Raw genomic sequence first — 71,392 nt, 5'->3', positions numbered from 1 at the left:
CTGAACCATCTTGTGGGATTTTTGGCTTTTAATTATAGTAAGAGAGGATTAATTATGGCAGTGGAAACAAGGGGCCATGCATTATTGATGCTATGAGTGAAGGGCTGGAGGGGGTAGAGGGTGCTAATTAAATCACTGCCCTACTGCCATGTCCTCCTCTGTCTCTGCCTTCACCATGTCTTCCACCTGCTACATCTACAGCACCCCACCCTACTTTGCTCCTGACATCCAGGCACACGTGTATTGTTGCTCTCACGTATCTATCAGTCACATCACCCTCTATTATCCTTGAGGAAACCTACATGTCAAAGTTTAAACACTGAGTTTCTCTCATTGTTGCCTCATGTCCGTTCAGCTTGTCCTTCACCCTCATAGTCCTGTCTTAGAATTTTCCTCTCTGTTTTCACTGTATCTTGATTAGACTGCCGCATCCTATTAAGAGTGATTTATTCAACTGTTTAATACCCCTCAGTGGCAACACGTTTTTAAATTTGCTTTCATCCTAAACGATCACCTCAGTTTCAGTTTCAACCCCCACTAGGAAAGTTATTTCTAGTCAACAAGGGTTGAGCCTGCTTAAGAGCCAAATGTAGCAAAAGGCTGCCATCTACTGGAATTTGTTTATAATTATATCCTTTATTATTGCTGAGTTGAGCTTTGAGTACTATCTGTATTTACCCATCACTTATCACAAATTGAAGTGGAATTTGCAATAAGTGAAGTGTAAATACTGTCAGGCTTTTTTCTTTGGAATTTCTTTTAGTGCTTATTTCATACTAGAGATTATGCCAAACAAAATGCTTAAGAGTTTAATATATTAAAAATATAACTGATAGGTTTGTAGCTTGAACCTATTCGCTGGAACGTTGAAGACAATATAATTACACAGCAAGCAAGACACGAAGTAGGCAAAGTTCTTCATGTTTCTCGTGCACGGGAGAGAACCGGACAAACGCCGTTCCTTCGCTTGACCCCAGTTGCTCTCATCTGCTCCCCCATAACACTGCTCTTTTATTGAAGTTACATGAATATACATAGCTTCATTAACATATGACGTCTACATACAAACAAAGAGTACCTTCCCTGTGTGTGTGTGTGTGTGTGGTCCGAGTGTGACCCCATAAATGACTTCCCTAAACCTGCTGGTCTGGAAGTCCAGCAGTTCATCTAAACAAAAGGCACTTAGCCTAAAACAGATATAGCTACGTTTATCCTACCATAAAACAATAAGAGAAGGTACGACCTCTCACATGCTCCCAGAGTGCTCTGGAATGCACACAAAGTTTGCAGACTATTAAGGATCAAACCTCTACAAATCTAAAACTAATTATAAAACTCTAAGCATATATAAGTAGATATTTCTAAGCATAAATGACAATAAACAATACAAAACCTAACAATAGCACTGTAATATAATTTGTTGATATAAAAAGCAACCTAATTTCTGGCAGGTGTGCTTTCCGCAAGTGAAAGTGATATGCAGGGTGTTGCACAAATTAATCTACAAAGTTACTTTATGTGAAAGTCCACCAAAGAGACTACAGGACACACACACAGACACACACACACACACACACACACACACACACACACACACACACACACACACACACACACACACACACACACACACACACATATATATATATTGCATCTATACTATCTAGATTTTATTGTCTAGATTTCCTGAGAATGTATAGTTGAAAGTATGAAACTTTACTGTCCTTCTGTTTGTGAACTGTGACCTCAGTGGTGTTCTAGCATGGTCTGTTGCTGGTCTTTACACACTAGTCTGGGAACCATATTTTACTTTTCAAGCAGCCTATCACACTGAAGTTAAATTTTAAGAACAATTTGCATTGACTTCTTTATTGTTTCAGAAGGTTTTGTGTCCCCTGATGTGTTGTTGTATATTGTTTTGTTCCTGAATTATTATTTTTTTCTTTGCATCTGGTGTTCCTTCACTGATTCTCTTGCAGGTTTATTTGTGCGATCTTGTCCTAACAAACTCCAGGGGGGTAATTCCTTTTATGCCTGTCTGATTTCTGCCATATTTCCATGCACAGCACTCAGTGTACCACTTCAGATGATGGCTTCCACAGATGGCACCCAGTGGTTGAAGGAACCTGATTCAATCAGACAACCTGATTTGGCGTCAAACATCCACCCTGCTGAAATGGTGAGAAAAATCTGAAAACAATCCAAGTTCTGCACAAAAATAACTCATAACCCCCCCTTCCACTAGCACTAATATCTAATCAGCCAATGAGATCGCAGCAATTCAGTGCTTTAGACATTGTCAGGATGAAGTGCTTAAGTTCACACCAAGTATCAGAATGTGGGCAAAAAGTAATTTAAGTGACTTTGAGTGTTTTTTTGGTCAGAATATTGTGGAAACTGCTAATCTCCTGGGATTGTCCTGCACAACCATCTCTAGGCTTTACCGTCAAGAAAAAAGATAATATCCAGTAGCTGGCAGTTCTTTGGTGAAAATGCCTTTGATGTCTGAGGACAGATGAGAATGACCAGACTTAATCAAGCTGATGGTAAAGCATCGATCAGAGAGCATCCCTGAATGCACCACACATCAAACCTAGAAGTAGACGACCATACCAGATACCACTTCTGTCAGCTAAGAACACAAAAACTGAGGGTCCAATTCATATAGGTTCACCAAAATTGGACAATAGAAGATGTGAAAAATTTTCCCTTCATTTCTGCTGTGACATTAGGGTGGTCGGGTCAGAATTTGTCAGAATCATGTAAACATGAGGCAAAATCTATGAGCAATGTTTTCAAAGAATTAAGGTCATTCTGAAGGCACAAGGGGATAGAGCCAAGTACCAGAAAGGTGTACCTAATAAAGTGACCAAGGAGTGTATGCATATATACATAAAAACAAATGAAAAGAAGTAAAGCCTTCAAGACGAAAGTCGTTTAAGAACTTGTAATTACACTAGTAGAACAGTAGATGGTACACAAGCATCTTTAGTCAACACAATGCAACATAATGTCACCACAGTTGGTGCTGATACTGCTGGGAAGGGCAGCTTTCCCAGGTGTATCCGACTGTGGTTTTTTATATGAACAGAGCGTGTTTATTGTGCGATGGTATGTTATATAACTGGATGAGTGAGGAGTCAAGTGAGGTGCTGACTGATACACAGTATCTCTCTGTGCCCCTCAACTGAGATACCACCTGCTATTATGTTATAAAGCCTCTCTGTCATCCAGACTAATGGAATACTTCACCTTTCACAGTGATTTTTCTCCCTGAAATCCCCTGTGAATGTGCGGGTTTATTACTACTACAGGACCCAGCAGGTAGAGAGAATTATGCTAGCCTCAAAGAGACGGGTTAATCTGTTATATTGTTGCTTTTTTACCAACACAGTTCCTTGTTCCCTTTTGTTTTTGACACGACTTCATTGAGATAACCAGAATGCATTTCGTGCTTGAAATGGTTGGGGTATCTTCTGCAGGGGGTCTAATGCACCTGTGAATTAGTTTCATAACAGGAAGGCTTTTGTCAGATGGCACAAGATGCTCTGTTTAGGAGCAGATAGAATTGCAGACCTTTTATCTGGGTTGGAGTGTCTTCACTGTGAGTACTTGTGTGCGTGAGTTTACAGTACACATGCCACACATTTTGTACAGGTTGTCCCTGCTGTCTGCTGGAGTTATTATAAAGCTCGCTGTTCTAAAGCAGCTAGTAAGATCTATCTTCAGAAGGTTTTTCCTGTGGTTTTGCCAAAACAGTGATTTAATGACAAGGCGGAAGCTAAATGAATAAACACTGTGAAGTGCAATAAAAATAGAGCTAGAGACATGCGAGTCTGCATATCGATGAGTTTAGACAGTGTCTGTAAATACACGCAGCAGCATCATGAGTAGAGCAAGTGACATAACTGATTTAATTAGAGCTACAAATAAATACTGACTTCCCCGGAGATATTCACTACAGGTAGGCCGGCACTAGTGTAACAGTGCACAAATTAAAAAATTAGATAGCTTAGTATCAGAGCATTAAAACATTTTTTCCCCTTTGAAGTAGTTTTATTTGTTAATCCCTTCATGCACAAATGAGTTCTGTAGAATATCTGTTTGCTTTCCAATTAGAGCAATTTGTTCTACTTGTCAGTGTGTCGGCAATGTGGAGTAATGTCGTTAATATGACAGGCGGTCGGGGGATTTTACAATGCCTGGCTGCTCTGATTTGAAAGCTTACCTGACAATTTGTCTCTGTAGTAATCCATACAACCAAAGCGGGAGGATGCTCCTGATTAGCATGTAATGTTTGAATACATTTTCCCTGTATAATGCACTGAAATAGTCAGCCTTGCGTATTCTACTGAACCAAACGGTTTCATCTTTTAACATAATTTCAGCTGCTTTCGTGGAACTGTACACAATGAGCTGGCAGAACAGAGCAGCAGCCAGTAACAGCAACATTAAATACTGTTAGATTTTCCTAGAAATAGAAGGAGTCGACTGAATTTAGAAAAAAAAAAATCTGATTTACTAGTGCCCTAAATCTGATTTACTGGTGCTCTAATGTAATTTAGCTGGTATGTGCTTTGCATCATGTGCAGCATAATGATGGTGAATCTTCAGTAAAATATGAAATCATTTAGTTAGAGTGTTTAAAATGTGCTTTTATTATGAAGTATGAATTTTAAAGGGTTATTTTAAGTATCAATAACAGCACACTCTTTTCTGACCAGTTTTAATGATCGTTTATTATAATTTATTTTAAATCTCTTTTTTTATCGTATTTTACTTGATTTATAAACACTTTCTTTTTATTTGCTGCTCCTTTCTTCTCTAAATCCTGTCTTATTTTGCCCGAGAATTGTGATTGCTTTTCGAAGAACTACAGCGTTATCTGTAATTGAAGTTTCAGATCCCAGATGATCATCCTGTTTATGTTTACTGTGCCAGCATCACACTTGCTCATTCAGTCTGTGTGTTTTCTTTTTCTCTGTTTTTATTTATTCACTTTTACAAAAAACCCTCCAAGAACCAGAAATTTATTTTATTCCACTGTGGAGAACACAAGTGTGAGATCTCTACATCAAGCACCATTTACGCAATCTATATGACGTCTACTGTATTGTCAGTGGATATCCTGGGTTTTCTGAATTGTGGAATTTGGACTAACAGAGCACTTTCTTTTCAAAATGACAGAAATTGCAACTTTCATATTTTATGGCCAGAAGGGATGTTTAGTAATGAATTTTCATTCAGATATTATGATGCTAAAAATCAAATTGTCTGCTGATGAGGGGGAAAGAATAAAGTTCTCTGGAAGGTGAGACCTCTCTTAAACAGAGAGGCTGCCTGAATCTGCCCAAACGAATTCCTGTGACATGTTTCTAGCAACCACAATGCTAAAATTATTTAAAAAAAATCTAAATATCAAAACAATTCTTTCTTAGATGAAAACAATGTTGAAGACAAACATACATATCAGCTTTGGTGCTTTTTGGTGCATTTTTTTTTTTAGCTTTATCTACTGACTGTGACATAGCGCAGTTGCAGATTTCCATCTTAGCCAGCTTCACTGTCAAGCAGGTCTCTTCAGCTACTAGTGCTAGCAGAGCTTTAAGTTCTTTCTGGGTTTATCACTTATCTTAAAATGGGTTTAAAATTTTTTGACAAAAAGATGAGCTAAGTCCTGTTTGCACTTGTCAACACTCATGATAAACAGATCCTTATTCTGAGTCAGCTTGGCAGATTTAATTCCTGTGAAGTGGGCAGCATGCTGGAATTTGCATCTGATTACAGCATTGATATAGTTTCTTCTCTCAAACCTGCCTCCCAACAGAACCCTGCAAAGAAACCTGTTACAGAGTTTCAGTAGGATTTAAAAATAGGCCACAAAATGGTCTGCACTGATATGTATTTATATTCAAATACCTAAGGAATATATTTAGTTTAGTCCAGATCCCGAATGCACCATCAGTATGAGAAGAGGGAAATGAGTGGTTTATTGAGTGATGCATGAACTCCATCTTTTGATACTTTGATATGTTTGTAGTATAAGCAAAAAGGGAGAATGACCTTAAACTTGTCACTTGTATTTTCTGTCTCTGTTTGATTAGGTTCAAATTATAAATGAGGCGTTAAATTACAGTGTTAGGTTTAGGTGCCGGTACCACTTCATTATGCTTGGGGGAAGCTTATAGTTTGACTATAAGTTGCTTCTAGTTTGAGGAAACAAAGTTGGAAACAAATTCCTTACATATGCTGTCCCAAAGGAATAGTGTGAAAAGCAGATGTGATGTTTTTCCTCTTTTTTTTCTTTCTTTACTAGCTTTAGCTTGATGGTATTTTTAGCTGTACGCAGCAGCGGCAGTTCCCCTTTCTTTTTAAATTGGGCAAAATTGCTCAGAACTATAAACAGTGTGGGAAATTAGTCTTACAAAACAACAGAAAACAAACAAACCTCTGAACGTGATCATCAGCCTCAAGTGTAGCTTACAACACAGGCTCACGACTCTTTGGATTATTGAAGTAAAAGTCATAATCCTACTTAGGTAATGGTGAAGAATTTTTAGTGGAGAAATGGATTAAGCTGCAAATTAAAACCTGAGTTCAGTAGATTACATGGATATTTGTTTGAAGTAAGATGCACCATTGGTCATGTCCATGCTGTCATCCAGTGCAAGTAGGCATTGGGTGGGACTCTTACACTAGAAGTAGGAGGACATATTTTAAGAGGGCCTTGTGCTATCTCATGCCCCATCATTGACAGACATTTGGTACTCAGTTACAGTAGCTGGACTTCTTTAAAGGTTGTGCCTCTTTTACCTATCTTTTAACTCTTTTTAGCAGTGTAGCATGAGAAAAAGGAGGATGTAAATGAAGTGAAACAAAACATTTAAAACGACTTCACTTGTAGGTTTTCAGGCACTGCACAAAAGAGAGGCCTCTTTGTCTTGCTGTTACTAATGGTACTGATCTGACAGAGGCTAATTAGAGCTTTCCTGTAATGGCAATATTATAGTTCTGAGGAATGCCTGCAAAGCATTCCTTCATATTTGTACAGAGACCAAGTTGAGTCCCAAATCTGTGTCTTATTTGCTATGACGAGAACAAAGGCACTGAAGTGCACCTGTATTTATTACATTTGGTCAAATGTGCCTTTCAAGCTCTAGTAAACCTCCCTGATATATAAAGTATGCTTCATGTCACTCTGCAATGGGGCTATCTTTTAAGCATAAAGAAAAATCTCTGTTTGATCATTGCCTCATTGTCGATTTGAACTACTCAATCTCTGGATTCATTAAAAGTTGGAATCTGTACCTTGTAGTAAACTAGACATTTACACAGAACCTTTTACACAGTCTTTATAAAATAAATAAATAAATACAATTGTGCAATCCCCCTGAACACACTACAAGTTATGCAACCACTCTGGAACAAAATCAAATAGCAGTGCATTACTGAAATTTCTTTAGAAGCACTCAGCAACATCTGAGACAATCTGTATGTACTCTATTTTTTCATAAACCTCAAATCGCGACCTTTTGGGACTTCATGTAGCAGATGAAGATAATAATCCACTAATGAGTTGCATCTTGCAGGCATGTGGAGGTGGTGCTTTGCTTTGAACAGAAGTGGCTTTGTAGCAGGGTCCAACACTCAGGCAAACCCTTGAAAATGCAATATGCATTCTGGCAAGTTCATTTTGTTCTTACCAGCAGGATAAACACTCAGTTTACTCTTTTTCTTTCAGACTCTGTAGATGCAGTCCCCAAGTGCCATATATACCTTGACCTTCTTTGTTATGGCCACAAAGTCCCTCCAGCCCCTTGTGCACTTCCTATTCCTCCTCCACTATCACCAACACTATAGCTGACTCCTTCATTCCAGCCTATGCCAAAGCCCAACTCTGTCCTGAGGCCAAATCCACTCCTCTCCACTGTCCAAATCCCTCTGCCATGTGAGTGAAATAACAGCAAGGCCCTGAAAATAACACTGACGCTGTCCTCTTTTCCCTGTATGTCACCACAATGTCTTCCCCCTCTCTCATTCTCACTTGTATCTTCTCCATGTTTGTCATCTAAAGATCACTATGTCCCATTCACTCTAAATCATACAAGCCAAGGTTGTGATAAGTTTTATCTTATTTGGCATACATTTACTTGTTTTTTTCACTGAGATCCAATCAAGCTTTTGACAGAAGGACATCCTGAGTATTTCTCTCTGACAATCGTGGTACTTTCCCTGACTGCTATCAGTCATATGGTCATAGCATTACATACAACACCGCCTGTAAATCCAGTAATGTCGGTGGCATCGGCTTAGCAGCAGGATCCCTCTGTACATTCCTCCTGCATACGGCACGTATCACTCTCCTCTTGTTTATCTCTCCTTGCACTCCCTGCCACCCTCATCTCCCATCATAAATCTCTCACATATAGAGGCCAAAAGAGGCTCAGCTGATGTAATGAGATTACTATTTTTTTCTGATTACAAATCAACTTCAGCTTAAATAGGTAGAAAAAAGCGTTGCCCACCCTCCACCCCTTGTCACGTCTTCTTTTCCCTCCTCCCCATTTACTGTGACTCCTCCCTCTCCCTGAATATCTCCACCTTCTTTTGGTCACTGGCCCCTCCCCTCCACTCTCTATCCACCCACTTCGCTCCCTCACAGCCAGATCTAAGGACATGCCTCATTCACTCCTGCTGCACAGGTTTAAAGGGACTGCAAACAGGGAAAGAGTGAAACCCAGAGAGGTGTAGGGGGATTTTAGCAGCTGCAGGAGAGCAAAAGAGGTGAAAAAAAGTCTTTTCACTTTTTCTAAGAGAGGTAGAAATAGAGAGAGATTGTGAAGGAGTGAAGCAAGAGAAAGAAGAAAAGTCTTCAGGACTGGGACTACCCAGGAGTGGGCGGTTCCTCTTGGAGGTTATAGAGATTTCCAGCTGCTTCCTCTCCTCTCTGCTGGGAGTCAGACCTCCAGGATCCAGAGCCATGGAGCCCTCTGTGTCACCCGAGGTCGAGGGGGAGCCCAAGGAGAGGAAGAAGATCCAGTTTGCTGTGCCAGCCAATGCACCCACCAACCTGGATCCACGGCAAGTGGAGATGGTGAGCAGGCGCTGGTCAGGTTACTGTATGGCCCATAAGGACAAGTTCTGTTTGTGTTTCTGAATATTCACTATTGGAGTTTAACAGATGAATTTCTCTTTGGTAGTTTCCCATCCAAATACCATTCCCTCATACAAATACAGAGGCCACATTATTTGTTGGATTCTGTACATGCAATGGCAAAATTTCTCTCTTCACAGCATCTTCTCTCTGCAAGTTTTCTCTCTGCTTTGTGTCACTTTGACAGCTTTGCAATAGAAAGATAAATTTGATTGCTGTGTTAGACACTGTTGAGAAATTTTGATGACATTTCCCTCTCTTCGTTTTGGTTTCCTCTTGAGATTAGTGCCTTGTTGCTGCCTCATGTCATCCTGACCTGTTTAAAACTGTGACATTGATACAAAAGTCATTATCTTCTGTTTCACGCCAGCTTTGCTCCTTCTGTGACATTTTGTTTGTAAAAAACATATTTTAGTCCTTGGCTGTTTGGCACCTTCTCTGACCTTTGAGATAAGCTTTTGCTAGTAATATCCTTTAGTCCTCTTTTACCACAGCGCTATCTTATCACCGACTCAGCAATGCCTGCATTTTTCTGTGGAAGTTTTTATGCTCATTTTTCATGGGACAACTGAGATCTCTCCTTTTGGCGCTAATGTCGGTGGCTCTTATTTTAGATCTGGGATAAGTGGGCCAAAGTAGAAACTGTTTAGTATCTTAGAATGATCGAGGACAGCGACTCATTTCTCATGAGGGCTTGATGAGAGAAAGGTTGGGAGGACAAGTGTGAGATGTTCTATATGAAGGAAGGGAAAGAGACAAAGATACAAAGCCTGATCTTTACCTGTCTGGGGTCAGCTCCCATAGTGTCTGCCCCTGTTTCACTGCTTGCAAAATAGAGGCTTTTAATAAAGAACAGTGATCTCTGATAACACTTTGTCATTACCCTGGCTGATTGCACTTAACTTTCACGAGTTTATTTGGAGATTGTGCTGAATTTCCTCCATGTTTTTTGTCTTATCTCATGTTCTCATGTATCTCTGCTACAGGATACATTTTTAAAATGGAAAATTTTCACAGCACTTCATAAGACTTTTACTTAAAAATAAATATAAACACGTGCTGTCCTCCTTCCCCTCTAATTCTCTTTCTCCCTTATGCCCTGCCACCATGCTATGATCCTTATCACCTCTTCCAAGAAACCACAGGATACCAATCTGGCATATGTGGGCTACACCCTCATTTAAAAAAAAAAAAATCCTTATTTTATTGCTCAATATTCAAAGTACAATCACGTATTTTTAGGGTTATTTGCTGGCTTTATTCTCCCAGCCAGACCCTGGGCTTCACCTTCAAATAGGGAATGTGGGTTGAAACTTCTACGTCATATTAATACTACCACATCTTTTCAGTCAAGCTTCCATGTCAGGCTTCTAATTTATTTCCCCCTTCTAATTTGGTCTTTGTCTGTACTAGTTGGAGATTTGTTCTCACTAGTTCAGGATTTTGGTGTACTAGTTAAACAAAAACTCTTTAGTTACCTTTTCAGCAAGCACAAGCTGTATATAGAGGATGGACGTAGCTTCTGGGTATGAAAAGCCAGTAGTTAAGTGGCTTAAAGTTTATGGTCTAAATCTCTAGCTTGAAGTCTTATTTAATACAGCATGATGATCATTTTGTAAATTATGGCTGTATTTGGCGATAAATAGATAATAAACAGCATATGTTTTACGTCATGGCTACTTCATGAAAAGGTTGCTACCATTAGAGCCTGCAGTGTGTCAGTTTCTCAGTCAAGTATACTGTTCACTCAACAAAGCTGTTATTCAAAAGCTAAGAGGAAAGTTTGCTAAATACTCAGTTTGCAGTTTCAAAACAGACCTCAAAAACCAATGAGCAATGCCATAGTGGTTATGTCCTTCTTTCATAAACAGCTTACGTTAGCTCCAAGAGTCCATCTGTTACTAGTGATGCCCAGGTGGGCTGAATTTGTAACTCTTAAACTAAGTAATAGTTAACTAGTGATCTGCAAATTTTCTAACATGTTAATCTAATTATTATTATTAGAACTACTTAAGTACCAAGATTTTCAGCATTATGCCATTTGTGCATCAGCAACATAAAACCTTTTTGATGCTTTAGTGCCACTGATATGGATTCTGTTTCAAACAAGTTGGTTAGAAGTGCTGCTAGCTGACTTGTACATTTTTTGTAAATGACAAATTAGTGCAATGAAATCTTGAACCAGTTCTGGCAAGGCCAAAGAGCGGACTAGTGGGTAGAAAGTGTTGTATGATGTGGAATAAATTCTCAAATGGCTTTCCCCATACAACCGTTTCAGAGGCATAGAATTAGAAAGCCTGGGGTCGGTGGTTTTATTTACTGTGCATGCAAATGGATGGATGCTGATAGTTAGAACAAGGAAGCAAATGAGCTGGTGGGGAGTATGAGAAACAGAGAGGGCATTCAGGAGAGAATGCGTGTTTATGTGTGTTTAAAAGCAGATAGCATCTACCAGTGGTGGATGGGATTCTCCAGGGACATGTGGGTGGGCAGGGGTAACAGTTAACGACACTCGTTTAATTCCCTTCCCCTCCCATAACAATTACTGTCGCCCACTAGTCCGACTTTGCTAATGAGTTGCAATACTATTCTTTGGAACTTGTTACACAACCGGTAACATCTTACTGTTTGTTGCAATGGCATTTAAACCCCAAAACCACTATTGACTGAACTGCCTTGTTACTATGGTGACAAGCTGTCCAACTATGTCATTGAAAGCACCCCCACAGTTGGCATCTAAAAGGTCAACTTTAATGGATAGTTCTGTATATGTGATAGGTTGTTTACATAGGTAGAATTTCATTTTTTGGAGGTAAATGTGTGTGAATGCTCTTTGGTGACGGTTCCAAGCCTCCCACGCATGGAAATGTTGCACATTTTGGGAGAATATAGCAGGTTTTGGAAATCCTTTAAAGGTGTAAGATGATTTTTTTTTTAACATTTCTCACCTGCTTGTTTACTCCAGAGGAATGTTTTTGCATCTGCAAGAGCCATTATAAATAGAAGTCAAATAACACTAACATAAAACCGTCCCTAGTTGACCCAGTTTGCATGCAGATTGTCTTGGTTTTATTTTGTCACATTTTCAGACACTAATTAGTTGTTTCTTCTTCAGTATGTTGAAGGTTCATGAAATTTTGTTTGTGGCACTGCACTGAAAAATTATTTTATTGATATAAACGTTTAACCTGTATTTTTCAGATCACTCAGATAAATTAAGTCATTTCTATGTGTCATCCAGACTTTCTAATTCCACCCCTTCCATCTTTAACCTCCTGACATTGATACTCAGTGCTGGTGCTACCATCACCAGTTCTGCTTTGGTATCTTTTTGGAACTACCCTATTGCATCCATTGGAGTGTGACTGTGGGAATGCTAGGATAAAACCTTTTAAGCATAGGAAAAGGTGCTTTTATTAATGCGTGTGTGTGAAAGGGTGAGAAAGAGTGCTATATAAGAACCAGTCCATTTTACTGTTGGACTGATTTGAGAATCAAACATTATGTTCTGCAGAAGTTGGGAAGAAAATCCTGGGGGGCAGAATCTTTGAATCTACATGTGTTGGATTTTAATGTGATTGAATACCATAAAAATATATTTGTGTATTGAGGACACATTAAAAGCATAAGCACAGTCTTAGGTTTGAATCTAGACTGTGTAGTGTTTGCATGTTCTCCTCTTGTTTGTGTGTGTTATCTCTAGGTACTCCACCTTCCTCCCACATTTCAATCTAAATACATCTGCAGGCTGCTTCTGCAAATGATTACTTAATTTCTCATGGTAGCTCCTCACTTTAGCCCCAGCAGTTTTGTGGTGTTGCGCTGGTACCAGCTTTTGGGGCCAGTCTTTTTTTTAATGTTAATCAACGGATCTCAATCTGTTCTAGATTACGTACCAGCACCACATCGGAAAACAGGCACGATCTCCTTTATATGCTCTAAAAATACACAACTTTTAAAAGTCATTATTTTAGAATATTCTTCACATTAAGCGGTCAGGATTGACCCTGAAACATAACAGAGAGAGCACATGGCTGTGTTTACCATCACTAATGCCACTCCACAAAGGCACCAATCCTCCGTGCTTTGTAAATGATGTAAGGTAATGTGCATAATGGACAGAGATTAACGTCATGGCACAGCATCACTGATTCCCTTCAAGTCTGCCTCTCTGCCGCCTCAACAAGCAGATACATATCTCTGTGCTCTCCTCTTTCTTCACTCAGCCTGGTCCTGTTAGCTCATGCTGACCAGTTGAAGTGACAGGAAATGCATAACATGAAAGGGAATAACAAAGGCCTGGAAAGGGCATTTGGCGAAAGGCTTCTAACAGTAATCCAGTCCATATTAATCTATATTAAACGTCAAGGGTGTTATTGAGGGCATGATTTTCACTCACAGTTCCCTGATGATGATCTTCATACAATTCCTCATCCTCCCTAGCAAAGCCAACACCTATCGGCCCTCCAGTCCTCCCCTCATTCTTCCCAGTCCACTCTCTGGGTTAAACATCAAACAGTGACCTTTGGTGCAGTGAGTGTTTGCTGTCTAGGGGACTGTCAACATGCGCTCCCAGAAAGAACATCTTGCTGGATGCCACAAAGCATGCTGGGACTGGACAAGAGGGTGCAGTGATCTTTCCCTGCATGTGGAAAGCCAGGAATGCCACTGTGTTGGTTTTACTCACTCTTCCCAGTGACGCAGGCTGGTTCCTCTCCAGGCTGCCTGCCCGAAGCAATTTAATGATATTTGTGGTGGCAAAAAACTAATTGGTTAAGAAATTATTTTGAAAAGAAAAAAGAAAGATGAATTGCTTTGCTGAAACCACACATAATTGCAGTGTGGACACAATCAATGGGCTTCTGTCTACTGGGGGTTACGTATGTATGTGTTCCTCCCTGTTTTTGACAGTTGGGGCATTTTGAGTAGTTAATGACTCTGGAGGCCAACATATTATTCATGGCCTCTATCTGTTTATAGCAGTTTTGTCCAAATTTTTATTTAATTATTTATGCTTTTTCTGCTTTTTTTTTTCTCCAAACAAAAACATAAAAAAGCAAAACAGTACAGCTTCTGTGTAAGAAAGCCATTACTGTGTTATTCTGAAAATCATGCTCTCTTAATGATGATATAACCCAAACAATTTATCACCTCCTCTTGGCTCCTGTGCTGTAGACCTGTGTAATGTGCAAACACTTAAAAAGTGTAAATATTGACTATGGGTAGAGTGATTTGCCACCTGATTACACAGTACATAGTGAGTTCAAAATATGCCATAATGCCCTCGGCAGCTCATGCATGTAAAACTCATAATGGAAGTTGCATGCTTGTAGTATTGCGGCACACTCCCTTAGACTTTCAACATTTTGGTCGATAAATCCCCCACTGTCTGCCAGTGCCATGTTCCAATCCAGTCACTAATTTTTTGCTTCAGGGATCATCTTTAATCAAACAGTGTCGGGCTGTGGCCAGGGAGTGAAAAGATACAGACTAGTGCATTCCCCTAATGTGCATTCGTGCATTTCCAAAAACATATATCCAAATTCTTGTCTAGCTGTAGCAGAGAAATCACAATGCACTGTGCAAGGATGTCTTTTAACCCTGCCCAGTACAGCAAAACAGTGGCCACATTTGTGATGAAAATTGAGGGATAGGATTAGAAGGGCAACAGTCGGGCAGCAGCAGGGACAGAAATCGAGGGTGGGGGATAAGAGATAGACAGGATCTGTGGGATGATCAGCGGTTGTCAGGATCTGAACCCTGCACTGCACCTTTTAGCTGGCTTTCCACCCCTCCTGATTTTGCTTTCAGGGTCAGTTGCTTTGTAGCTGGAGTCCCAGGACAGTCACACTGATATAAGCATATTCAGGGGACCACTGAAGCATGAATCAAAACAAATAGGATTGGTACCAATCCCTGTTTCATCAACACAGAGAAGACATAGCATTTTGTTATTGCTGCTCTATGAGTTGTAATCTCCGATTTTCAGGGCAGTAACTGAGACATTTTTTTTCCCAGCATTTATCTCCCTGCAACCTAATAAGCTTTGTACATGTTCAAGCTCTCAGTTATCTTCGGTGCATTTAGAAGGAAACCCCTAAAGCTAAAAGAAAGGATATGCAGAAAGATGACAGGAGATAGTCTGCTGGAAATGGAAACTAATATTTTGTAATGTCTCTTTTGTAACATGCTGTTCTGTGTAGATAGAGTTCAATTCCGGTAAATGGGTTACTTTAAGGAAGTAAATATTTAGAGCAAGCTTCTGCACATTTTTGTGGTATAATACAATAGGTTTTCTTTGAGAAACATAGATTATAGAAAATTATTTGAAGTAGCACTGTAGAGCTCCTCCAGATGCCACCTGGTTGTAGTTTTCAAGCTGTCATAGTACGATAAAAGCAAAAAGAAACAACAAAATAAATGGGGCACATGGGTAAGGAAATGCTGTTATATTTCACAGTAATATCATTTTTACTGAGATTATAGTAGGAATAGGAATAATAAAATAGGATTGTTGGTAACCTTTTCAGTAACTTCTATGTCATTTATCACGGGTGGTTACACGTGACTTTGCAGATGAGTAACTATAGCTGCTCTGCCCTCCATTTGTGCCAGCCTATTGGGCTGTCAGCTACATACTATGACACATCTGAATATGAGTGCATGAACAAAAGTGGAATTTTCCTGTGATTGTAGGCTGTTGGCAATGTTACTTTCTCTATGAAAGCTTTGATTGGCACCTTCCCAGTTGTGGGTTGTGGCCTGGCAGGGGGCTTCCTGACACTCATCAGCCAGTGGCGCAGTATTTGTACTGTGATGGTAAACCAGCAGTCTCTGGAACAACAAGCCAGCCGTTATCAGCAGCTAATTACATAAATGCTGGGGGGCACTGTGAGAGAGAGAAGAAAGAGTGGGGCGAGTGGATGGTTGTCTGAGTATGATGTAATTCTGCCAGTGGGTGCAGGGTAATTACATTTTCTATTTGAGGGTCATTGGAGAACCCCTCCAGATGCTATCTGCTGCCCATCTGTTTATCCAGTTAGCCGGTGGTGGGGCCAAAGGTCATTGCAAAAGTGTTATGTGAATGCTGAGAAGCAATATGCAGCAGCCTCTCTGACTTATGGGAATTCACTGATCTGACAGAGCTGCAGCTGGGGTTGAAATTTGCGTAGCCTTGTCCTTGACCCCCCTTGAAACAGCTGGAAACTCAACAAGCGGGTGTTTCTCAGTGCAACCTTTTTAAAGCCCGCCAGCATTATCTGCTAGTAATTTTAAATAGTAAATCTTAATAAATAAGAATTAAAGAAAAAAGACAGAAAGGAAGAAATCCAGTGTAAATATCCTCACAGACAAAACGTTATGCACAGTTCTTGCATAAAGAATAACATAGATAAAAAAAAAATCACACATTAAATCTTTATGGCAGAAATGATAAAATAGTCAAAAAAACACATGCACACACACGCGTGCACACACACGCGTGCACACACACACACACACACACACACACACACACACACACACACACACACACACACACACACACACACACACAAAAGGGATCATTTTTCACCTTACTGTATTATTGACTTCAAATTGCCAGACTGCACTTAGAGCACCACATGGGGTTCTTCCATTTGTTTTTAAGAGGCTATCTCCAGGGGCATGACTGAGAGAAAAGGGCAACATCATGGCTTTGTTTAAATTAGTTGCCCTTCAGACTTTATATTCAGCTGAACATCAAATATGACCAAGAGAAAGGGAAGCTAATATTTTTACAGATACATTTAAGGTTGTATGATAGGGTCGTGTAAAAACTTGCTAAAGATAATAAAAAGTCATTCGTCATGTCGAATGACCAGCGGATAAACTCTCAGGTTGGTAATAAATGTATTACATGTATAAGAACAAGCGTCATGTTAACAAAAGATAGCCGTACAGTAACTGTTATGCTTATTGTAGCTGTTAGCTAAAAACGGTAATTTAGCGTAGTTTGCCCTGAATTCAGCTTTGACAAACAAATATGATCGACTGTTTCTAGTAGAATTCCAAAGTTGTCATCTTGGACCCTCTCAGAGTACCCCCTCTGTATGCTTGCAGAGACCCCTACAGTAGGGAAACATGCAAAACGGTGTCCAAACCTTTGTATTTTAGCTTTATTTATGTCTTACACAGCATCCAACTCTTTAGCTAACTTAATAACTTTAGCTAAAGTGAATAGTTAGTCTAATTCATTAGTGCAGCATTACTGGATCACCTCTGTTTGAAGTGATATAATGTGATATACAACTATCACTGTGTTTAACTACCATAATAATTCTTAGGGTACTGAGTGCATGCTTAATTAATAAATTTTTTTTAAACACACTGCTCCATTACTATGTTTGACAGGCTGAAGTTGTCGGGTCACCTCCTAAATCGACCATCTTTTACAGGTGTTTTGTGCCAGAAATGGAGTGTCCACTGAAGACTCAAGATACTGAATCTCTACGCCTTGCCATTGATCCCTCTTGTGCCTTCATCTAGACAAGAGACATTAACTTAACCACTCTCATATGCTCTGTACCTACATCACCTTCCCTGACAGTCGTAGCTTGGCTCATCTGAGGGTGAAATTATAAGAATGTGTTATTTTGCAAAGTGCTCTCAAGGGTTCCTAAATAAAATATGGCGTTGAGGTCATTTCTTTTGAATTAATCCCTTCTTCTGAAATATAAGAACCTCTGCTGGTTTTAATGGCACTTTGGATTTCTTTACTTTCTGTTCCACTCCCAACCCCAAATAGATGCTGACAAGCTGCCACAGTAACATGGAAGAGGGAAAGACGTTGGAAAGGACTACTACAAATAAACCTAATGCCTAACAATGAAAAGTGTAAAATAAGAACAATAATAATAATAAAGATAAAGGATGAAGTAACAAGTTTTTAGTTTTTGTTTATTCCAAATGATCATCCAGATGTCTGTGACATGTGATGACAAACACCATAATGGAAGGCCTTAGTCATCACATGCTTAAACTCATCATATATTTTTGCATATGCTGAACAGGCAGTCAGACATGCTGTAACTGTGGGGTAGAAAACAGCATGAACACCATACGGCAGGGGTCTCAAACTCCAGTCCTCGAGGGCATGGAAAAGTTGCATGACACTTTGACCGTTGAGGACTGGAGTTTGAGACCCCTGTCATATGGAATATGACAGGTGTGGTTGAACTGCATGAAGACTCTGAAGTTTCTCTTCTCTTCTGGCAGGACAGGAATGTGGCCTTGTCCTGTGAGCCACTGTAAGGATGTACTTAGAGTAGAACTGGACAGTCACCGGCCTCAGGCTCTTCACCCTTTCCAAAGACAAAGCAGTCATTTAGATAAAATATTAGATATTGTTTACCTGTAAATGCACAAAGTAAATTTAGAAATGTTATTATTGTCAAGAGTGAACAAGCACTGATAGTGTAATCTACAGCTGTGGCCAAACGTTTAGAGAATGAGAAGTGTTGTTTGCTTATTTACAAAGTTTGCTGTTTCAGTGATAGTTGTATATCATATTATATCACTTCAAACAGAGGTGATCCAGTAATGCTGCACTAATGAATTAGACTAACTATTCACTTTAGCTAAAGTTATTAAGTTAGCTAAAGAGTTGGGATGCTGTGTTATGCTGGGCTTACACGGTGCGATTTTTGGCCCATTTTGAGCCGATTTTTGAGTCGTGCGACCGTTTTGGCGATCGGCCCGATTTTGGCCTTCATCGTGCGTCGTGCATCGTGTAGTATACGTGGGGTAACGAGAAGCGATTAACACCTCACGACCAGCTCCCGATCATCAATCGCTTGGTCGTGAGGGTGTCACCGCAGCTTCTCACACTGCGCACGCGCAAACACAAATGTCAGCGAAAAAGACGGCGCAGCACGGCAGTGCAGCGTGTGATCTGGACACAAGCGATGGAGGCACAACTTGTAGAACTATGGCAAGCTCACCCGAACCTTTTCGATGTGGCCTAACAAAATTATCACGACCACAACAACCGTGAAAATAGTTGGATCTACACTGCTGCTCAATCACAGCTGCCTGATCAATGTTTTTCATTAGAAATTTAGCAAAGTTGATGGTGGTGGTGTGTCTGTGTGAGTGAAAGACAGAGAGGGAGAGCGAGCAACAGAATTTCTCTTATAACCTTCATTTTATGGACGCACAGTGTGAGCACTCGGGTCGCATCAGAGCATCGGGCCGTATAGTGTGAGACCCTGCATCGTAACCTACGAACTTCTAACCCCTGCGAGTCAATCGTACAGTTTGAGCAGGAGCTGAATCGTGCGACTGAAAAAAATCGCACAGTGTCTGCCCAGCATAAGACATAAATAAAGCTAAAATACAAAGGTTTGGGCACCGTTTTGCATGTTTCCCTACTGTAGGGGTCTCTGCAAGCATACAGAGGGGGTACTCTGAGAGGGTCCAAGATGACAACTTTGGAATTCTACTAGAAACAGTCGATCATATTTGTTTGTCAAAGCTGAATTCAGGGCAAACTACGCTAAATTACCGTTTTTAGCTAACAGCTACAATAAGCATAACAGTTACTGTACGGCTATCTTTTGTTAACATGACGCTTGTTCTTATACATGTAATACATTTATTACCAACCTGAGAGTTTATCCGCTGGTCATTCGACATGACGAATGACTTCTGAAGTCTTAATTCAGCTCAAGATGCTGTAGATTCCCGTCGGTAACACTTTCGGTCCGCTAGTAAAACGTAGTTCTATTAATCTGCGCTTGAACCGGAACCGGATGTAAGTTCCAAAAAACTGAATTTTGGAACTGAAATTGAATTGTAGAACTGAAACTGAATGGTGAGAAGTGAAACTGAAATTATTCGAGAGCTGAATTTTTAAAGGATAAAATGCAGTTTCAAAGCAAATCAATTCATTTTCAAAATATAAAATTCAATTTCAATTTAGTGATGATCATTTTCAAACCATAAATTCAATTTCAAATTAGACTAATTCAAATTCAGTTTTCAAAAGCATTTATTCAAGTTACAATTCAGATTCAATCTGAGCAATTCAAATTCAAATTGAACTTATTCAAATTCAGTTTCTGATGGCACAGATTTCTGCCCATATTGGGGCCAGATCTGCACAGCAGACTCCTCTCGGGATACCCGACTATTAGCACTGGTGCAGAGTTTTAGAACCTTTCGGTTTCATCCCACAGGGACTCCTGTGATCTAGTTTATGCTGTCCTACTGAAACTGCTTTTTATAGACCCAGCCACAAGAGCACCAGCTTAGAGGATGGTCTTTGGGGAGCAGACCCATATCAGCCCATCTGCATCCAGACTGCAATGGAGGAGAGTGCTGAGCTAACACACACATATTTGAACTCATTCAAAAACATGCAAAGTCAACACTTATCAGTGACTCAGTACTATATTGGCGTTACACCTGGGTACTATAGTGCTTTGTATCCTGTTAAACTTGGCAAGGTTATTTATATACACATGAAAAAAAATCTGTTGCACAGGTACACTTCATGTAAGAGCACAGCTTTAGCTGTAACCTCCTTATCTCCTCAATACTATGTGAGAAAAGTGCTTTTTTTTTTTTAAAGAAAAGGTCACTTCAAAGAGGAAGTGGTTACGCTGTGTGCTAGCTCACGCACAGTCTATTCAGGTTTGCATAAACCAAATAAAATTATTTAAATTGTGAGAACATGGCTGTATGAGAAAGGGTAACTGCTGGGTGATAGTCTGACTTCATTCTCTTGACATTATCCTGAGTTCATATTTGAAAACAGCTTATAGAAACACCGGTACAAATAATTACGTTTAGCCTTCTGTTTGTATCTGCCACACAGTGCATTTGCAGGACATTAATCAAATTCAGCTTCAGATAAACTGAAACACCTTTATACGCTATGATCTATGAGCCAGTATTTTTATTGAGACAAAGCTCTTTGTGAAACCTAGTGGGGTGCTGCTGGCTCTTAGGGGAAGCCTGCAGGCATACACCTGTGGAGCTGCTGAAATGCCACTGCAGACGCCTGCTTAGAGTCCCTGAGTGAAAGTCCATTGCAGCTTGACTGATCTTGGTACAAAAACAATTGCTGCCAGTGGTGGAGTGTTGAGGAGATTGGGGGCAGGGGGTTTAGAAAAGCAGTGAAGGGAGGGGATAGAGGGATAAAGCGCTGGAGTAATCTCACATGCTTTGCCCTAGTGTTGCCATAAATGAGGAAGTCACATATGATATTATGTAACTCAGAGTGGAGTGGGTTTTAAGGTTGGAAAATTACTAGAGTCAATATGTATGCTTATGCATTGCCGGCATCACAAAACAACAGCAGGTCACCACCGCCACCACTGTCGGCATCACTTTGTGTACGTAAATGTGACAAATGTTTATAAACACTGTGATTTTTTTTCATTACATGCATTGCAAACTGTGCCTCATGCTATAGGAGGTCTTCTGTTGTGTCGTGACATTTCATGAGACCACCATGCTGAGTGTTTAGATGACGAGCCCTTGGATAACAACCATTTACACACACACACAAACACATGCATGCTGAGCACGAGAGCAGTTACTGGTAACTAGATCATCATATTATGCTTCACAGTGAAGTCACAGAGCAGTGAAGTTATCCCATTCAGTCATTTTATTGAGTGTGCATCAAGACATATCCTGTTTATCTCATCATTCCTACCTTAATCACCATTTGAGCAAATCTTTTCTTGAAGGAGCTGCCTCTTTCAGGGACAGTTATTGAGGTTAAAACTTTGGGGATCCTGATCTGGAGTTTAGAAAATATAATAATATAATACACCTTTCTCTTTGGCTTGGCCTTTCTCTTTTGTAAACATAAGCTCACATCACAGTAAAGAAACCAAAAAACAGGAGTGGGAACTAACAAAATATAACAAAGTAGTGGAAACATCCATTGCAGTCTCCCAAGATATTCTAATGGCTTACTTTAAATATGTCTTAAAAAACAGAAAATCTGAAAATATCCACTACTAATGATCTACTTTCCAATCCTTTTTTGTTGTTGGTATTTTTGTATAAAGATTGATATGGCAGTCAAAAATTAACAAGCTGCTAATTGAATAATCAAGTAATTACAGTTAATAACCAAGAATCTGTTTGCAGAACCATCCGTATACCTTCCTGCTGGCCCTCCAATCTCAGTATAATCTAATAAATATATCACACAAATACACAAGCATACCAATAATCTGCTGGACTTGAATACAGTCCTCGCTTACGTCCCCAGGACTCGGGCACAGGCTTGGTCATGTCAACATCTGGTATTTTCTCTCTGTCTCTTGTGGCTCTCGGTTTGAAGCACCTCAGGCTGCCCTGCAAGGCAGTTAGCAGGTGTCATGCAGGCAGAGCCAGCAGGGTTCTTATCAACGTGAAGCCCCAGGCCTCCACACCTAACCAGGGGAGACACAGGGAAAGCGGAGGTGGGGTCAAAGGATGCTCTGTGGATGTTTTCCTCTTACACATCTAATGACAAAAAAGGAAACGGTTGACAAACCAGCAAACAAAAACACACTAATATGAGTCTGGTTATGACAGACTGGTGTTGAAAAGGAGAGGCGAACAGTGGATGAAGTTAATGTCACTGTCAAGGAATGAAAATCAGGATGGATGTGGAAGTAAACAGGATAGAGGAAGCAACGGATCGAGCAAGGAGGAAATGAGAGGAGAATGAGAGAAAGACAGATAGTGTGAGAGATCCAGGGGAAGCAGGAAAGCCTGAAGTTGCGTGATGAGATTAAAATGTGTGTCTGGTGATATAAATAAGGGTGAAATCCATGCTTGATTACTCCATGTCTTTGAATTTGACAGAGGCAGATTTCCACCACGTGGGCCGTGGAAGCCTCTGCTTTGGCAACATGCGCCTCGTTGTGATGACGCACACGACAGAAGAGAAACAAACACAAACACAACTCTCCGTATGGAGCCAGACTACTTAACTATATTCCTGCGATGTTATGTGATATAGTAAACAGCAGCACATAGGTTCATGTCATGGGCAAGGTTGGCTTGCTCCACAGAGGACATCTTTCAGCACCTGATTTGCCTGACTAATACCACTGCTTTTACCTTTTTAAAATGTGTTTTATATATTTTTTAAACATTTTTCCATTTATTTTTTCCATTTTATTTTATGCATTTGGGAATTGTGTAGATTTGTAGAAAATGTGAGCCAAAGATCTGAGCTGTGCACGTACATTTTCTCTATAAAGGCCCCGACACGTTCTGCTTAGCAAGGGAAAAATACTCTGAAAAGTAATACTCCACCCCAAACGTATCTTTTGATTATCAAACAGTCACTTCCTGTTTGCTTCTTAAAGGTTTACAGTCTGTTCCAACATAGGAAACAGAGACTGTGAATGTGAGCTTCAGTGTAAATTTACTTCAGTCATTGCCAAGTTTTGTGCTGAAAAAGAGTAGGAAAACATGCACAGAAACAAGCCTGTCTAGGTGGAAATTAATCATTTCTTTTAAGACAAATCAAAAATTCTGGTTATTTTTCTGATTAAATCTTATTAAAAAAATAGTTTTAGAAGTTGTCCAATTATGTGCACCAGAATTCCAGGAGCTCAGTTTCAAATTGTCCATCGATATTTGCTTCATATATACTGACTGACTGACTGAGCTAAATGCACTTTTGTCTCTGTATACATGCAGGGCCCTGTGTTTTGTGCACTGGGTCAATGAGCCACATTGAGCACTTCTGGTGAGTGAATTTCCACAGACAGGCCATGATACTGTGGAGCTGTAGGCACAGCTGTGCATTTGTTCCCAGGAACAGAGAGTTTGCTGTATACAGTGGCTCGTGCTGTAGAGGTGTAGCTCAGATCTGCACTTTGTCTGGCCCCGTTCTGCTTTTAGGCTGTCAGCTACCTGAATTAGGCCTCCAAGAAGCAGTCATTCGGAGTGGAAAAGGAGCGAGTGGATGGGAGTGTCTCGGCTGATTGCTGTGGTTCATTTAATCCCTTTTCTATGGACTCTCTGTTTGGGAGACTTCATATTTGCATGTTTGGTGCACACAGGTGCCAAAACATGTTTGTGTAAATGTGAGGAGAACATTCATTTCAAATAAAGCCTTTGTCAAAAGAATAATTTTCTTCTGTTTCACACCACAGAATTCTCTTTGTTTACTCTGTCTTTAAAATCTGAGGTTTCTAAATGATTCTTCTATTGCACCTGACTGTTGCGTGTGCTCTGACGTGACCAGTACTGAACACTGAAAGTCACTGTTGGCTGCTGACCTGTCAAATAAATCTGAGGTAGGACTAATGAAGTCCTTGAGGGCCCAGCAATGCCCTTCACCAGCATAAACTGTCAACATAGGGATCCGTGTGATTGATATGGCTTTGTGCTGAGCATTATTAATAATATAGTGTTAGTCAGTTTTGTTATTCATTTATTTATGGCTGCCATTTGTGTTGTTTGTTCGCAGATCCGACGCCGGAGGCCAACACCCGCCACACTGTTCAGAGTAGCCGACCAGTCATCTCCTGAGGATGATCAGTCCACCCATCAGGTAAAGGTGAAGACAAAACACTTTTTTATATAAGTGTCTTTGTGCTCTCATCCATCCTCCTACATTAGATTTCAATCCTATTAACCACGTAACTACTTTACCTACAACATATAATTTACTTCATGCCATTATTTCACTGTCTAACAACATAATAATCCATTTTCCTTAATGACTCCACACACATTGAATCCTGTGTGTTGAGTTTGTGTTTAGCCACAGTTCAAACTCACCTTGAAATTTTAAAACTATTTGAGCACCAAGGTTAAAAAATATCTTGTTTACCTGATGTTGGTGAGATGAGGCTGAAAGCTTGAGTAAAATTCAGTGTAAGCAGGTTTGACGATAACACTTTTCACATTCTAGTGAAGATCCTGAAGATTAAGCATGGCACGAAGAGTTAAGAGAACTTGGGAAAACCAGCATGTAGTAGCATGTAGTGCTGACATTACTGAGTTGCAGACTGGACATCCAACAATTATACTGCATGCCTAGCCAATGTAAGATAATATAAGCAGGCACAATCATGACAAAACATGACACCTTGGGTTTAGAGATGTTAATGCTTGCATCAAAAACTGCAGTGTGTAAATAGCTGTTTGAAAATGCCATCCTTTATATTCTTAATGTTTTGGAACAAGGCTATTTTAAATTTGCATGCTTTTCCCCCGTTTTCCTCATGGTTATGTTTCTTCTAATGAAGAGGAACAATTTGTCATTGCTCTCCAGTGTGTACCTACAAACTTCAAATCAGCTTCTGGCGTGTTTGGAAGCCAAAATTCCCCCAAAACAACTTGAATAACTAAGGAGAGGCCTCCAGAGTTACCACAAGAACTAAAAAAAGATTGCATCAGTCATGTAGGAGATATTTTGCATGCATGTTATGACTTTAGATCCCAATGAGGAAGTTGGTGTTTTAACTGAAATTTCAAATTATGTAATAAAATAAATATAGTGAATAAAACTTCCGAGGTGCCGATGCTTTGAGGACAGACTGACGAAGAATGTCATGATTAGTGGCTCGCTCTTTCTCTTCACAGTGGGTTGTAGGAGAGAATGGAGTCCTCAAACCAAAACGAGTTAATCCAAATGTGTATCAGCCGCCATCACTCAAAGGTTGGTACAAGCATTTGTGTTACAGGTGGTGGTTGTGTGTGTTGTGATTCATCCTTGTGTTTAAATCCTTTCTTTGTTTTACCGTGCTTCCCTGCAAGCATTTCTTACTTGCGTTCTAACGCCTTATAAAGGTGCATGTGACAGATGGGTGGATATGCAATAAAGGGGTTTCTTTTTTTTTCACTGCATGCGCGTGTGTGATATGCATAGTTGTGTTTCTGTTTGCTTCTGCCCTTATATTACACTCAGCAGCAGGGTCCATATATCTGTGTGTGACCAAAAGAGAAAGGGAGAAAGGGAGAGATTAGAGTGTGACAGCTGTGAGACACTGAGTGAGAGTCTAGGAAAGTCTGGATCATCCAGGATTACAGTCAGTTGTGTATACAGCTGTGGCGCACACGAACACACACATATAGGTGTGATTAAAATGCATACATGAACACAGACGTGCATTTTTCTATTGTGTCTTTGTTGCATGTGGTCAATAAGGAAGGTAAGTTTGTCGGTGGGGTTTCTTTTACTTTGGATTTGTGGGTGTGCGCTGCCACATGTCGAGTGATGATATAATGAGCCAGGAAGCCTTGTTCTGCATCTCAAATCTGCCCTTTATCAGCTCAGACGCAGAGTGAAAGAGAGAACTAACTCTATTATTTCTAGTTGCATAACCTATCTCAAGCTAAAAACTGACCTGCCTTAGTGCTGCTGCCGCACTGTGTAAGTGAGGGTGTGAAAAAATGATAGAGAGAGAAGCCAAGGTGACCTAGAGGAAGCGAGAGAGTGGCTGAGATAATATCACTAAAGAGAGTGAACGGAGAGAGAGAAGAGGATGAGTCAGTATTGCCAAAAGATAGCGCTGGGGAGGGTGGGCAGTCGAGTAGGGTGCAAATAAACAGATGGGAAAACAGGGTGAGAGGAGAGCTAGAAAACAACAGCGGAAGCTCTACTGTAAAAATCAGTGCGGGATACCGTTTTGTAGCTGCCTGCCTGCCTGTCTGCCTGTCTGTCAGTGCATGTGTATAACTGGCCTTCTGCCTGCCTGGCATGCATTCAAAAACCCCTGTGAGGCTTGACAAAAACTGACAGAGTTGAAGTGTGGTGAAACCAAAACAACATATCCCTCTATCCCTGTGTCTGTGTCCATGTGTTTGTGTGGCTGTCCCTGTGTGTGTTTACCTGTGTGTAGCTGTGCAGAAGATGGCTGAAGCGCATATGCAGAAACTAGGTGTCTACCCTCCCTTGGAAGACCCTTGTGAAGGGGAGGAGGATGAGGACTACTTGAAGGGAGAGGAGGGAGAGGATGCAGCTCCCACCAAAGCTGCTGGTGAGAGGGAGGCTCTCTTTCAACTGTCAGGGAGCACAGTAACAACACTGTTACAGCGATGTTTGTTTCTCAAAGCCAAAATACACTTTGAGGGACTTAAAGCTGTTAATTTTATGGGTCTTGTTTGGTTGGGTCATTGGATTTTTTACTAGGATAAATGGTTTAGTGTCATGCAGTAATCGATTGGTTGCATTCTGATATCACCAGTTAAATTAGCAGCTAGTTGGTAATTATTTCAAAGTGACTGGAGAAAAAATTGTGCTCAAAAAAACTTGAAAAACTGGAAAAGTTTGCACATTAAGATTTAAAATCACAATCTCATATGAGAAGCTTATACACTGAAAATCACAAAATATCACTTTTTAACTAGTCCAAAGGTGTATTTTTCCTTCTAGTTTGTATGTATAGCCAAGTTGTTCCCATTTCTGTACATTTTCCCTAATGATGTTTTTCAGTTATTTGCAATTTCAAGATGAAATTTTCTCATACAGGACACCGTTGTAGCTTTTCGCTCCCTAATAGGAGTTCTCCCCTTTGGAGGTGGTTGTTGATCCTTTATTGATCACATGAGTCATCACATGACTTCTTCACCTAGCTTCCACAAACAGATTTAGATGACCGTATAAGGAAATCATCTCAGCACAGATTTAGGGTACACCTGTTTAATTACTCGTTGACAGACAAACCCATAGCAGCAAACCAATACATTTAGCCATGTCGACATGGTCAAGATGACCAGCTGAAGTTCAAAGTTTATTTTGGTCACTTTAAATGTGACATGGTTGTTGTTCTGAGTGAAGCTGCTCCGAGTATTTAGGAAATTCCTGGGATTTTCTCCACACAGCCATCTGTGGGGTTTACAGAGAATGGTGTGGAAAAGAAAAAAATAAGCGAGCAACAGTTCTCTCTGTGAAAACACGTTGTTGATGCCAGAGGTTAGAGGAGAATGCCCAGACTGCATTCTCTCTTGATTTCTGCTGCAACATATGGATAGTAAGTTTGAGAATTTGGCATAAACAACATGAAACTATGGCCCCATCTGACCTCTGGCCTCAGATTGTTGATGGTGATGTAATGATGTGGAGATTTTCTTAGCACACTTTGGGGCCCTTAGTACCAACTAAGCCTCATTTAAACACCACAGCCTAGTTAAGTATTGTTGCTGACCATTTCCATTATGACCACATTGTACTGCATCAAGCAGGATAACACACCATATCACAAAGCTTAAATTATCTTAAGCTGTTTTCTAACTGTGTAATGCTTTCATGTCCATATGAAGTCTTTGAGGAATGTTTGTAGCACCTTGTTGAACATATGCCATGAACAGTTAATGCAATTCTGAAGGTAAAAGCAGGTACAACTGTGTAATAGCAAGGTATAACTAACAAAGTGTCTAGTGAGGGACTATTATATGCAGTTTAAGATAACTGAAAGAAAAATCAGGCACAAACAAAAGAAAAATAGCAAACCACAGTAAGATTACATTTTTGTGCTTCTTAGTAAACAATTGCTCTGCGGTTTTCAGCATCTGGAAGCCCCTTGTGTGCTGAGCAGCTGGTACAGCTCTTGTGCTACATTATCCCTCCATCTCTTAACCCAAATGTATTGGAAGTCTTGATGTGTCACCAACACCTATCCCAGTGCAAGAGGCCAGCCAGGATGTGCATCTGTGCAAATTTTAATCTCTGCCAAAAGAAAAACAAACAAATCTACATATCTCTTTGATTTAAACTTTTTTATATATGTGCATTTTCTTATTTTGCATAATAATCAGATTTATGTGCGCTGTGTGTTTGGTTTTATGATGCCAAATTATAGGTTTATAATCCCCATAAAGTCACACGAGAGCAGTGGCATTTCATTCAGAATTATTGCTCTGTCGGCCCAGATGACAGACTCTCTCGGTAAATCCCTTTGTGGAAGCCTGCTGAAACACAAAGTACCCAAACAGGATGCTAAAATATACTGATTGGGCTTTTTTGATGACAATTCATCTGTTCTTTCAGTCAAGCGACACAGTTCGGACTCGGCCTATCCTATAACAAACAGAAGACAAACCAAGGAACTCAAGTTATTTCATCAGGTAGCTGTTCATCATTTTCAGGAATGAACACAATCTCCTTTTCAGTGCGTCTGAAATACTAAGTGAGTTTGCAGTTTAGAAAAGACATAGAATAAGAATAAAGAAATAAAGTGAAACTATAAAGCTTCTTTTTAAAATGTTCTCACTACTAAATTAATTAACCAAGAGCACAAAACAGTGCAAAAGTCATGGGGTTTCAGATACCTGAAGCAGGAAATTGCTTAAAAAGCTTTAGCTCTAGAGTCAGTACTTGTGTCCTTCTGCCCAGCAGGCATCTCTTTTACCAGAATTTACTTTACCATTCCTTATTAAATTTGTGACACAATGGTATGGTATTGTAATGGTATTTACAGTTAGACATAAGCAAAGGTAGTTGTGATTTTTTTTTACTGCTGGTTTTGATACCAGTCTTTGCCTCCTCAGATCGCCAAGAGACAGCTGCCACTGAGCAGTCAGACAAGTTTTCCAGCGTGAGAGAGACGGCCAAGCAGATACAACCAGCACAGGAGGAAGATGAGGAGGAAGAAGACATGAAGGGGGACAAAACTGAAGCCATGACAGAGGAGAACAGTTGTGGGAGTAACTGAGAGAGAAAGATAGCGCGGGGAGAACGTTTGAAGGGAAGATGTGGGGAGACTCATGGTGGTTAAAATCTGAAGAACTCAGAAAAATCAAGAAATGGGTTGTGTGTCTTTTTAAATGTGTGTAGTCTGAATACACAGATGAGATGACAGCTGTCAGTAAACTGAGCGATGGATTCTTTCGTGACCTTAAACATGTGAGAAAAGGTTCTTGTAATACTTCACCTCGAAAGGGTGGTTTTGAAAACGAGGACGAAGAGGGAGTTTTTGTATTAGTCAGCCTTTATGAGCAGGTGAGGAGTGATTTACTGACAGAGCAGACTACAGTTGCTACTTTGGCCCTGGTGTCCTTTTGTTTATAATGACAGTGGAAGGGCCAAGGTCAGCGTGACCAAAAACCCTGCAAGACCAGACCTTCAAAGAAGGCTAAAATGGCCACAAGGAATACAAAGTTGACATTATCTTTCTCGGGTACATTTGATTAAAAAAAAACAAACAAAAACAAACTGTCCTGTATTACCCTTTGTAAAAACACTTGAAGGTCTTTAAATGTGTGCGGTACGTGTTCCATTTTACTTTGAAACCACAGCCTACATCGTTTGTTTTTTGATTTACAGCACCCTCAGTGTTTAGTTCTTTGTGTGTGCTGCCATCTTGTGGTAAAAAATACAAATGACAGGTTAAAGTGCTACTGCGGCTACTTAAAGTTAAAATCCATAATTCAAATTCTGTTTTGATGCGATTTATGTTCTGCATTTTCAACAACAGCCTTTTAATTTTGCTGTATCTGAGCTTCGTGTTGCCAAATCTTTGATCTTATTGATTATATCTTTAGCCTCTTGGAAGCTTGAATGGCGGTTGTTGCCAGTGTTATTTGTCACTGACAACAACAGAAGTCTTCAGCTTTCATTAAAATCATCAATTATTTCATTTCTATATAATAATCTACTTTTATTCTTGCTCTTTATGCTCAGCATTTACCAAACACTCATGCTGTAGTCACTGAGTTTACGTTAAAACAATTTGCAATTTGTTCATGCTTAGATCAATGTATGACTCTTTTAGTTCAAAAATCTTTATCTGAAATTATATGAACTCTGCATTTAGCCTTGTTTTTTTTCTTTTAAACCTAAATTTAAAATCAGTCTGTGAAGCTACCTCCTATTTTTCAAAAACACCCATTTGCTGCCTCTGTGCATGGCACATTTGAACGGGATTCTTCAGAAACTTATTGGGGAAATTTTAAAAAATTAATTGAAAAATATTTTCATTTCTAATCTAGGATATCTCCCTTTTGTATGCTGACACTTTTGTAATGTTAGCTTTTTCTCATTCCCTAATCGTCTGTTGAAAGAGATATTTTTCTAATCCAAAATCCAGTTTATGGGGAGCACTGCTTAGCACTATCCTGCTTCTGTTACCTATATCCAAATACACAAATGAACCACAACGACTACTGTGCGACTGACATTTGGTAGACTTCCTTCAGCAACGAATTCAACTTTGTTTAACTGACAAAGCAAACCTAATGATAAAATTTCTAGTTGTGCCACAGGATGAATAAATCTCGCTGTTTCTATCATCTAGGCTGCTGTTTGTAAATAAAACTTTGTGAGACTTTTTCAACCTGTGACCTGCCTAAATTGTGGGATGACTGGATGAGCAGGTTATGTGTGCTGAGGCTCTTCAGCCAATAATGTCCTCCCTCCTTCTTTATAACCACCCCCCTCCTCATCCCAGGTCAGAAGAAACAATCGTGGAAAGACATGTACGAATGCTTAATCTGTGTTTATTTTTCTTTTTTTCCATTCTGTTGTTTCTCAATGTGATGTGGTTGTTTTGAAGTGAGCAACTGTATGATATCGAAATAAACAATTTTTCCTTTCTCTTTTAATCCAACCTAAATCTTACTTAAATCTTACGTCTGACATTTTTGCTTGGGAATTCTTTTAGATCTTTTTAATTGCATGTTTTTTAGACCCCTCCTACATTCACTGCTCTCTATCGAATTTATCCTTGAATCAGTTATGGACTGTCAGGAACTGCAAGTAGAGGATCCAGGTGCAGACACAAGACGGCAGAGGTTAAATCAAAAACACACCGTTAATTAAGACCTTTGGTTAAGACCAAATCTAAAGTAGTGATTCAACTGATTCTTAAAATAGGTAGGGAAAAAAAACAGACACTATGACAAAGACTAAGGAGCAGGGTAGGGCTATTTATACACATGGGGTTAATCAACGACTGTGAAAGCAGAAAGGCAAGGAGACATAGCTGAATTCAACTGAGAAAATCAGACAACAAGAGAGACATAAAGACAGTCACAAGACACATATACACACAGTTTAGGAGTAAGATTTTTCCCTGGTTCCCAGAGAAGACTGATTCATAAAATAATTATTTTTTTAAGCTTTACTTTAACTTCACTTTCATGTAAAATTGGGAAGCTAATGGGCTTAACAGAATTTTTTAATTATTTTACAATTTACAGGCTGGGTAAACTCCATTCAATTTATTTTTTAACAAATGTCACAGTTTATTTCATCAAAACAGTTTCCTTTTATCTTTAACAATGTCCACATTATTATTACATTACACCAGGGATGTCAAATTCACTTTACACCGTGAGCCCAGTTTGATCTGAACTGGGCCAGAGGAGTGGCATTCTCATAAGAAACAAATTAACAACTTCCACAGAACATCTCTATCTATGTGATAAAGACATGGTGTTGTAGAAACAAAAAGAAATCTCAGTACAACTCTTGGGACTTGAATAGTAATAAAGAAATGTGTCAAATTAAGGAAAATCTTCAGGCAGCTGACTCATAATCCTGTAATTATAAAACACAAGGCTTTTGTTAATTTTCATGTCCTTTTATTTGTTATTGTGTATCCTCAAAATTTCTACAGTAGAGTATGAAAAAAAAAACCCCCAGGAACTTTTCTGTCATTTATTTTTTTGTAGCATGAATGGCCCATGGGAGAGGTCTTTATTAGTAAAGATGAAGCTATAAAACCTATGAAAATACAGATAAAAGTGCAAAATTATAACCTTCATGTTTTCCAAAGCTGTCCAATAGGGGTGTATTAAAGTCATTGCCAGGCCGATTTTTGGGTCCTGGGCCTTATTTTCTATTATTATTTTATTTTATGATGTTATATTATATTTTACTAAAAGAGTTAGGTCATTATTATCCACATTGCCTTCATTTCGATATAAGAGCTACTAAAACAAACAGTACAAGAAAGAAGAACTAAATCTAAAAATTTATTTTAAATAATATAATTTTTTTGCGGTATATAGTCTTCATGCAACACCTTCTTAAAGTATGTGCCAAATATTTCTTTCAGTCATTCCTTCATTCATTTGCACTCCAGTTCTTTCATTTGTTGGCATTCCCCACCCCTTAAGCAAAGGGCAGAAAACAATAATGAGCCAGAGCTAAAAATAACTAGACCATTCATTATTTACACGTTGGCTTACTTGAGCTTTAAACTAATGGAGTTAAAGACCAATAAGTAAGTAAATACATAAATCAATACTTCCTTATAATTTTCTCTGGCTGTTTCAAACCCATTTTGCTTGCTCATTTGTTGTTGTTGGTGGTTGAAATATTTTGTATCCCATGTATTGTAATGAGTTAGGCTCGCATTACCAAATACTGTTTCAATGTTCCAACTAGACCTCATCTTTTGTTCCAGCAATACTACATTAGCAAGTGGAGATAATTATAACTAACATTGATTTTATAAAGAGGTTTCAAAAAATACATCAAATTCGTCTTAAATAAAAGACCAAAAGGGGCAGTGTAGGTCCAGATAGATAACCTAAAACTCTATATGACAGTCCAACTACATTGTATACCAATATTTTTTTTTTAAACGGCAAAACAGCATTATTAATCTCATCTAAACCGTAAAAGAGGAACAATGTAAATACTTAATTTTGTATTGTGAGTTTCGATTGTATATTTCATATGCTGCATGTGTACGTGTTGGCGTAAATAAGTACCACTTTCGATTTCGAACGAAACCGGAAATACGTTACGGGTTATTCTCTGGCATCCTTTGACGGAGTCTGCTCTGGTCACTTGATTAGTTTCGGAGTTGTTGATTCAACTTTAATCCAAATTTGCACACCAGTCTAAATACAATTTTTAGATAAAGATTAGCACGAATGCATGTGTAAGAGTTATTCAAGGAGGATAAAGATTTTTACCGACCAAATGGTAAGTTTGTTTTGGTCTGAAAATTAGTTTTCTGCCCATTTAAACCTTTCAGTGTTACAGATGAGCGAAGTGCCCATACGATGGCACTCAAGAGTCTATTTAAATCTCACACAACTGACAAGTGATATTTCAGCGTATAATATTGTCAGATTAGTCGCAAGCTCGACCGATTGTGGAATAATCATGCCAACTGGTAGTCCGTTATAAAATATAGTAGTCACACTCATTAAAGTCTATGCCAAAAAGTGTTCCACTAATATTATTCCTTATGGTTATAGACTGGATACAGAGACATACAAGATCAATAAAAAGTGTAATGCAGTGTTTCAGTAACAAGACGATCTTAATGAGCAGTGCGCTTTTCAGTAATGAGCAGTGCGCTTTTCAGTGGAGAATTTCTAGTTCTAATACATGGAGATGTTACGGTTGGAAGAGTATCTGTAGGTTTTTTATTACCCCTGCACAAAGTAAACATTATTTTAATCACTCTAATTGCTGGAGAAATTGTGGGGCCCAAGGAGTAAAACATTTTCATCTGTTCTGGTCTTGCCCAAGGATCAACATTTTTTGGGTATTGATCCACTCTGAGTTGCAGATTATTTTTGGTATGCAGCTTCCCTTTAATTGGGACGAACTTTTGTTTGGATATTTATACTCAGTAAATGTAGATAAAATGTCTAAGCAGTTGTATGGTATCCTGAGTTTGGCTGCCCGTAAAATTATTACCAAGAAATGGCTTAGTGTGAAAATTCCATCACTGGGTGATTGGCATGAGACTGTACATGGGATGTTTAAAATGGAAAGAATTACCTTCATTAAAAGACTCCAGTTTGATATATTTAGTGAAATTTGGGGTAAATGGAAACACTACATCCGGTTAAGGAGACCCGATCTTGTTTGAATCTCTGTAACTATATATGCTACATTTCTGAATCGTTATGTGTTTATATGTATATGTTAGTATGTATGAGACTATAAGTGAACACATATGTAAGTAGGTATGTGTATGTATGCTTAAGAATATGGGTGTGTGAGTGAATATGTGTGTGCGAGTACATACACACTAGAGGGTACACCCGTCTGTTTTTCTTATTTTTATTTATTTATTTATTTATTTATTTTTATTATTTACGTCTGTTCTTGATTATATGTTTATTTTGGATTATTTGTGTTTATATAGGTTGTTTAATAAAAAGAGAATAACAAAAAAAAGACGATCTGGATTTTGCCCATGGTCACTAAAAATCAAAAAGCCAAAACCACGGGCAAGAGTAGTACTAATAAAAAAAAAACATGCCTCTTTATATGATAGCTTGGTCGTGTATTGAAAATGCCAAATGACGGGAAAAAGAAAAACACACACACGAATACAAAAACCTAGGGTGAAACTTCAGCGTGTGGCAGGTGGCAGGGAGAGAGTTGCGATGGTGATCACGTGACACCCGGCGGGTGAGCGATTCATCTTGTTGTGATACTTCTTCTTTGGAAGGTCAGCCCGGAAGACTTCGTAAAGCGATGATGCTACTGTAAATCAAGTAAGTTCAATACCTTGAGTTTTCTTTATGAAATACTTAAAGAAGGATTTCTGCCCAGTTTCGCAGTGTTGCTTAGCGTGCCCGTTTTGTTACGTTTGAGGAGTGTATTTGTTTCTCCGTAAGTGAGACCAACTTGTTATCGAAGCGAACAGTGTAAGCTAAGCGGCAGCTAACAAAATTGGCTATTGGTTATCTCTTAATTATCCAGTCCGTGCTTTTCTAGAAGAAAGACTTGAGTCTAGCTATTGTTCCCTGACATTATTGCCTTCGTGTCTTGTGTTTGACAGTTTGACAGCGTTGAGTTAGCTTGCTAACAGGAATTAGCTCCCGGACCTTCAGGCTGTTTTGTTTTTGGCACAAGTGAACAGGCTAGGGGAGTCACGGGATCTTAACCTGACTTTAAACTCCGCTTTAGCGGTTTGTTAACTTAATTGATGTTCTTTCGGTTAATAGATAAGACATGCTTGATCACATCTACCTGTCAACGTGTACCGATGTTACGGAGTTTGTCCAGAGGTGATTGAAACTCACCTCCGGCTCAATAATGGCTCAGTGGTGTAATAAAACCCGCTGTCCTCCTGCTTCGTGGGAATTGTTCTCCCAGACTCTGATGTCACACCAGAAATGTCCCTCAGCTAATGATTCGTGACTACAGACTTGCTTTCAAGAAGTCACGTCACATGCTTTACGCAGTATTAACGTTGGAGTCGTTCATTTTAAAAAGCTTTTGGCGGAAGATCAGATATAACACTCATCGTTTAACACAAACACACAGGCTGTTTGTTCTTGTAAAATAAGGCAAAACTAGCAACGCTTGCTGTTTGTCTTCACCATAGGGAGGTGAAAGGAGATCACGAGACTCCACTGAAGGCTAGTTATCGTCTGCTGTTTTCACCAAAAAAACCCCAAACAAAAACAACCCCAAAAACACAGTAGGTGGAGGTGGAAGAGTTAAAAATGTTAATATTTTATTGTTGGGAGTGACCAGAATGGACAAGATGAGAAATGAGTTCAGGTGGAGCGGTTTGGAGGCAAAGTAAGAGAGGCAAGGCTGAGAGGATTTGGACATGTGCAGAGGAGGGATAGTGGATATACTGAACTAAGGATGTTGAATATGGAGCTGGCAGACTAGAAGAGAAGAGCAAAACCACAAAGAAGATTTATGGTTGTAGTGAAAGAGGATATGTAGAGGGCAACCGCGACAGAGGAGGTGAGATGGAGGCAGATGATCTGCTTTGATGACCAATAGGGAGCAGCCGGAAGAAGAAGAAGAAGAAGAAGAAGAAGAAGCAGCGCTAAACATGACAACCACACACTTATGTCTGTTTTGCTGCAGGTGGATTTTCCTGTGTCACAGCAGGAATGCATGGTGGAGCCTATGGGGAGCTCGGGGGCAGCCTCCCCGCCATCGCCTCCCTGAATGCTTCCTACTCTACATCGATGTCCATCCCATCCCCGTACCTGTTGACACCACCTGTAGAGCGCAAGAAGATCTCTGACGTGCGGCGCACTTTCTGTCTCTTTGTGACCTTCGACCTTCTCTTCATCACCCTTCTCTGGATTATTGAGCTTAACGTGAGTGTGTGCTTTCACTGTTCTTGTTGCTGTTGCAGAACTAATGGTTAATTCTTGGTTTGATGTGATCTCTGCCCTCTTCTTCTGCAGATCTCAAGCTCACTTTGGGAGAGTTTAGAGAACGAGGTCGTCCATTATAACTTCAAGTCATCCTTCTTTGACATTACTGTAAGTGGGTCAATCCAAATTTGTGTTTATTTGCATTCAGTGTTGAAATGATGGGTCATTTATTACCACGTTATTCTAATCATGCTTTGATCACAATGAGCAGTTACTTATGTGTAACCTGCTCTTGTAATTCCTCCTTTTGGGTTGGCAGATTGCATCATTATAGACACACAAGGGGAAATCATTTGCAACGTCAACATGTAATTAAAATGAAAGGTCATTTTCTTTTTCTGCTTCTTCTTCCTTGTCTCAGCTCCTTGCCTTGTTTCGTTTCCTGTGTCTTCAAGTGGCCTATGCTGGTTTTCGGTTGAGGCATTGGTGGGTTATTGCGGTAAGTCATCTCAGTTACAGTTAAACACACACTGAATAGTTAATGTAAAGTCTTATATGTTATTTGCCAGACATGAGCTATTTAACATTTTTTTTTAAACTCTTCAGATCACCACTCTGGTAACAACCATCTTCCTCGTTGTCAAAGTTATCATATCGAATGTGAGTGTCCTCTCTTTGCTACTCTAACACTTTCAGAGCCTGTATTTGTCTATGTGAACGGTTTGCAAGCATATCAGTTTAAACCACTTCCACTTTTTCACTTCTGCATTCAAAGGCAGTTATTCACAGTCTGAGCTGATAAGACTTTATGTGATTTCTTTTTTTGGAGTGGTTCAAAATTAGTTTATGTAGCTTTGTAAACTTTTCACATTTGACATTAGGGAAGTGAACCAACATCAAATGCAGCACACTCATCTGTTTTAGAAGCCGAAGTAGTAAAAATAGTCTTTGATTTCTATTTTGAAGAAGCAAAATGCTTTTGGCTATGTTCTGCCCATCACCTCGTTTGTGGTCGCCTGGTTGGAGACCTGGTTCCTTGACTTCAAAGTTCTCCCTCAGGAGACTGATGATGAAAGAGGTAGGATAACAGTGCCCGATAAGTTCAAATGCTGCTTACACAAAGCTGTCTGATTCTTAACTTCTTTTCTTTTGTTACCTCAGCATACGTAGCAGCAGTGAATGCAGCTTGTGAACGAGCCCCTATTTACTCTCACGCTGTCTCAGATGGACAGTTCTACTCTCCACCTGAATCTGTCGCAGGTGAATGTTTGTGCAAGTGGTTTCTTAGTTAGGGTTTTTTATTATCTCTATTATGATTGTACATTTCATATTTAACCCAAAAATTGAGTTATGGTCTTGAACTTGTGTCTGCAGACTCTGACGAGGAGCCTGATGAGGAGGGTCCTGGGCGTAGAGCTATCACTGCTCAGGTAGCTTTTGTTATACTCTTTATAATCAGCCCCACTGACTCCTGTTCTGATGATGATTTTCTGCTTCGTTTCTCACTCCTCTCACTCTTATTCCAGGAGAAGGAGTATGTGAGACAGGGTTATGAGGCAATGTCTGTGGTGGAACAGATCCTAGCCCAGGAGGAAAACTGGAAATTTGAAAAACACAATGTGAGTACATGACTCCAGGATGTATCCACTGAATGAATAGCTTTCCTGTCTTGTTCACGTTTGAATGCACAGTTAAGACGTTTGCTTACATAACTAAAAGATCATATCACTGACGCAGATTTCATTGCTTCCTCGTGCATTCTTTTTATGACAGACAGAGTGTTCAGGGTGCCTTTGTTTTAACACAAACATATCTCATAGAAAACTTGTAATCAATACTATTGTCTTCACTGTGACACCTAATTACTTTTTTGGTTTTAAAGATTCAATTGCCTATCAAAGTGTCCCTTATAGTTCTTGCGATCAGCAATAGAGATGGTACTTTAATGGCCTCATTTCTATTTTAGGCAGCTGATAAGCAACAATGAACTGTGAATCACAGATATAACCGACAGAGATACTGAAAGATACTGATCCTGCAGTTTCCTACACACGCCAGGTTACAAAAAATGACTAAAGCACAGGAGCCAGCCATCTCAAGCAGCAGTTTAATTGTTTCTTTCTTTTTTTTTTATTTCTTCTCTTCTTTATATTTGAGAAGTGATGCACAAAAGCACTGATTTCATAAAATAGGCAATACCTTTTGTCAGATTTAGCTACTACAGTACTGTGGGAACGTCTTGAACCATCCCTTGTGTCTTTATATTTTGCAGTCGATGAGTAAAACTTTCTTGTAAAAGGCAAAAGAAGAAGTGGCAACCCTAAAACAAAGTGTTTACATCATATGATCAACATGTGAAAGTCATGTTCTTAAGAAACAGGAAAAAATCCAACCAAGACTTGACTCATGACCTCAGAGATGCAGCTTGCTTTTCAATTGATCACTAAAGTTTCATCCAAAACTGTCTCAGTCAAAGGGTGGCTGTCAGGAAGCCATTTTTAATGAAGGAGCACAGAGAGAAAATGCCGAGGTATGACATATTACATAAGAACTAGACTGAACATCAGTGGCAACAAGTCCCATGGAGTGATGAATCCAAATTTGAAAATTTTTATTCAAATAGTCGTCAATACAGTGGGGCAAAAAAGTATTTAGTCAGCCACCGATTGTGCAAGTTCCCCCACTTAAAATGATGACAGAGGTCAGTAATTTGCATCAGAGGTACACTTCAACTGTGAGAGACAGAATGTGAAAAAAAAATCCATGAATCCACATGGTAGGATTTGTAAAGAATTTATTCGTAAATCAGGGTGGAAAATAAGTATTTGGTCAATAACAAAAATACAACTCAATACTTTGTAACATAACCTTTGTTGGCAATAACAGAGGTCAAACGTTTACTATAGGTCTTTACCAGGTTTGCACACACAGTAGCTGGTATTTTGGCCCATTCCTCCATGCAGATCTTCTCGAGAGCAGTGATGTTTTGGGGCTGTCGCCGAGCAACACGGACTTTCAACTCCCGCCACAGATTTTCTATGGGGTTGAGGTCTGGAGACTGGCTAGGCCACTTCAGGGCTTTCAAATGCTTCTTACGGAGCCACTCCTTTGTTGCCCGGGCGGTGTGTTTTGGATCATTGTCATGTTGGAAGACCCAGCCTCGTTTCATCTTCAAAGTTCTCACTGATGGAAGGAGGTTTTGGCTCACAATCTCACGATACATGGCCCCATTCATTCTGTCCTTAACACGGATCAGTCGTCCTGTCCCCTTGGCAGAAAAACAGCCCCATAGCATGATGTTTCCACCCCCATGCTTCACAGTAGGTATGGTGTTCTTGGGATGCAACTCAGTATTCTTCTTCCTCCAAACACGACGAGTTGAGTTTATACCAAAAAGTTCTACTTTGGTTTCATCTGACCACATGACATTCTCCCAATCCTCTGCTGTATCATCCATGTGCTCTCTGGCAAACTTCAGACGGGCCTGGACATGCACTGGCTTCAGCAGCGGAACACGTCTGGCACTGCGGGATTTGATTCCCTGCCGTTGTAGTGTGTTACTGATGGTGACCTTTGTTACTTTGGTCCCAGCTCTCTGCAGGTCATTCACCAGGTCCCCCCGTGTGGTTCTGGGATCTTTGCTCACCGTTCTCATGATCATTTCGACCCCACGGGATGAGATCTTGCGTGGAGCCCCAGATCGAGGGAGATTATCAGTGGTCTTGTATGTCTTCCATTTTCTGATGATTGCTCCCACAGTTGATTTTTTCACACCAAGCTGCTTGCCTATTGTAGATTCACTCTTCCCAGTCTGGTGCAGGTCTACAATACTTTTCCTGGTGTCCTTCGAAAGCTCTTTGGTCTTGGCCATGGCGGAGTTTGGAGTCTGACTGTTTGAGGCTGTGGACAGGTGTCTTTTATACAGATGATGAGTTCAAACAGGTGCCATTCATACAGGTAACGAGTGGGGGACAGAAAAGCTTCTTAGAGAAGACGTTACAGGTCTGTGAGAGCCAGAGACTTTCCTTGTTTGAGGTGACCAAATACTTATTTTCCACCCTGATTTACGAATAAATTCTTTACAAATCCTACCATGTGAATTCATGGATTTTTTTTTCACATTCTGTCTCTCACAGTTGAAGTGTACCTCTGGTGCAAATTACTGACCTCTGTCATCATTTTAAGTGGGGGAACTTGCACAATCGGTGGCTGACTAAATACTTTTTTGCCCCACTGTATGTACAGAGGAAGTCGGGAGAGAGGTAGAAAAGGGAGTGTCTACAGCCATCTGTGAAACATAGTGAGTTCTCTGTCATTTCAGCCAGTGGTCTCAGGGATCTTGTTAAAATTATGAACCTAGAAGAGTGCCATCAGATTTCGATTTGACATGAAATACAAGCTAAAAGGCATCTGATTGACAAAGGCTTCTTTTTCCAGCATGATAATGATAAAAAACCCACACTGCCAGTTTGGTAAAAGCATCTGGTTTCACTAAATCGCTGCACCCATTTCAAATTTTCCTTGCTAAATATACAGAAATGAGAGGTGGCTCGAGACTTTTGCTCAGAACTGTAGCTAATTTTCACCCTGAGCAGGTATACACACTATATTAAAAGCTGTTTTTTGAGGGGAAAATAAAGGCCCCACAATCAAATCCCTTTAAACTCTCATAGAACCACTATTAAGGTAAGAATGTAATCAAACAGGTATGTTGGCACCACAACACCCAACTGAAACCTAATTTTAGCAATGCAGCATTTTTCTCTGTAGGAGGTGTATTTCTGTATCAGCTCTTTTAATTACAATGAAAACTACATTACCTGTCTTACTAGTAGTTTATTATTCCTGCGTTATTAATTCATATCTGTTTTTACTCAAATGAAAGTGAAAGTGTCAGTAATACTGTGTCTTTTTTTCACCTCCCATGACAGGAAATGGGCGACTCAGTTTACACTCTGGAAGTTCCTTTCCATGGAAAGACTTTCATCCTCAAGGTGCAACAGTCTTCTAGTGTATTCAGTATCTCACCAAACATGCCCTGCTACATCATGTTTAGATAGGCTGCATTTGTTAATAGGGTGAATTCAGATATGTTTTCAAGCCTCCCTGGTCTTTTTACATATACAACTCATATCGCCTTGGACTCCATTATTATAGATATCAGCGTAAAGAGCTGAATCCGTCAGCTGTCACACTTCTTCCTAACACTCTGCTACAAATGGATCAAGTTCTCTTGCAGCTGATGAGCCTGTATTTGCACAGTTTCTGCTGCTGAAATAATCAATAATTGCATGCTAAATCCAATTCGATACAACAGAGACTCGGTGCCTTGCACAGAAAAAGCTGATTCATGTGTGTACAACTTCCCATTAAGGAATTCAGAGGAAGTTTGCTCTTTATTGGAGACCTCATAACTGAAGGGACTTTGTTTTCCAAGGTTTACAACTGTGCATTTATTATTGCAGCAGTCTCAAATTTATTTTTTCTTTGACACACTACTCTTGTGTTTCAGTGTGATGTTTATCTGGCAGACTTATTTCAATCTTGCTTTTCCTTCCAAGCTAGATAGGCACATTAAAACGCCATATACGTATGAACAAAATGGAAAGCAAAATGAATGATGTAAGGCCAGGATTAAAGTGTCTTGTAGATGTGTCGATTGATAGCTGCAGACACTAAAGAAAAGTTGCTGCAACAGTTCTTATTATATATTATATATAGAGGGTATGTAGACTTCCACATAGAACCTCTTGAATAGTTTTCGATGACAAAATTTGCATCGCTGGCATGGAACAACCGTCACTGAAACAAAACGCTCTTTGTAGAAGTAAATATTACATAATAGGGATTTCCAACAAGACAATGGTCATAAACAGACACAAGATCCTGTTTTGAAAGTAGTCAGACAGGCCATTACAGATTAGTGAAGTAAGGCCTGTTCTGACCTTTGCTTCGGAGGGAAAAAGTGCACCATACAGAAAAGAGAGCTTTAGATATTTTCATATCATCTGCAACAGAAAGTAAATGGTAAATGGCCTGTATTTGTATAGCGCTTTACTTAGTCCCTAAGGACCCCAAAGAAAGGGGTAGAAAATAGCCCAAAGTACATGCAGACAGCAATTATAGTGTCATGTCTTATAGACATTTTTTTCTTGTAACTGTAGGCTATGCTGGACATTAGTTTACAGCCTTGTTTTTTTCTCCTCTTCAGGCCCTCATGCAGTGTCCTGCTGAGCTTGTGTATCAGGAGGTGATCCTGCAGCCGGAGAAGATGGTTCAGTGGAACAAAACAGTTTCTGTCTGCCAGGTCAGAAGTCTTCCTGCTGTTTTTGCACATTTTTCACTGTAATCCTGTGGCGTGCTACAGCTTGATATCTCTTCCCGTCTTATACTCAGATCCTTCAGAGAGTTGACGACAACACTCTTGTCTCATATGATGTATCTGCTGGAGCAGCAGGGGGAGTTGTCTCCGCAAGGTACATCAGCACAACATCCTACCGACTTTTCTTTCTGTCATCTGTTCTTGCTGTCCCATCTGTATCGTTTCTTTTCTTCAGGTCTGAATAAAGTGTGTTTATTGGGTGATTGATTTTTCTTCCTTCAGGGACTTTGTTAATGTTCGCCGAGTGGAGCGCAAACGAGACTGTTACCTGTCTGCTGGCATAGCAACCAACCACGATGCCAAACCTCCAAGCAATCGCTATGTCAGGTCAGACCTTGCCTCTGGCCTTGTCACTGATCCAGTAAATTAGAACATTGTATCGGTTTGACAAAGGGCATCTGTGTTAGTTTAACTTGTATAACTTTGTCTTTTTTTGCTTTACTGCTGGTCTCAGAGGAGAAAATGGGCCCGGAGGTTTTGTGGTCCTCAAATCCAGCAGTAACCCATCCATCTGCACTTTCATCTGGGTCCTCAACACAGACTTAAAGGTGTGAAAACACATGGTGGAATTACTCTTGAATTTTCTTTATTTTTACAATATTCAAGATGTTCTTTCCCTTTGTACAATTAGAAAGAAGTTGTTTTCTAAATGATTTTTGTAGCAGGACACTGCAGCAGGTTGGGCCCCCTTTTGCCTTCCGAACTGCCTTAATTTTTCATGGCATAGATTCAACAAGGTGCATAAAACATTCCTCAGAGATTTGGGACCATTTTACATGATAGCGTCACATATAAAACCAGTCTGTGTTATAGTACGTTATCATGCTGAGAACAGCTGTCTGAAGATGGTTATACTGTGGTCAATATTACTTAAGCAGTGACATTAAACCCACATTGTTACCCGAGCACCACCCTGGAATTTTTCTACCAATCGAATATTGTGGCAGAAGTCATGACTCATCAGACCAGGCAATGTTTTTCCAGTCTCATTATCTTGGTTTTTAGCCTTCCTTCCCACCAGATTAAAAAAAGTTCACTAGCTTCTGACATGAACAAGGCATTTTCACCCAGAGAATTGCCACTCACTGCACATTTCCTCTTTTTTGGACCACTCTAGAGATGATTATGTGGGAAAATCCCAGCAGATAAGCATTTTACTATGTCTACGTGCCTAAATGCACTGAAGTTCTGCCATGTGATTGATGGTTAGATATCTGTGTTAACGAGCAGTTGAACAGGTGTGTGTGTGTGTATAAATAGAAATTTTGCAGAAAAAGGCAAAATGTAACAGATATAGGTGAGATAAGGATCAAAAACAAAGGAATATGAAATGTAATACAAATATTAAAAAGCAATTTTTTTTGTTTCATCAGGGCCGTCTGCCACGCTACCTCATCCACCAGAGTCTGGCAGCCACAATGTTTGAGTTCATGTCCCATTTACGCCAACGAATTATCGACGTGCGGCCCTCTCATCGTTCCCACCACCACCATCACCACCACCACTCTCAAAACTAGAGAGAAGTTTTAAGTGGTCACTTGAAAGGTCACTAGCCAAAACTGGCCATCACGGCGTCCGCTGAATGCTCCCAAGCTGAAAGGATGCAATTATGTACCTGACAAGGTTGCAACTTTAAGCAAAGGAGATGTGAGACATTTCCCATGTTTCAGCCACACAAAGTGAGGAGTTATTCAGATATCAAAGACTAAACATTTTCTATCATTTTGGGGAAGTTTAAGTGTAATCACAAGCGGAAATTTTTGCATGGACCTGTAACCCGTTTGCTATGTTTTTCGCTATGTAATGAAAACTGTTTTCTGAGACTTTACAGAAACAAGACCTGGATAAAAAAGTGATTCCCAATGTTGGAATCTGTGTTACAGAATAGCTATAACAGTAGTATGACTGAAACAGCTGTCTCTCTGAGCCTTATCTTTCTGCACACATTGTTAGTCATTGATTTACTGCTTTTTCCTGTGTGTGTGTGTGTGTGTGTGTGTGTGTATTTTTTCACTGCACCGTCATGGATTTGTTTTTCTGAGGCACCTGCCTGCACTTCACAGCCATATTTCCACACAGTTTCTTCTACTTTACTACACTGTGATACATTACAGGGGGCTCTCTGCTATCTGGTCACCACTAGAGGGAGACACCACTGATCCACACAGTGAAGCGTTCTTGGTTTGACACCAGCTTCTGTGCCATAGTGCAACATTAAAGCAAACATTTAATTACTGTATGTTTTTTTTTTTTTTTTTTAAATGCTGCTTTTGTTTTGCACTTTGGGATCAGCCAGGAGTTTAAACCAGGACCCGGGTCAGCAGGCTGTTAGACAGTTAGTACAAAAGATAATGTTCATAGGTTAGGATGCTGTATACTAATATATATATATTTTTTGCCAATAACCTCAAGTGGCCTTGTGTTGAAGTAGCTCGACTTATTTGTCATGAAAGGTTATTACTATACTGCTATAATTAGATTAGGCCCCCTGTGGCCTGAGGTGTGGCACTGAATGAAGTTTTGTTAATGTTTTTAATCATGGAAAAAAAAAGAAGAAGACATCCCCTGCAGCTTAAGTTGTGTATCAGTGTTATGATGTACCTCAGAAGATCAATTTTTAGGATTACATCTGGAATCAAAAGAATTTAAAAGATGAAGTTGGTTGAAGTTATTGTGAAGTTGACCTGAAGAGGGTGCTGGTCTTCCCTGAACTTTTCTATATTGGTGTAACGGAAATAACACTTGGTGGTGTAACTGTGACACCCACACGACTGTGAGGCATTACTCTTCATAAGCTTGTGTATGTAGTCACGCTCAGAAATCATTAAGCCCTAATAAATCAAGACTCATTTACAATACTTACTGTACTGAAGGAATGTTGGAAGTGACAATAAATAATGATATCAATAATTTGGTGCCTTTTATCAGAGTAGTTTTACATGCCAGTCTTTTGTTTTACTTTTCCATTTATTTCCTGCTGTTATGTCTGTGCTTTCGTATCCTCCACAAAGATTATTTACATAAACCCTGCTTAGAATACTTAACTGTGTTTTTTATAATTTTAAATTGATTTGTTTATACAAACATTTTAATTTATGCTCATCACTACTGAACAAGATTTTTTACTGAGTCTTAAACAGTGTCTTACGTCTAATAAAATATATGAAAAGATGATCTAGCTCTGACTTCCTTCAACTCACATATTTAACCAGTATCTGTATTAACTTGTATAAATCTTGTGCTCTTATTTTTGAATATATTTTTTAACATAGGTAGATAGATACCCTTGTAGTTATCTATCTACCCATCCATTCCTGCATCCATACATACATACACACAAGAGTAGCTTCTACCCATATGTTTCTCTGTGGGTGCTTATGTTATGAATAATAACGCCCTGTGTCTGCAGCCTTGCATGATTTTCATTGCTGCACTCACAGAACTTTGCCAGAGGTCACTGTTCTCTGTGTGACTTAATCAAAAATAAGCATGAAGCGTTTTCAAAAGTTTTCAAAAATAAACTGATACTCCCCAAAGAAAATGTTTATTTAAACACAGAACACGATTAAGTAATGCTAAATAATCCAGTTGCATAATCCCTGAATCGACACTGCAACGGCAGACTTGATATGGAGTGTAATTAATCTTACTGCTGCAGAAGAGATCTGCTGTCCTTGGGGCAAAACACATTGCTTGAGAGATGAAGCAGCTCACATGATTGTGCTGTGACTGTCTTCTGAGGATGTGGGTGTGGGAATTTGTGTTTCTTTTTGTTTTGATGAGAGCACAAGCGTCCCACTGCTCTTGTTGTCCTCCATGTAAAGCTGATGAGAAGCATCGGTCCTTGGGCTGCCGTCATCTGCCTGAGCACTTTTCCATCAGGCCAATAATCTGGAGGGAAAACCTCTCATCAATTTGGCGCTCCAGTGAAATCCTGGAAAATGGGAAGCTAAAAACTTGGTAGAGTTTTAGATCTGTGACCTTTATTTTGTAGCTTTTTTCCTACTTGTTCTTATTTATGATGATTTTTATTCGTTCTTTTTATTAGTGGAGGGCTTGAATGTTGTCACAGCTGCTTTTTCCTTTGCCAAAATATAGGTTTTGGCTAAGGTCCGCTTTGTAAAGAATCTCTACAGAGCATCCCACAGGGACTGTGACAGATTCTCCTCTGGCATCCAAGAGGGCGTTCCACTTGTGAAAGAACTGAAACACAACTTCTCTCTGGATTATCTGACATTGTGAACATCCACTACCAGCTGACTCTGTTCTTAATAGATGGGTTCAGCCTTTAACAGGTTCTGCATGCAGTTCTGCTGCTGCTGCTGTGTTGCTGATGATGAAGAAGAAGAAGATGAAAAGCAGCCTTTAGTACCGTAAGATGACACAGACAAGCATATCATGTATATCACGTACAGCCAATGTTTGAATTTGTGTTAACAGCTCGTGTCTCTTCTTGTCTGCGTTGGCTGACCGCACAGTGCGGATCCGTTGGACTATTTTACCCGTGAAGTCCAGAAGCGTCGAGATGAGGAAACAAACCTGTGGAGTGAGCCGGGAGACCCCAGCCATTCGGAGAGACAGGATGACCGGGTGCTCTACTCTCTGCTGCAGGCCAGGCAGAAGACCCGCATGGGCTCCACGGTATGTGGGGCAGGGACTAACAAAAATGTGTTTTTTCAAGGTGGAAAAAAAGAAAATCTGACACAAATAGCTTAAAAATAACTGTATAAGTTGCAGTTCAAATTTTACATTTGAAATGCAACATTTTACATTGCACTGTGAGTACTTTTTGGAGGTTATTTGATTATCCGGTTAATTTAAATGCCTTTTGAGGTTATTCTCCTTTTCTTGTCCAGGGCTATCGTCGTCTGAGTGTTGATATCGAGGCCATGAGAGACACACGCAGAGAAGTCAGAGAGAAATGGAAGACAATCCTGGAAAATCTAGGTGGGGCTTGACTGATGAGACATGCTATAGTCTGAGAGATTATTGACAATCCATGCTGAGATTATCTGCCATATTTTCCAGGTTTTATGGCAGAAGCAGACTCTCTGCTGGCTGTGTCTGCTGGGGGCTCACATGACCGCATGCGTAACGCCCCGAGAGCACGTGCCCTCCTTCACACACTTCACTCTGAGACCTCCATCTTCAACAGCAACAAAGAACCACCACCAGAAAGATATCTTTTCATCCTGGTGAGAAAACGGGGCTTGCTGGTGGGAAGTGCACCATCACTGAACTTTGACTTCATACTAAATCAGATTAACTTTGCTATTGCCTTCTGATTAAGGTTTGAAAACAGCCCTGTGAAGTTTAGTTCGAGTCACAAGTAGATAAACTGCATCATTCATGGGCAAATATGATCGATATTATTCTTTAATAGATTGCCAAGGCTGTCCAGCTCTCATTATAGTGTAGATTGTAATGAGTTAAGATGGGTTAAGTGGTTTAGTCCAAATAATATCAGTTTTATTTAAGTTGTAACATCAAAAGAGTAGGAAGCTGCAATTTAATTCGGCTTTTTAAAAAACAACAACAACAACTCAGATTTCATTCAGCTTTGTATCATGACAAAGAAAGGTTGGCATATTATGGATACAACAAAAATCCCACCTTTTTTTCTGTCTGTGTTCATATTTGGTTCCGTTCTTTTGCTTCAGCCTGTTGTTTTTCTCCTTCTTTACAGGATCGTCTCCTGTACCTAGACATAGCTGAAGATTTTGTGGCAAAGGCAAAACGCTTCTACCCTCCAAAGGATGACTCTGACGAGGAGACGCCGGGTCTCTCCGTAAACCTGCCGCTGCTGCTGGCCAGGATGGGGGCCATGAACGGAGGAGGGGAAGATGAGGAGGAGCAGAGCGAAAAAGATGATGAAAACTTGAGTGACTGAGCCCAAGATCTATGAGCTGCAGTAATAAGAGACACAAAGCAGGGGGCAGTAGTCATCAACCCTGGAGACCTGGTTGACAGCTTTGCATAGCTCTTATTCAAGTGTTTGTTGCCTCATACAGTGTTGTTGCTGCTTTTTTGGAAGTTCTAGGCTAAAATATTCCCCTCTCTCATTTAGCTTGACTCTTTTTTGTTTAGTCTGGCCGAACTCTAAAAGGAGATTTGCAGATTTTGAAATGAATCCCACGGATGAGTATTAACTGTGTTTTTTCTCTCCACCAAAGAGTGTTATCGGGGTTGTAGGCGGTTCATTGTTCATGTGTTGCGAACCTTCAGGGTAACTATGTTCTTCTGAGCAATGCTTCTTTATAGTTCTGTCCTATGATTATCAGCACTCATTTCATTCAATCATATGATCAGTAAGAACGCGGAATAAATAGCACACCGATCTGATGTCAGACTTTCCTCTAAAGGTTTTACAGGAAAGAGTGTTTGCATGATCACTGCTTTAACTCATTTGAATCTGTATGTGGTTTAAAATATTTGAAGAATAGCAAAAAGAAATGCAATGCGAGTACTGTAAGTTGAATTTTTAAGTTGGTTGTTTGCGTGACTGAGATGGAAGAATGTTTTTCCTGTTCAGCAATTTGCTGAAAATGTGAAAGATTTATACAAGTATGCGATAGTTTGTGTTTTGGTGTGAAGTTACCTTGAAATAAAGTTCCAGCCTAAAGCCTGTTTTATGTAATGCCACATGCATCTTTCTCATGTCAGGTTGCTTGCTATTCATAAAGTTACATAAATTCAAACGAGTGAACTAGACTCTAATTTTCAATGATATTTAAAATTACGTTCAGTTAAGCGTACTGAGCAATGGAAACTGTGGCATGGGAGCAACAGTCTTTTGAAGTGGAACGTAAGAATCTTCTTCATCTGTCTGTATACTCTCATGTGGCCCGTCAGCTGTGCATCCACGGCTGGCTTGGACTCTGTCCCTGTTCTGAAGCGGCATGTCCAGCGTCTGACCGTCCCAGTGAGACCAGGCCGGGTTGCAAGATGGATGGTGATAATGGTGTTTTGGTAGTCAGCTGTTTGTTATTGTTATGTAAGAGAGAGCAATACACTGTCGAGGGCACATGTTTGAACACGGCACCAGCCCGATGGTACAATGGCGCACAGATCCACAAATAACTGGTAACAACTGAGTTATATGAAGCACAAAAGTTGATACTGTGTGCAGGAATTAATACAAAGCCAGATCCCTTCTTATTATCAAGTATAAGTGTCAGGTTGACCTGTTCCTCTCTCCTCCCAAAGTCATTTTCGTGTTACAAATAAATCCGACTTAAAGTTCCCCTCTCACAATATTTTGCCATATTTACCACCTCCTGACAAGCCTTGGCTTTATCCTGCAATTGCCCTTCTCTTTCTGTTTTCCCACCTACTCCCTATCTCTTTTGCGGTGACAGCTCATTTAAATGTCACTTTGCAGCAGCTGTGGCGGTGCTCTTATGCAACACAAAGTTCTTCCTGGCCGAGCCAGGCCTTGTGCTGGTGGACAGACGAGGACGGTGGGGGGTGATCACTGTGACAGACCTAACCTCATCACTGCTCACCTTTACAAACTATACACACACCCCTGGCTCCATTTGCATAGCATGACTCACCCGAAAACAGCTAGGAAAGGGCTATCTGATGGCCTCTTGGATTTTGGCTTGTGCGTGTACAAATAAATAGACAGCACAAATTTAAATTGTCACTCTGTGTATTACAACTGACTGCTTCACATAAAGTAGCTTCTAATAAGACATGACCTCAACACAGAAGGAGCTTGCATGGTGACTTACTGGGTTTCTGAAATGGCATTCAAGGTTGTCATGGTGTCATAACATGACTGAATCAATGACCCAGGAGATGCTTATCGTTTTCTTTTCTCAGTATGACACTGAGCGACATTTTACATATGTACTGGCAGCCTGCTGGGAGATTGTTGAAAGAAAAGTGAAATATTTTTGGAATTTGCAGGCAAATGGATGTTAGCCTTTAACTGTTGCCTTAAATATGCACGACACGAAGAGTCAGTGGTGAGGAATAGCATTAATTTACCCGAAGTCAAGAAATATACTCAAAGAATCACAAAGTTATGATCATATTTGTTTTTCAGACAATCTGGCACAGTACAGCAAAAACCTTAAAATAAAATAAAAAATCGATTAACACATCAGGCTTCTTTTGCTTGGGATGATTATATTTTATGCTGTGTCTGAGGTATATGATATCTGGTATATGATGATATCAGTACCTGATGTGGATTAGTGAGTCAGAAACGGGAATCGGTAGTAACATCAGACCAGCAGATAACTGTCAGAGGTGAGTGTGAGTGTGTGTGTGTGTTTCACAGCCTGTAACCCGAGTTGATTATGGCCTGCATGGCGCTCTTTCACTGAGGTAATGAATCACTGGAGACTGAGCTCTCACTGCTACTGTGAGACAGCGCAGTGTAATGGCATCTAATGAGGGGGTATGATGTTGTCATGAAGCCTGGCGGGGGTATAAACTTATTCAAAGCTGTATTATGAATAAAAAAAACAGCATGAGAAAAATGACACTGCTATTTGTATGGCTTTTTCACCATTTTTCTCACAACTGACTGTATATAAAAGATGGATGTTGCCACTGTGACATAATGTGGTTTGTGAACTCACATTTTACACCCTCTATAGCTTCCGTGTTATTTTTGTTTTTTGGAGCCAGAGGTGACAATACTTAGGCAAGTGTGTGAAATGCTAATTTGTCAGCTAGCTTGACAAATGCTGTCCTAAAGCATGGACATAATTTTGCATTTCTTTATCCTGGTTCTCATTTTGATGTTTTTTGGCTTCATGTCTAAAATATTGTGGTTAACACAAACTTTAGATAATTTTCCCATGTTGTTATAAATATTTAGTCAGGTATTTGCTTGTTTATCTTACATTATAAGCAAGCAAATTACTCATGAATTTTGATCCAAGAGATGGCGTGTGCTGCCAATCATCAAATTAGACTGCAAAAGTTAGCTTGGTATGGCCACCTTTATTCTTTAACCTGAATGCTGGTAGGCAAGCTTTTGTAATTTCTTCAGAAATTCTTCAGTCATCTTTAGAAATACGGGTTTCAATCCATGACTAATAGTGCTCCATTGTGTTTTTCCATATATATATTCTTTTCCTCCATTGGGAGTGTGTTTGGGATCAATGTCATGCTGAAAAATGAAGCAGTCAAACACTTAACACGCCAGATAGAACTGCATTGTGAATCAAAATCTGAGGGTTGCATCAATCTACTCTGACAAAATCCCCCAAACCATGACAGAGCACAGAGATGAGTCCACTGTCAGAGGCTATAAGATGATCATTTGTAACCTTCGCTAAAGCTTCTTCTGTACTGTAATGAGTTCTGAAACCTGACTGAAACTCTTCAAATAAACCATCCCTCTGCAGATTATCAGTAAGCTGTTTTACATCTACTTTTTCAAGATTTTTTTTAGATGAAAGGAAGGTTGAAGATTGGCTTATAATTAGTTAAAACCGTCGAGTCACGTGATGGATTTTTAAGTAACTGTTTACAAAAAAGAAAAAAGAAAGAACTGGACTGAAAATTAGTGGGTAGTTTCTGGCTCTACAGGGTTGGCTTCGGTTGGCTCTCCTTTGCTGCTTTGTGTATATCATGGCTATAATCTTATTAAGATTCCTCTGCTAAGTCTAAACCATTTGTGTCTGTCTGTGTACATGTTTACATTATTCCATCCATAGTTTCTGTAATATTTCCCCCTCTGTAATCACAGGTGAAGTGGAAAGAGTTGGGCTGAGTGATTACAAGAGCAGGCCCAGCATTCAATTTGAGAATCAGGGGATTTTCAGCCATATTACCCCTGAACCCCACTGCAGGGAAACTTCCAGCTGTCAGGGAATGAGGCACGGAGGACTTGGTGTCAGATGTCCAAGCACACTGATTGTAGAGTGACAACATGAATCTAAAATAGAAACAGAGCATCTATAAAAGCTGTGGACAGTCCTAAGCCTGGACATAGACAGCACTAAGAAGGACAGAGATAGTGGAAGAGTAGAAGTAAAGCCGACTGAAGCATCACTGTTTCCTGTTACCTTAGGACTGATCAACAAGACCCACTCAAGGCGATAAATCTATCTGCACCTGAGAAGATGCCAATCTGTACCGTGCTGGAGAAGAGCAATGGTGTGCTGGTGGGAGCTGAGCTGACCTGCAGTGTGAGGGAAGACAACAAGGCTCAGAGGGAGAGCTATACTGCTGACTGGCACAGCGTTAGTCTCAAGACTCAACCTCAAGACAGGTAGGACCAATGAGATCATGTCTTATTATAGGTAAGACCCTATAATATGATAAGTTGCTTTTAAATGAGAGGAAAACATTCACTAGGCTGTAATTTCAAACTTTTCTTACTCTCATAAAATATGGATGAAGATTGACTTGAAAATTATTCTCATAGTGAAAAGCAGTTAAATGTTAATTGGGAAGGTAAATTACAATAAGGCCCTCAGTAGTTTCTAACTTCAACTTTCCTTTGATGCCCACAGGCAGACCATGAACATGAACGACACTTCTCGTGGGGAGACTCTGTCCCGGCAGTGGCAGGCACGTTCACTGACACAGAAGTGTCCCTCTGGTGTCTTTAGGGTGGGCACAGTGGAAAGAGGGGTCAGGGAGCACCAGTTGCTTCCAAAGAGAAACACCCTCCCCTTGCCCATCTTTACCCCCGCAGAGCTGGGCGTCAGGCTCGGACGTGGAGCGCCACACACATTGGAGGACCTGCAGCCATTTCCCACTCCAGATGGAGTGTGTCCCAGCAAGAGGACGGTGGATGAAATCACCAGAGATCTCCCTCCAGTCAAGCCGACCCTCATGGAGTTTGCCAAAGCACCCAAAGCCCTGGGGCGCTCCATGTCTCAGGAGGCCCAGAGAGGGTGAAAAACAAAAGGACAAAAGAAAAAGATGGGATGCTAGGGAGAGACGAGAAGGATGACAGATGGGAAAGAATATTCAATAAGCAGAGTGTGTCTGGAAACATTATGACAAGATGTATATAGATTTACCTCTAGTGACACCTAATACTGTAGAAGTTTAGCACTCTAAATCTCATATCTTGTCATTGTTGGCATTTTATAGTGATTGGTATTAGAAATGGTTATGAGAAGATGTTTGCATTGGGACAGGGAAGCAAGGTGTTCTCTTAGCTGTGCCAAAGCCAATCTCTGCATGTGCTGGCCAGCTGGCCTCGACATATCTGTTAATCGTTCAGCGTGACCTAACATTTGTATGCACTGGTGCACCTTAACCATTTCTTTTGCCCTTTCTTTGCGTATCGGAAAGTACAGTCTTCATGGTGTAAATGAAAGTGTTCAGAATAAATAAATAGATGGTAAAGTATAACAAAGGATGGGAAGAGAAGGGAAGAATCAGAGAGGAAATGGAGGGCTGAGGGATCAGGAAACATGCCTTAGAGCTGGTCAGCCTCCAGGACTGCCTGCCAGTCTTTCATCTGTGTGAAGGGTACAGAATGCACTGGCAAGATCAAACGCTGCAGCTGTAGATATGTGTGTGTCCCTCTCTGTGTGAGTGTTGGCACGTCTAATCACAGTAACTTAGGAAAACCAATAACCTTTTTTTTAATGTGCATTAACTGATCTGCCTTTTTAGTCGAGTGGCAGCTCATATTTATATCTGATAGAGGAACAGATACTGTTATAGCTTAGAATACCTGTGGTCATGTAAATGAATCTGAATTGTGTGCAACAATGCTGTAATATTTTGTTAGACATCTATTATTTTTACTAATAAAAGGTGAACTACTCATCACGTCTCTGTCTTTATGGTTGATGCCTGAAGTGCAACATAAACTTAATTTGATTACATTTTATTTGTGGTACAACATGAAAGAAAATAGCAAATGATTAAAGCCTAATATAGAGTAGATTGTTTTTCCAAGGATTCGGGAGGGACATCAATAGCTCTACAATGACCTGCAGGTTTACCACTATGTAAACCGAACAATATAATAGAATGGATGAAAATGTATTGGTTCCTGAGGTCAGTTGGTTGTGGGTGGAAGAAAGGGAGAAAATAAATATAAATATGCAAATAAATATGCACGCAGCAACCAGAGGTTAGAGCCCAAACCATGACTTGTTCCGGTAACAGAACAAAGGATCACTTGCATTATGAAAACATGCATGCACATGCTCCGTTATGAGACAAAGATGCATAAACAGCTGGGGATCTGTCAACTATAATTTAGATAAGAATGCATTTTCACTGTGCCCTCCACCCTTTAAAACAGACCCCACTTTACGTCCCTCATTTATCTTTCATGTGTTTGTTCTCAATCACAGAATGCACTCATCCGCTCTTAGTGTGCACAGCTGAAATAGAAGTACTGCCTCACCCCATCTCCACTATATCTCTATGTACAATTTACTCAGTCTAACTTATCAATTATTACTCCTGGCATTAGCTGCCCTTTTCCAATGAAACTTAATTCCTCCGCTGATTATATTTGTCTCTTTAACCCCTTCTGACTCATTGTCTCTGTGTGATAGGCAACGCGTGGTGGTTTGATATTAATAGCTGGGTAAACATTCGCATTGCCCTGGAGACAGGCGAGAGACAGCCACGAAGGCACGCTCTTCCCATTTGAGCTCTTAATCCTAGTGTTTTATCTGAGATCTGGGTGTGCTGGCTTCAGTCTCTATCTTTTAAATCACCCTCCCACACTGCTGCTGAAACACTGTGCTAACTACTCAGCGCTGTCACAGTACAATCGAGATTTCAAACTCCAAATGAACGAAGGTTTCGAACCTCGAAACAATTTTCAGCAGGTGCCAAGGAATGTGAAAATTGAGATGGCGTGCGTTGTCAGAGACAAATCCATTAAATTGACACTGAGATTTTTTCCTGTGCCTCAGCCGTCTCGGCTGCAAGGTCCTTTCTGTATTTGGCAAATTTACCCTATCTGCTGCTGCAAGTAGGTTAATGTGAACTTTGAGATTTGGGTCCAACTGTCTTAACTCATGTGTGGGATGGGGATTAAACTTGACCTTGCCTGTTTTCTTGCCTACTTTCTTATTTTTTAACATACCCAACATTTGAATGAAAACTATTTTCATCTACATGGACAATGTTTCCTGTCATGAACAGAAGAAATAGTCATCACTGTGTCAATAAGAGAAGATCAAACAGTGGCACACTGCGAGAGGTGCTTTTCCTAATGTCTCTCATGGCATATATGCTTTAAGCATGCAGAGTCACCACTGATGCTTGAAGCATCTTGCTTGTTGTCTGTTTCTCGTCGTGCTTCTGTGATAGATGTCACCATGTGTTGCTGCTACCTACTGGATAATTTGGGTAGTGTAAGTTGAACAAAGACTTAAAAAAAGAAAAGGAAAAAAGAAATTTTTTATCTTTCATAAAAAATCAGATGTATATATTTGCAATAAATAAGTAAACATCAAACATAAAGATGAAATCATCATCTTTGTTGCCCATTGCAAAACCCAGCTGGTGAAAGCATTAATAATTATCTTCCCTTCTTCTCTTCTTCTGCCTTGGCAGCACTGTTGTCCTTTGTAAAAAGAACAAAGACAAAACATTACAGAGATCTAAAGCTTCTGATTAACTCATCTATTCAGCCATCCACAATCAACTGCGCCATAATCACAAGCAGTGGCCCCAATCAGTACCCTTCTCATCACAATTATTGTGATGCTTGCTGTTGTCACCTCTTTGTCATTCATGCTGTTTCAAAAGGCCCCAATGACATCACTAGTAGACCGTGTTAATTGGCTGTTGGCTGGGTGTTGCTGCGTGGATGGTTTTACCTGCTGCGGGGATCGAGTTGACATCTGCAGTCCCAGAAGAATTTGTCAGGCAACAATGAGATAGCCTAAACACACATATAACTGCTTTTGCCTACACTCATTGGTCAGTTTATTAAGTACACCTCGCTAGTATCAGGGTGGACAACCTTTTCCCTCATAACTTAATCTAATTAATATGAACATATATTTAATAAGGTGAAGGAAATACAGTCCAGAGTAGTCTATGTAGCTGATGTACATCCAAGATGCAAATCTCCAGCTTCACCACACCCCAGACGTGCTTTATTGGCTTAAGTTTTGGTGACTGTAGAGGCCTTTTAGTACTTTGTTATGTTCAATGAACCCCTTTTAGAACATTTGAGCTTTGTGATATACTGCATCGTCCCATTGAAAGCAGACATCAGAAGATAGAAACACTGTGGTGATAACAGGATGGATATGGTGAGCAGCAATACTCAGCTAGGCCCTGGAATTTAAATGAGGCACCGTGAGGCTCAAAGTGTCCTGAGAAAATATCTTCTATACCATCACATCTGTCAAAGCATCCTAAATTGTTAATACAAGGCAGAATGACATTATTCTTATATGATATTTATGCCAAATTCGGACCTTACTATAGAAATGCAACAGCAGAATTGGAGATTTATCAGATCAGACAATAGTTTGCAGTTTCCTGTTTATTTAATTTTTGTGAGCCCTCATAAATTGTATTCTCAGTTCTGAGCTGACAGGAGTGGCGCCCTGTGTAATCTTCTGCTGCTGCAGCCTGTTTGCTTCAAGTTACCTTGGTTATAGCGAGTGACTATTTGAGTTACTGTTGTCTTCCTATCACGTGGAAGCAGTCTGGCCAGTGTCCTTTGACCTCTGGCATCAACAATACATTTTTACACAGAGAACTTCCGCTCATGGAAGAGTTTCTCTTTTTTGGACATGTCTGTGTAAACACTCGAAACTTTGAGGGAAAATCCCAGTGGATCAGCAATTTCTAAAAAACTCAGACCAGCCTGTCTGGCATCAAGAACGACACAATGATCAGTGTCATTTAAATCACATTTCTTCCCCAATCTGATTCTTTTTTTGTTTGAATTTCAGCAGGTTGCCTTGACCAGGTCTAAATGCCTAAATGCAAGTTGCTGCCATGAAATTGATTATATAGTTGCATCAACAAGCAGCTGAAAAGGTGTACCTCCCAAAATGACTGGTGAGTGTAAGTTATGATCAAAAGTCCTGTGACAAAAAAAGGGTATACACATGATTGGGTGCATAATTTTGAGTCTCATCAGTAATTTGAGAAAAATTTTAAATGGTTGGCACATGACTTAATGTTATTCCTAGATTTTATGATTTAAAAATTGGACCGCTATAGTTATTACAAATTAATTTTTAATTAGGGTGGCTGTAGCTCAGGTGGCAGAGCAGGTCAGCCACTAATCAGAACATTGGTGGTTCGATCCCAGGTTGCCTCCTGGCTGCATGCCAAATATCCTTGGGCAAGATACTAACCCCATGTTTGCCTGGTGGTGGTCAGAGGGCCCGGTGGCGCCAGTGTCCGGCAGCCTCGCCTCTGTCAGTGCGCCCCAGGGAAGCTGTGGCTACAACGTAGCTTTCCATTGCCAGTGTGTGAATGACTGAATGTAGTGTAAAGCGCTTTGGGGTCCTTAGGGACTGAGTAAAGCGCTATACAAATGCAGGCCATTTACCATTAAATTTTTCATAAACGGAATGAAAATTCTCAGAAATTTGTACCAGGGAAGTACTTTCTATAGACTTTCAATATGTGGATGTCATTTTCCAGCTGCAGCTGCACATCCAACCTGCTACCCGAAACAACATTTCTTGGTTTTTCTGTCTTTCTGATGTATGATTGCTTGGTTAAGAAATGTCCTTGCACAGACGTTTAGCAGACATTCTTGCTTCATTTTGCTTCATTGTTATGCATAAGGCTAAAAAAAAAAACTACTACATCATAAAAAAATCTACTTAAATATATGCCATCCAAATTAGCAGAAATGGTCACTATAATTTCCAAATTATGAGTACATTTGAGCCACGCAGTAGTGATTTTCATGAATAAATATACACACAGTGAGGCTGTGTCTGAAAAATGACTTTGAGTTTAAAATCTTATATTTGCTCTGTCTGTGTAAAATAAATGTCGGTTCCTCCTGTGAAAACTAAGCCTGCTGGCAGATAATGATTTGAGGCAAAAAGAGCTAAAGGAAAATGAATCTGATCATTCTATGTCTCGATTAGTTTTAAAATTTAATCTGATAGTTAATACTGTGCACTAGCAATAATTAGTTGCCATATTAAATGTAATAGACATCACCCATGTCTGTGTTTTTGTCTTCATAGTTCTGAGTGGCCTGAGGCAGGGCAGGACATGTACTGGGCACTGGGTAATAGCGATGAGCATCTGTGGGTCGGCCTCATTCTCTTGAATTAGAACCTAGTCTCTGGGAACCTGACAGAGTGAAGGAGAAAAACAGCTCAGATTAATTTTTCAGTGAGAGAATTTAGTCATAACAAAGTTTTCACTGTTAAAACTTCAGTTCAGTAACCCTGACAATTACTGAACTCATTTCTATTTAGTTTTATGGCATTGCATTTTAGTAATTGCCATCCCGATTCACTTTTTAAAAACGTTCTTTCTCTCTATTTTTGATTACATACCAAAAAATTAGATACTTTTAAGCTATACAGGAAAAGGTGAATGGCTCCTCAGTGCCAAGTGTTGGCAGCCGTGCTGTTTCCTTGATCTGTACATGTGCTACATGCTCACATTACTTGAATTAACATCCTGGCAATGTAAATGTGTTGATGATTTTTAGTAGGTTTAGCACTGGATACAGCATGGGTTTTTAATGAAATGGTCATGCTAGAGGACTTGCTACAAGATTATATTACAATCCATGCTTTGTGCTAATAAATTTGCGTACCAACTTTTATAGCAAACTACCAAGAACAGAGAAAGCACTTGCAATGGATCATCAACCTCAGTTGATTTCTTTTTCTGGTATCCTTGTCAGTGATACATTTTTCAAACCATGCAACACAAAATGTTTAAAAATCATGTCTTAAGCGATTTTGTCTTCTATATGAACAAAACTACTAGCCACGTTCTTTGACATCAGGGGGTTTTGGTACCGTTGCCACAGGTGTATAAAATCAAGCACCTAGCCATGCAGTCTGCCTTTACAATATTTGTGGGGGGAAATGGAAAAACTGGTCAATTTAAAGACCTCACTTTGTTCAAGTGAAACTTTGTAACACAGGTGGTAATGTTTGGGAACCACCACAACTCAGCCATGAAGTGCCAGACCGTGTAAAGTTACAGTGTGGGGTCCCTGAGTGGGTAAAAGTCATCAACATAGTGGGTAAAAGTCATCAACACTCTGGTCCATGTCTGTCTGTCTATGTAACTAACTACTCTGAAACTCTGTATAAAGTTTTTGTGTATCCAATGTACATTTAAAGAAACATTCCAATATTAAAAATAATTAAGATTAAGTCTAAAGTATCCCAAACATCAGTGTTTCTACAATGAGTGGAATCAGTTATATAATCTTACTGAGTTGAAAGGCTCTTACTCTTAAGTGAAATTAAGTAAAAATCATTCAGTTTTGTAAAATCTATTTATTAGTGTTTATCAAAAGGTGATGAGGCTTTAAAAGGTGACACTTCAATTTAATGTGGTTTTGGATTTCATGATGGTGAAGCTCATATTCATTTTTGATTCTCTTCTTTATTCCTAATAGAATTTAAATTGTTTAATCAAATCTAACCTGATCTAGAAAATGTACTGAACTCAACTGAACCCAAACTAAAGAAGAACTGTTGTTTCATTAGAGCCCCCACGGTCCTCTTGTTCATAATGATCGGGTGGATTTGGGAATTCTGGGTGCTCATCAGCTCCACTGTATAGTATTAATATTGCCTACTCATACATGGACACACACACATGTCACCATCTGAGGGTTGTCCAATTGTCTTATCTATTTTATCTGCCTGCAATTCTGTTTCGCCTCCCTCAGGGTGACTCAGTGATTAACCCACATTGTGTCAAGCAGACGTGGTCATTGTGCAGTGCCAAGCTAAATTTTTTTTCACCGTCTTGTCACTTAAGATTTGTTCGGCAATGACTCACCCCACTAAATTATTAAAGGCCTAGCACGCAACAAAGAGTCAAGGGAAGTTGCCTACATTTCAAAACTCATGATACACGTATGTGCTGACAATCCATTCAAGCAATATTTGTCACCTTAATAAATGATACAGTTCCTTTCTTTTTTTTCTGAAGCACAATGATGCAACTTTCAGTAACTTGGAAAGCTGTGGGATAACTCACCATCTTCAGAGGATTAAATATTTTTATACAGTAAATAATGTAGTAATGATACCAAGGACTGCTCATGCAAGGAACACGTGGCTCATGTGAAACAGAGGATGGCTGGCTGAGCTCAGCACACATGTGGTCATTTTTTTCAAATATAACATCTAGTGTGTGTGTGTGTGTGTGTGTGTGTGTGTGTGTGTGTGTGTGTGTGTGTGTGTGTATGTGTGTGTGTGTGTGTGGTATGCTTGGGTTTCAAATTCAGTGTTTTCACTTTTTGTTATCTTAAAAAACAAAATGAGGGTTTCATATTCAGCACATGTTCAGAATAACAGATTCATATTAACAACACCAAATTTTACCTCAACATGAAATGAAAGAAAATGAGCTACACAAAATTACCTGTAACCATGGCAACTAGTGATCCTAATGTTAATGGCAGAACTGACAAAATTATATCATCCCTCCAATGCAACAAAGACGTGTGTCCAGTCTTAGATAATCACCACTCTGTCTATAGTTTATGCCTCATTTCTGCCAAAGACATTGTGTGATCCATGAGCAGAAAACTTCAAGATAAAAACAGTGATGAAATTTCCATTTAAACCGAACCCAGGCTTGTCATTAATTATCCCCTTAAGCTTAAAATCTACTACCACCATGCTAAAATACTCCTCCTCTGCAGCCCTTAATGATTTCTGTCATGTTGCATTCATCCCTATCATTGTAAAATGCTTTGAAAGACTCTCTTTTATACCTAAAATCCTTTTTCCTATTGCTTAGACCCCATAGATTTGCCCATTTCACCAACAGATCAGAAGAAAGTGTCACCTCTAGACACTTCACTCTACCCTTATCCATTTGCACAGCCCCAACATTTATGTCAGAATCCTGATCACTGATTACAGTTCAGAATTCAGTATCTGAATTCAGCAGCTGATTTCCGTGCTCCCATGGGTCATTTGACCCAGTGTTTCTGTGTTTTTGGACTTTCTAGTGTTAATTTGATTATTCTGTTATGTTGAATCCTGATTTATTTAATATTTATTTATGTTTTGTGCATTCTTAGTGCATTTATTCTAGCTTTCAGTTCTCAGTTATCTCAGAATTAGTGTCCTATCCACTTGTGTCAAGTATCCTGTGTTAACTTTATTCATGTGTTTGTGTTTTCCCAGTTAAGCTGTCACTCTTCTGCTTTTATTTTTAATAAAATACATATATTGACATGATAGTATCACAGTTGCTGCAGATTGTTTGCACATCCATGATGTGAAAGTCCTTTTGCACCAAATTACAAAGTTGTTCTGTTGGACTGAGAGCTGTAATTGTGTTATCCATTTGAGTACAGCAAACTCATTATCATGAGCTTTGTGACACGGTGTGTTTTAGTTTAGCTCTTTTGTCCCGTCTGCTGTGATTTGATTCACTTGTGTCTTATTCGCCGCAGCTGTTTCCACTTCCTCTAATCACCACCATGTGTATGTATCGTCTCAGTTGCCCATTGCCCTTTATCAGAGCGTCTGTTCATCTATCCTTTGTGTCTCCCAACTCCACTGGTGCAGAATTATAGTGACCATCCCAAGTTTTCAGTTTTTCTTTTTATTCTGTGTTTGTTTGATTGTTTTTGCATTCTGGTCACCAGCCTCAATAAGACATTTCTGTTTTACTACGTCTGCCTGAGAGTCTTTTGCATCCTCACATACAACATATGGCATCAGTCTGTAACTTGAATCTATGGCTAGCCAACTTCTCCTCTTCCCTTCTCACCTCGAATAATAGGGTGCCACGAGGATGGTTGCTGAGCTCTCTTGTCTACTTGCTCTTCACCCATGATTGCACTATTATTTATGACTCCGACATCATAGTAAACTTCAGACAGCACAGAGATATGACTGATGAGGGAGACAACAAGACTGCTTACAGGGATGAGGTTCAGCATGTAGCTGAGAAGTAGATAAAGGTGATCAATATGGAATTCATGTGAACCATTAGCCATGCACACATCCATATCTACATCAGTGCTTATGCAGTAGAAAGTGTATAAATCTTTATTGGCATCCACAACTCCCGTGATTTCCCCTGGCCTCTGAACTACCCTACTCTGATCAAAAAAGCACATCAGTGTCTTCACTTCCTGAGGAGCTTTAAGAAAGCTCATCTGTCTCCTAGGATACTAATGGACCTCTGCTGCTGTTCTAACAAGAGTATTCTCACCAGCTGCATCTCAGTGTAGTATAGCAATTGCACTGCTTTAAAAAAAAAAAAAAAAAAAGCAAAAGCACTGCACTGGGTGGTGAAAACTGCCCAGCAGATCACTGGCATCCATTTGCAGACCACTGAGAACATTGATCAAAAAAACCTCCCTTGTCAGGGCAAAAAGCTTTATCAGGGATGTTTCCCACATATCTACTTTTTAATTGTCTTCCATCTGATGAGCTCTACAGGAGCCGCCGCTCCAACACAAGCGGGCTCGGGAAGAGGTTTTTCCTGAGACTGTGACCCTGCTAAACTCTATGTATTGACCAGTGCCCTTGCTGTGTGAACCTCTGAGGTTATTCTGCCCTCTGATGATATCACATGCACATCCAACTGCAAATACTGTAGTTACATTGTACATAAAACAGCCTATATAGATAGATATATTGATTTGTCAACGTGGGAAAATTTACATGTAGCAGAAGTCACCTGACATTTGTATACCTCACATAAAAACAATCACATCAAATATATACATATAAACATATACATACTGTAAGTTATAGCATTACACATGTTGCAGCACTTTAATTCCATACACCAGTGCTTTAATTCTACTGTATGAACGTGTTCTTTCTTTTGCACTTCTGTTTCTGTGCTAACTACGTTTAATTGGCTTTCTATCAGTGCATTGCACAGTGACAATAAAGCATTGCTCTGGTCTAATTTAATCTAATCTAATCTAATGATTGGGCATGTGATGTGATGACAAATCATCTAATTACACCACACATGTTTTACTTGTTGCATTTCTTTACACGTTGAACAAGATTACAAGTTATAACATAATAAAAAGTAGCACTGTGCCAGTTACAGAATCTAGGCTTGACTGTCATTACAGCTGTTTTGTAAAAAACTTCATTTAAATATTCTGAATGACACCTTTGTAAATTGTCAAGAAGTAAGACTGCAGCAGCACTTGAACACAAAACCTGAACATAAACTCATATACGTGCACACATTTTATGCAGTTGTCCAAGCTCAAGAGCAGACCATAAATAATATATTTGAGTCCTTGCTAGCAAGCCCCATAATGTGACAGACAGGCAAGAAGAGCAGTGAGTATGGAATCCTGAGATTTAGTTTGTGCTTGGTGACAGTGTGCCATAGCCTTCTTGACGTGACCACCGGGGCCTAATGGAAGGAGCATCGCAGGAGGCATCATGGTCTGCGGGATGGTGGCAGTGGTGGGCTGAAGAGCGTGGGGAGGACAGATAGGACTGTAATGAGGTTCTCTGCCTGAAGGCACAGTGGCTTAGAATAAAATGCAGCATGAACCTATACAAGAGTTGAGGCGCCACTTATTGAGAGAGAAGGTTTATTGTTCCCAAAACAATGAACATTTCAAACATCAGACCTTCAAGCAGAAATTATTGCATAAACACTTAAGACTCAAGGCTTGTAACTGAGGTTTAAACTGCACAAAAACAGATAAAGAGCTTTAGTAACAAATATTGAATTCTAATAATGCACATTTCAAATTCAAATTCAAATTCAAATTTTATTTGTCACACACACACAACCATACACAGTATGACATGGGGGTGAAATGCTTGTAGCTGTACAATGCCATTAAATGACAGAAGAAAAGTTTTACAATATTTACAATTTACTACAAAAATTTACAAATTAACTTAGGAATTTACAGTAAAGAGGAATTTACAGTAAAGTAAATTTACAGGCAACATCTAAAAAGCACATGGATCATACAGCTGAAAAAAATCCATCTAATCCCTATGTGAGAGCTCATAAGCTCCTCACTATGTAACTGTAACCCGTTTACTGATGTAAGGAAGCCCAATGTAGCAGGTTGCCAAGGAGCCAAAATACAAAATACATATATACACATGCAATCACCCACACAGAATATACCACACACCCTCTGTCTGTGATCACTGCACTGACCCACAGTATGCAACAGGCAGGTTGTGTAATTAGGCTCACTTGGAAACCAAAAGCAGAGCAACTAATTCACAGAAATAAAACTCTGCAATGCCAACCGAAAAAAGCATCCACCCTCTCTGGGCTTGTTTTTGTGAATCTCAGTGGATATGATTAGTCTTCATCATAACTTAGACTTTCATAACTTTGACTGCCAGGGGGGAAAATGTCAAAGTAAAAAATATCTACCATTTACATGTATATTAAAAACTAAGTATAGATGTTCTTGGTAATGTAACTTGAAGGATGTAGACTTTATTTTAAAAAAATATAGCCGAATAAGAAAAAAATTTATGATTTAAATCACTTTTACATGTGCAAAGTTCAGAGTGCTTTTGAGCATTCAGCAGGTCGCAAATAGGTGTTGATGTTATGTGTCATTGGAAACAACACAAACAATGGGAGTGATCAGTCAAACTGTGGCTTTGGAACAACACTGATCTATGTATATCTATTTATATATAGATAGATATAGATGTCAAGATATATATTGACACGATAGCATCACAGTTGCTGCAGATTGTTTGCACATCCATGATGTCAATCTCCTGTTACACCACATACCAAACTTGGCCTGTTGGACTGAGAGCTGTGAATGTGAGCAAACTCATTACCATGTTCAAGAAAACACTTTGATTTAAGCTTTGTGACATGATGTATCCTGTTGGAAACTGAAATCAGAAAATACAGTGTGGTCATAAATGGGTGGATGTTGTCAGCAGCTAAGCTGTAGCATTTAAATGATACTTAATTGGCACTAAATAGCTCAAAGTTTGTCAAGAAAATATCCTCCACACAATTACACCATCCGCAATAGCTCAAATCAAATCAAAAAACATAATAGGTCTGTGCTTTTATGATGTTTACACCAAATTCTGACCCTACCTTTAAAATGTCAGAGCAGAAATTGAGACTCATCAAACCAGGCAACGTTTTTCAGTTTTTGTTCAGTTTTGGTGAGCCTTAGTGAACTTTAACTTCAGCTAACAGGATCTGATGCTGTAATGTATCTCCTCTTTAGAGATGCTTTTCTGCATACCTAACAAGTGGTTATTTGAGTTACTGTCAGCTTACAGCAGCCTGTCCATTCTCCTCTGACATCCACAAGGCATTTTCTCCCAGAGAACTGTCACTCACTGGATACTTTTACTCTTTTAGGCCATTCTCTGTAAACCCCGGGGATGATTATGTGAGAAAATTTCAGTAGATCAGCAGTTTCTGAAATATTCAGACCAGCCTGTCTGGTACCAGCAAACATAATATATTCAAAATCACTTTCTTCCCCATTCTGATGGTCAGTTTGACAGTGTCTACATGCCTATATGCACTGAGCTGCTGCCAGTTGATCAGCTGATTAGTTATTTATGTTAAAGAGCAGTTAAACAGTTGTACCTATTAAAGTGTCCAGTCAGTGTATTGCTTAAAAAGATGTAAAAAAAAAAAAATACAGTTACTATAAAAGTGTCATAAACAAATGGAGTATTGCTTAAGCCTGTTTAACTTGAAATGAAACAAAAGACCGTTTAAATGATTTAAAACTCAATTGAAATAAGGAGAGGCTTTTTAAAAAGACACTTTCAGAAGGTCACCGATTTAGTTGACCTGATTTCTTTTTCAGGCAGCTTCTTCCAGAGCTTTGAGGCTCTGACTGCAAGAGCTTCCACCTGAAGTTTTCAGTCAGACCCCTGGAACACACGAGACATCAGTCCTAGGATCTCTATATTTAAAATGGCATTCACAGTAAGAGGTCAAAATTATTAATAAGAGAGAAGTTATGACAGATCCTAAACATAATCATAAAATTACATAGAGCCTGTCTAAGAGCAATAAGAATAAGTAAATGATTATATTTTTCAGTTCTGGACAAAAGTCTGTATAGCCTGGAATTTGGTTCAGTTAGGTATTCAGTTTCATTATCCTGATACAATGAGGGGAAAGATTGTAAAATATGTGTTTAGATATGAAGTGTCGTCACTTTAGTTTTTCCCCTGTTTGCAGAAATTGAGTGTGATACAGCAGCTTGCTTCCATCTCCATGCAGGTGATGCTTAGCATTATTTGAAATAACCGTGATATGGCCATGAGTCCATATTTATTAGTACACTCAGGCCAACAATGCATGTTTAATAGATAGTTACACCATGAAAACTTTTATTATTATGGCAGACGACACTAATTAACACATAGTTGTGCATTCCTGCATTCCAGCTCTCCTTCATTTCTCGACTCTCCCCACTCCCTGTCAGTAGAAGGGGCCTTCACACTCCCATTTCATCGCCAGCTCTGTAATTAAAACGCTGTAATCTAGGTGGATCGTCTCTATTTTTAAAACCCCTACCCACCCCTCGTCACTGTGTGGGTAAAGTGACACAAAGGGAGGCATCAAGCAGTGAAAGAGAAGGAGGAGGAGAGGGTAGCTAGGCAAACAGCAGCAGGTGATCTACAACATAGTGAGAGATGAGAAAACTAACAAACTATGTTTAGTTAGCGAAATGGCCTCAAGATAATTCTTATTGCATTATCCTGTGGAGCCCTGGCATTCACATTAACTACTCTAAATGATACATTTTTAACAGAAATAAATGTGACAAAGTGTAAAAAATACTAGCATTTATTGTAATCCATTGCCCTATTACTTTAATTAAAACACCAACAGCATAAAGGGATGAGCAATACATTGATACAATCTTTTTTAAAACTGTGTTATTGTGATGATGTCAAAATTAATGACAGTAAGAAAGCAGTCAGTGTTGGATATTTCTTGTGGCATGATGAAGGGAATGAATGAGAAGACACAGAGACAAGTTAAAAAATTAAGAAATGATAAACACAGATTAGCTGGTACAAAAGCTTGTAATACAGAAGGCCAAGCCAGAACCGGAGCATAGGAAACAAGAGGCTGATATAAGGGAAACAATAGACAATTTAACAAAGAAAAACGCAAAAGCATTATGCTTTCGTTGACTGATTTTGACGGAAAGTGTTTGAAGCAACCAAACACTTCCCCTCAAAAATCCCTTCATGCTTTAGAAATTTTACTTTGAAGAGTTTTGCCTTTAAAGTCAAACAGGAAGTAACTGAGACACGAGGACTATGGCCAAATGTGATAGGAGAATAGCAACAGGCGACACGAGAATAACAAAGGCAGGTGAAACTGGAACCATGAAGAAGCGCAACAAAAACAACCATGATAACAGTATAAGAATAGTGAGTTGTAAATAAATTGCCAGTTCAGGCTGCTTTATTTGTACACAGCAGATCTAGTCTGCAGTACGTGACTCATCCATTCCCACATGCACAATTTTCAAAATTACATATGGACAGCAGAAAACAGATAGTGATTGATATTTATTTTCCAATTTTGTGTATTTAGCTACTGTACCCACAAAAAACCCAAACTTTTTTAACCACTGAGGGTTGTAAATTAACTGCTTTTGACAAGCTCTATCCTATTTTTCTGCAAAGATCATGCTGTATGTATATGTATATGTATACTATGTGCAAAACCAGTCTAGTCATTCTCCTCTGACATTAACGAGGCATTTTTTTTTACCCAGATAACTGCCCTTTACTGGATTTTTTTTTCCTATTCAGACTGTTTTCTTTAAACCCTTGAGATGGTTGTGCAGTATCCCAGTGGTTGAGCAAGCCCAGTAGCAGTTTCTAAATACTCAGACCGGCCTGTCTGACACCACCAATCACTTAAACCACATTTCTTCCCTACTTAGATGCTCATTCTGAATTTTGGCATTGCATCTTAACCATTTCTATGCATCTAAAAAGACTGAGTTAGTGCCATGTGATTAGCTCATTAGATATTTGCATTAATAAGCAGTTGAACAGGTGTACCTAACAAACTGGTATGTCAAATATGAATCAGGCCCTGCAGCTTTCTGACTCTAATTCCCTAAAAGCACCAGGCTCCTTAAATATGTTTAAATTATTTGCGCCTCTCAGTAATATTTAATCATGTTCATGCACTCACACTCACACATTTACAGAAATGGTCGTCAGTGTTTGTCAAAGGGTTAGCTCATTCTATTAGCGATCATTTATTCATACCCCAGGGGTGGTTGGAGAAGGCCATGCATGGAGACACCCAGCAGTTCCCTCTGCTTCAAAGCTAACAGCATTAACCACATTAGCTGGATGCTCTGTTGAACGAATTAAAAACAAATAGCATCACTGCTGCTTGGAACTTATTGCATTTGTTTTGTTTGTTTGTTTTCTTTATTATCCCATTAGTGTGCTGGTTGTTGCCCCCGTAGTTCATCAGATGATGACAGAAAGATGATTTGAAGTTAAAGTGCTTATCATTAGCCTATAAGTCTGACTCACTTTCAACCCTCCTCACACTTACACACACACAGAACCCCCCCCCCACACACACTTTTGCCCCTCACCCCCTGCGGCATCAGCTCAAGAACATGGCCATTACCTTCCCCGGTTCCTATGGCAACACCACCCTGCAGCTCTTATGTGGAGGTAGTAGTAGTGTGCATATGTGTGTGTGTTCACAGTCACACGTGGCTGTAGGTGTGTGAGCATGTTCGTGGTGGGCTAAGGCTAGTTTAGATGATGCCATCAAAGAGTATGGTCAGTTTTATTGAGGTTTAATGTCACCCACTTCCTCTTTGTCACTGCTAAATGTATACCACTCACTGCTTAAAAAACAGGCAATAGATGTTTTAAGTTTTAGGAAATAAATGCTCACGTGTTACATGTCCATTGGTACTAGTATTTGTGGGTTTGCAATGCTTTCTGATTGATCCCTCATGCTGTAGGTCGTAAATCTCTGATAGGGTAAGCGGACTTTTAAAGGCATTTTTCTTTGTCACCAGGAGCCATCTGAGGTCACCATGGCAAGTTTGACACCTTCTCACTAGCATTGATCTGCAATGCTGAATAAGAAAAAGAGATATATCTAGATGACAAGAGCACATGGGTGACACACTGGAGCTGAAACAGAGTGAAGGACAGGGCAGAGAGGGTGAATGTTATTCTCTCTTTGGTGGTCCACTGTCTGGTACAAAGAAAGGTAGAAAGAAAGCCAGAAAAGCAATGTGAGATAAGGCTTTGAATATATCTCCTCAGACTCTTCTTTTTTCTTTTCTCTCTAAGGAGCAGGACTGACTGACAGACAATCCGCATCACCACCACCTCCTCTCCTGGCTGTGGGCAAGCTTTGTGCTTACACCACCTTGAGCTAATTAACACATCTATATGCATACTCTTAGTTTATTAATAAGAAATAAAGTAGTTTGCCACAGACACCAATTATCTTTCATTTGGCAATTTAAGTGGTTGGGGGAGGTGTGTCATAGGCGATGGGAAGGGTTTTAATGGTCACGCAGTACAATGGATTTGCAGTGGAAATCAATAGGATGAAGCGCCCACTGTCCCCATGAGAGGACACAGTCATTAGAGAAAAGCATATTAAGACCATTTGCCTTAGACAGAATGAGCTCCCATCCTGTTGGATGTTTACTTTTGTTTATTGTGGGCTTGATTAGTCCCATGATGATCTTCTCCATCTAAGGCAGCCAAGCTGGT

At 39.7% G+C, this 71,392-nt stretch overlaps 4 protein-coding genes across 8 annotated transcripts in view; all 4 read left to right on the top strand.

Moving 5' to 3' along the window:
* The window catches only part of ppp1r1b (protein phosphatase 1, regulatory (inhibitor) subunit 1B), a 32,219-nt gene extending 509 nt beyond the window's left edge, over positions 1-31,710 (top strand). Inside the window, exons 2-7 of one of the 4 annotated variants that reach the window (XM_026164343.1) lie at positions 1-37; positions 2,067-2,179; positions 24,627-24,716; positions 25,748-25,823; positions 27,007-27,144; positions 29,654-31,710. The exon at positions 1-37 is cut by the window's left edge and continues 65 nt beyond it. In XM_026164343.1, the coding sequence (XP_026020128.1) occupies positions 2,087-2,179; positions 24,627-24,716; positions 25,748-25,823; positions 27,007-27,144; positions 29,654-29,817 (561 nt within the window). In that variant the 5' untranslated portion in view covers positions 1-37; positions 2,067-2,086 and the 3' untranslated portion in view covers positions 29,818-31,710. Of the gene's footprint in view, positions 38-2,066; positions 2,180-8,642; positions 9,095-24,626; positions 24,717-25,747; positions 25,824-27,006; positions 27,145-29,653 lie in introns of those variants that run through there. The other 3 variants (XM_026164344.1, XM_026164341.1, XM_026164342.1) reach the window with 3 other exon arrangements.
* A 3,729-nt stretch (positions 31,711-35,439) lies between these two features.
* stard3 (StAR related lipid transfer domain containing 3) lies at positions 35,440-46,442 on the top strand. The gene is made up of 15 exons (XM_026164336.1): positions 35,440-35,575; positions 36,912-37,150; positions 37,241-37,318; positions 37,572-37,649; positions 37,757-37,810; positions 38,117-38,228; positions 38,312-38,410; positions 38,525-38,580; positions 38,677-38,769; positions 42,082-42,144; positions 43,362-43,457; positions 43,547-43,626; positions 43,755-43,859; positions 43,987-44,080; positions 44,906-46,442. The coding sequence occupies exons 2-15, from the start codon at positions 36,938-36,940 to the stop codon at positions 45,047-45,049; spliced, it is 1,365 nt and encodes a 454-aa protein (XP_026020121.1). The 5' UTR covers positions 35,440-35,575; positions 36,912-36,937; the 3' UTR covers positions 45,050-46,442.
* Positions 46,443-46,773: 331 nt separating this feature from the next.
* On the top strand, positions 46,774-50,167 carry LOC113019989 (melanoregulin). 2 transcript variants are annotated; one of them, XM_026163659.1, is made up of 6 exons: positions 46,774-47,492; positions 47,631-47,905; positions 48,011-48,173; positions 48,389-48,479; positions 48,561-48,727; positions 49,219-50,167. In XM_026163659.1, the coding sequence occupies exons 2-6, from the start codon at positions 47,808-47,810 to the stop codon at positions 49,420-49,422; spliced, it is 723 nt and encodes a 240-aa protein (XP_026019444.1). In that variant the 5' UTR covers positions 46,774-47,492; positions 47,631-47,807; the 3' UTR covers positions 49,423-50,167. The 2 variants fall into 2 exon arrangements, with proteins under 2 accessions (XP_026019444.1, XP_026019443.1); XM_026163658.1 differs by having other exon boundaries at positions 46,774-47,905.
* A 3,298-nt stretch (positions 50,168-53,465) lies between these two features.
* Positions 53,466-55,289, top strand: tcap (titin-cap (telethonin)). Its single transcript, XM_026163657.1, has 2 exons — positions 53,466-53,769; positions 54,014-55,289. Exons 1-2 carry the CDS (start codon positions 53,621-53,623, stop codon positions 54,402-54,404), a joined length of 540 nt encoding a protein of 179 aa, XP_026019442.1. The 5' UTR covers positions 53,466-53,620; the 3' UTR covers positions 54,405-55,289.
* The last annotated feature ends 16,103 nt before the right edge of the window (positions 55,290-71,392 follow it).

The sequence above is a fragment of the Astatotilapia calliptera genome, chromosome 4 (assembly GCF_900246225.1).
Source record: "Astatotilapia calliptera chromosome 4, fAstCal1.2, whole genome shotgun sequence".
NCBI classification, from domain to species: Eukaryota; Metazoa; Chordata; class Actinopteri; order Cichliformes; family Cichlidae; genus Astatotilapia; species Astatotilapia calliptera.
Note: the sequence above shows the minus strand (reverse complement) of the source record. Positions and strands in the feature narration are given on the sequence as shown.

Excerpts from the sequence above, each read along its gene's own strand:
- stard3 (XM_026164336.1), top strand. The coding sequence starts at position 36,938 with ATGCATGGTGGAGCCTATGGGGAGCTCGGGGGCAGCCTCCCCGCCATC. Across the intron at positions 43,627-43,754 it reads GGGGGAGTTGTCTCCGCAAG|GGACTTTGTTAATGTTCGCC; the intron begins GTACATCAGCAC and ends TTCTTCCTTCAG. Across the intron at positions 44,081-44,905 it reads TCCTCAACACAGACTTAAAG|GGCCGTCTGCCACGCTACCT; the intron begins GTGTGAAAACAC and ends TTGTTTCATCAG.
- LOC113019989 (XM_026163659.1), top strand. The coding sequence starts at position 47,808 with ATGGGTTCAGCCTTTAACAGGTTCTGCATGCAGTTCTGCTGCTGCTGC. Across the intron at positions 47,906-48,010 it reads GAAAAGCAGCCTTTAGTACC|TGCGGATCCGTTGGACTATT; the intron begins GTAAGATGACAC and ends CTGACCGCACAG. Across the intron at positions 48,174-48,388 it reads AGACCCGCATGGGCTCCACG|GGCTATCGTCGTCTGAGTGT; the intron begins GTATGTGGGGCA and ends TTTCTTGTCCAG.
- tcap (XM_026163657.1), top strand. The coding sequence starts at position 53,621 with ATGCCAATCTGTACCGTGCTGGAGAAGAGCAATGGTGTGCTGGTGGGA. Across the intron at positions 53,770-54,013 it reads AAGACTCAACCTCAAGACAG|GCAGACCATGAACATGAACG; the intron begins GTAGGACCAATG and ends TGATGCCCACAG.